Here is a 72,089-nt window from a genome sequence, read left to right on the forward strand (position 1 = left end):
CTCATATCCCATTACCTCATTTCACCAGCAGGGGTCAGCAGTACTCTTGACAGCAGTGAGTCACCTGACACAGTAGTGTATTCAATGTATACTGCATTTTGCTGGTTTCCACACCTGCATTGATTCTTCACAGATTATTTAAAATGTATTTTGGGCTGCTGCCTCAGTTGGAGGGTAGTATAAGACATTTGTCAAAGCGCTTTAGTATCACTGTGTTATATTGCATCTAATAAATCAATTTGAAGTACAGTAACATGGCAAAACTACAAAGCAGGCAATGAATCTGTTTGCAATGACCAATGGAAAGGACAAGCCTTCTTACCTTTTCTTTATGGTAAATGTACCACATTAATTTTGCAGTTTAACAGTGCTCAAATTAAACTGACCTATATTATCCTGCATTCCTAATAAATAAACCTACAAAACATTACAATATTGTAATATACTGAACATATTGTACAGAAGTAGCATTATCCCAGAGGTATGGGGCTGTATATATGGGTAGTGCAATGATATATATATATAGTAATGGTTGTGTTTCAGCAATACTTTTTTCCAAACATGCACGCATCCACAATGCAGACACCCACACACATAGACACGGACGAGACACACACATTCTCATACGTCTAAAAACCGAATTATTCCATTGGGGGGACAGATGCTCCTAAATCAGGGGGTCCCACGCTTGCTGGCTGGCAGGGAGGTAAGGCAGGGAGGGCTCAGGACCCATTGTGCCCCCATTGTGAATGGCAATCCCACTCCACAATGACAGTTAATCTAGCCCGTGCGCCCGCCATGCATATTCATAGCAAGACATGCAGATGTATGCAGAGTGAGGGGTGTGGGAGAATGGGCAGAGTGTGCTGTGTCTGACTTTGCATAAAGCCAGCTTAAAAACAGGGAGGGGGGTCCCGTCAGTAAAGGAATCCCCCCCCCCCGGACCACTTCTCAATACAGATCTCTCATGGTCCAGTCTGGGAACCCACAACCCCCACCCTTCCCCCCCAAAACTCTCGGTTCACATCATTCACCCTCCAGAGATGCTGTCTGGACTTTGCATGTTTTCCAGACTGGGTATGATTGCTGTATAGATTGCAAGCATTCCGTCTCGAATGTTGTTCATGGAATTCAGTCAGAAGTTAAAGCATTGCTAGTTCTGTTTAAAACCCACAATACATCTTATACATCATTCAGATAAATATTGGTGTATACATGGCTGTGTCTGTGTATATACAATACAGCGTACAGCATAGAGAGAAATACGCTTTGATGCACCCACTAGAGAGCTAATATAAATGAATAGCACTGCATAATCTCTTATTATTATTTAGGGAGATTATTTTGTGATATACATTTTGATTTTTATATTACACATATGGGCATTTATAATTATTTTGCTACTTGAAATAGGTAAATAATGTATGTGTTCAGTATTTACTGTAACTGAAGTCACTGGATTGTAATGATGGGCTGTGCAAAAGTAGCTCAATGGATTCATTCAGTTTTCTATTAATATTTTACACCATTTTGATAGTGGATATTAGGAATGCAGTGTTATTATCATGATTATTGATATGCATGAATAATAACAATAATAATAATAAATAATAATAATAATAATAATAATAATAATAATAATAATAATAATAATAATAATAATAATAATAATAATAGCACACATTCACTGTCATAATCTCAAACAAATTCACATGGAGCCATGCGTTCTAACACTGTGGCTATACATCAAATATAAATGCAGTTTTAAAACACATTTATCAAATAAAAAAGCTATTGATATCATAAGTGTAGAATAAGTGTATTGTTCATTTCTATACCAATACACAAATATGCAATACAAAATTAGACCATTTATTTGAAGTTCCTGCCCTTACACCTAGACATATTAAAATACTAGAGAACTGCTCCTACTCCTACTCCTACTCCTACTCCTACTCCTCCTCCTCCTACTGCTACTACTACTCCTGCTCCTCCTACTACTGCTCCTCCTACTACTGCTACCTACTACTCCTGCTCCTCCTACTACTGCTCCTCCTCCTGCTCCTCCTACTCCTGCTCCTCCTGCTCCTCCTACTCCTGCTCCTCCTACTACTGCTCCTCCTACTACTGCTACTACTACTCCTGCTCCTCCTACTCCTGCTCCTCCTACTACTGCTACTACTACTCCTGCCTCCTACTACTGCTACTACTACTCCTGCTCCTCCTACTACTGCTACTACTACTCCTCCTCCTGCTCCTCCTACTCCTGCTCCTCCTACTACTGCTCCTCCTACTACTGCTACTACTACTCCTGCTCCTGCTCCTGCTCCTCCTGCGGACGAGGAGGATGATGACGACTCCCTGATGATCCTGATGATCCTGAGGACGCTGCTCGGATGAGGACTCCGAGGACTGAGGAGAGGAGGACGAGGAGGATGATTCCTGAGGATGATGACGATGATGATGACTTCTCCGAGGACTATGAGGACGACTCCTACTACTGCTCCTCCTACTCCTGCTACTACTGCTCCTGCCTACTACTGCCTCCTACTCCTGCTCCTCCTGCTCCTCCTACTACTGCTCCTCCTACTCCTGCTCCTCCTCCTACTGCTACTACTACTCCTGCTCCTCCTACTACTGCTACTACTACTACTACTAATAATAATAATAATAATAATAATAATAATAATAATAATAATAACTTAGTTTACAGCTTTCATTGCTGGAGATTCCCAGGGTGTTTTCTTTGTATTAATGCATAACACTTTACTTGATTTTCTCATATTTCTTGGTTGAGGGACAGTGTTTACTCTGAATAGGACCCTTTTAAAAGAACCTTCAAACCCCAGAGACAGAAGTGGAAAGGGACTTCTTTTTGTTACAAATAAAAAGAATAACGCCAGTTTTGTTTAATCTAGATAATAGGAAGTAAACTGTTGTTGTTGTTGTTGTTTCTTTGTGTGACGTCTCTTCAGAGTTTCCCTTTAACTCCTTCTTTGTCCGTTTTGTAATTTTTCAAAACAAGGCCTCTGCCTATACCATTCCCATTCGAGGAGCAGGAGGCGTTGCCCAGGCGATGGAGGGGTTAACGCAGCAGCGGGCAGGTTAGCCTGTATTATCTCAGGTGTGAACTTCTTTCACCGAGCGTGTGAATGCTAGGAAAGTGATCTAATCAGCGTCTCTTAGCTCAATAAATTGCCGTCCTTGAGTCTTTTATTGTTCAACAGCTGGTCCAATCTGCTTCTATTATCTGCAGAACAGAGGGAGTAGGAGGAGGAAGGCTGGGCAGCCGGGAACAAACTCCCTTGTTCTTCAATGGTGCCGTGTCTCCTCTCTCCCAGGGGGCTGCATGAGCTAAGCCAGACTTGAACAAAACAGGTGATTATGGAAGTGTTAAAATGAAGGCTTACAGGTATGTAAGTCACACCTAGAGGGGGGTGGCTTTAACAAGTAAAGCAGAACAGTCCCTGAGTGCCGATCTTACCATTGGAAATAGCATTCTTTTCTGTGTGTGTGTGTGTGTGTGTGTGTGTGTGTGTGTGTGTGTGTGTGTGTGTGTGTGTGTGTGTGTGTGTGTGTGTGTGTGTGTGTGTGTGTGTGTGTGTGATTTCAGAACAGTGCTGCTTCCATTCAAGTATGTATTAAAACATGGTAAAGCATAGCAAAGCGTGGTAAAAGCACAAAAAGAATCAGTTTTATAAAAAGTATTCCACACCTACCCCTGTGTTTAAAACGCAGTGGATTATTCTTCTCGGGTGCCTGAGCAACACCCCTGTTTAACACCAGGTTTGGATTCTTCTGCTGGTCTTTTTTGTGTGCTTGCCATGCCACCATCCCAACCCCCAATCTCACGGCTCCTATTACAAGAAGAAAGTCCTCACCTCCAACAGTGTAAATTTCAGCTCAGGTAAGTGACAAAGCACATGAAGCAAGGTGCAATTATGGGTAATAACAGAGTTCTGGAGTGGAGAATGTAATTAACCAGCTGTTATGTCAGCCCTGCTGATGCATGCTGGGTATGACTCCTCCAGTTCAGCCAATAAGAACAGCTATAACGAAAAACTGTTTTTTGTTCTTTTAGTCTTTCTTCCTTATTTATATTATATTATATATATATATATATATATATATATATATATATATATATATATATATATATATATATATATATATATAATTTTATTTTCACAACCTGCCTTCAATTCCTGATCTCATGGGTGATAAATGAACCTTCCTCATTGGTTTTCATGAAATAATCTGAGTTTGATTTCAAGGCTTTCCCCTGTAACACTCATGCAAGTCTATTTGTTTGGTCTGAACAGTGGAGCATCTTAATACCACTGCCTTTTAAACCAATCAGCTGCATATTGCAACAGAAGGAAACGCATAAATCATAATGTGACATGCACTGTTCGAAGTGTTAGTTATTGTTGAAGAGTCAAATTGGATGATTGTGTTAGGTGGGGTGGGGGGGGCGGTATTAGGATCCGACTCTCTTCAGATCAAGTGAATACAGGTGTATCTTCTCATTGACACCTGAATAGCAATATTAATTAAGATTTAGACTGTTCTGTTGCACGAGTTAACTTTCTGTGACCGGAACTGAAGATCCTCTTTTATTTATCCAGAGTAGGGATCACACAAGCAGTGGCAACATGAGCTTCCCCCACAGTGATCCACAAGCATCCCCCAAGTGTGATCCCTCTCTCTGAGAGGACGAGCGAGCAGTTCAGTCTCCATGCCCATCCAATCTGCATCCTGTTCTGCATGGGTGCCCTGTGCCACAGAATTCTGTACCGACTGTGGTTTTGTAATCTGGATTTGTGGGGGCTGAGATCACTAAAGCCGCTAGAATTGGGTTTGTGACCTGAGTTGCATTCAAACTCACACCTCCAGAGGTTAAAGACCCCACCTAGTTCATCCTGGGGAGGTATTTAATTACAGCTCTGGTATTATCTCCAGCACTGCAGTGTCTGATGAGCGTTTCTCTAGGCAGAGTTTCCACAGTGCATTTCAGCCCAGGCATACCCCAAAAATTCAAATGTTTTAAACCCACCTCTGATAAAAGTCTACCATGGAAAATGTTGCAAAGCACAGTGAAAGAATGATAAAGGAAAGGCAGGCACAGTGTGGTACATGATGGAATATGTTTGATAACATATTAACATGGGAAAAGTGTGGGAATAATACTTGTGACAATCCTGAACCATTGCCTAATGGAAAATGTTCTGTTATGACCCTGCAATAAAGTTCCAATCCCTACTTTCCCCATTACTCTGAGATTGCTGGGATCCAGAGGAACTCACAGAATTGAGACAGACCCTGATATTCACTCAGCTGAAATCAATGGAGAGCAAGAGGAAGTGAGCTATACAGAAGCACTGTGTAGACACAGCAGAGAGTGACAGGAGGTAAAAGGGTACACTGGAGTGCTTTGGAGAGCGATGCTGTGCTTGAAGTCAGGAATTCGGGAGCCGCTGTGTTCTGAAGGAGGGCTGCTGTGCATGGAAAGGATGGAGATGCTGAGCCAGGCAGAGAGAGAGCAGCCGCCTCACACCGCAGCAGGAAACAGGGAGAGGAAACAACAGAGTAAACATTGTGAGAGCCTCCAGGTTCCCACGATCCCCTCTGAAAACCAAACGGAACCCCTCTTTCTGTCCAGCGAGTGATGTCATCCATTACCGTCAATGTGCGCGGCTGTGTGTGTGCGAGAGAGAGGGGAGAGGGAGAAAGAGGCCATTGTTTGTGTTGAAATAAAGAAATCTCCACTGAACCATTATGAATGAGGACGGCAGGGAAACCGACCAAAAGAGAGGATTTGATGTGTTATTACTGAGCTGTCAAATCATGTCAAGGGCTGACAAAAAGTGATGTCCGGTCTGTTTCTCGACTGGCCTCCGAGGGGCACTGCAGCCCAGTGCTGGGGCTTCGCCGGGGGGCACCACGAGCTGATCCAGGGGTCCAAGTCCTCCACAACCTGGGAGGAGGGGCAGAGTGTCTAGTCAAAGCCCTTGTTATGTCTTTATTGAACAAACTGTAACAGAGTGTGCGTTATTGACACCCACATAGCAACAGAGTTATGAACTATTAAGAGCTATTTCCAGATATAACAGAAAGACGTCTTAATAACATAATGGTCCCTATCCCATGGAAGGAAAGAAATGAAATTGAATATATATATATATATATATATATATATATATATATATATATATATATATATATATATATATATATATATATATATATATATATATATATATATATATATATATATATATATATATATATATATATATATATATATATATATATATAATGAGCCTTCCTCATCAAGAAGTCACTTTTGCAACATATATGAATTCAGACCAATAATAAATCTTGTAATTTAATGGTAACAGGTGGGATGTATCTATTCACAAGATGCTTCAGTACCTCCTGACACAATACATTATAGTGTATACATTATTGTGCTGGCTCGTGAAAACGTTGACTTTGCTCCTAATAATGGACTCATTCATTTTTGGGAGGATTCCTAGAGCGCCCAGACGTCTTATTGTTTGTGAAAGACGGCAATCGCCCTAGTTTGCACATCTCTTGAGAAACAACAATGAGAATGTTGGATCAAGTGCTTCTGTCCCTCCGGTTCCTCCCATTAAAGAATAGCAGGGCTTTGTCCAGATAACAACTCAGACCATTAATTAGGAACTCCTGGCCTTGTGCTTGTGTTTAGCCTCCTCTCACAATGGACAGTATGAAGACCACCCCACTACTCCCATCTCTGATGCTTCCACTGACACTTTATTTGAATTAAAAGACAAATATTTAGCGGGGGACAGGGGACAGGAGACGGGAGAAGGGGGAGTTATTGTGAGCATTTTTCTCTGCTTTTAATTAACAGAGACGACAAACCACGAATTGCAAACTGCAAAAGAGCAGCTGAAAAGAAGACAGCACCCCTTTATAAATAGATGGGAACCTTGGGGGGGGGGGCGGGGGGGTTACTACAATTAAACCACTGTTACTTTCCATCAACCCATTGTAAATAAATATTTTCAATTGAATAAATGTATTTTTCAACAAAGCCTCAGCCCAGCTGCTACTGTGTGTTGGATAACAGCCACCTACTGTTTTATCCAGGGTCTGTCTCAAGTGACAGTTGTATTGAATTGTGTTAAATTGCGGTGTGGTGACTTTGTGGGTTTCAGACACCTTTATGATGCCAGGACTTCAGTGGTAAACATTGTTAACCCTGATTTACTATCGGTAAACTGAAGTCTTCTAGACATACGAGGGCAGACTCTTAAACACATTGGGGTGGAATTAATTGAGCTGAAACAGATCACTGAAATCAATCAATAACAACTAAGATCTCTGAACAAGTGCGCTTCTGTGAGGTCTTTCTTTCTGTAACAACGTATTGGGAGTAGTATTGATCTGGTTGAACGGTGGTGGAATGAAGATCCGTTGCTGTTTCGATCAATGCACTAGACCCTTCATTACATTATGTGTCATGCATGATTGACACCACAAAGCAGGGCATAGCGTGGGTGCTTCTTTAATGATTCCTCCCTTATCAAGTCCTGAAGGAGCCAGTGTTGCAGACATTCATTTTTTTTCAGGTAACATGAAGGACAAGCATCCGGCCCAGCCATTCTGGAACTCAAAAGGATACACACAAATGCAAACGCCAATACTTTTGATAATCATCAATTCTTTTAATAAATTTTCCTCCCAAAAAAGTACAAATATACAACATAGAACAACACAAACAAATACACAATAAATAAAATGAAATACAAATAAAAAATATTGATTTTTGATTCCTTTAATAATAGGGGCTAACAGACATGCTTCAAAGGCAGCATAGGCTTCTAATAACATTACATTCATCTAAAAAGCCAATGCAATGTAATACCTATCCAGCTATTACTATTAATGTGCACCTCTGTGTTGGCAGTCTGTATTTGTGGTGATCAGTGTACCATTGTGAATGTCTCTGCCTCTCCACCAACACACAATAACATAGCTATCACAAGTGAGAATCAGAGCAATAAGTTAATTCAATGGATCAGGGGATTTCAGGCTGGGTCGGTTACAGTAAGCTTGGTGGCCAGCCTTTATTCTTGTGCTATTTGTAGAATCTGTCATGGTCATTAGGACAAAGCTTTCATTCAACGAGGATGAAATAAGCACCCACCATAAGCTCTCAAGCACACAGCCTACATGTGAAGCAAAAATCAAAGAAACCCAGAATGATAGAATATGAATAAATCAAATGGAATGACAAGAGGACCACAAGATGGTGCCACAGCGGTACCGCTGGCACCTGAATGAAGGCCCCGCTCATGCAATGCAGTGAGAACACAATGGGAACTAGCAGCAGCCTTCTGTTTGCATTTACTCGCCCTGGACTTACAGCAGCTCAGCAGCTGTGATCCTATTTCCCTTTCATGTGACTCTAAATGTAATGAATAATACACTGTAAATTAGTGCCAGGGTGTGTATTGCAGTGCCGTAGAATTTAATTGTGGAGACCTCTCATATTTAAACAGCTGTCTGGACAAACTGTTTTCAGCAGGCTTGTTTTTATTTATAAGTTTAAAAAGGGCCGTGTTTATTGTGTTGTAAGAGATGACATCTTGCCCAAAAATATTAGTCTGTCGTCAAGAACTCCTATGAGACGTCGTGCAGTACGGGTTATGCATGGTGTAACATCACTACACACAGTGACACATTCTGTGTCCGTTCTCATATCCGATTTCCATTGCTGTATGTCACAGCACAGGGTCTCTGCTGTTTCAGATGAATCATCCGCACTCAACAGTGCTCAAGCTTGAAATGAACGCTGATGTTTTTGAAGCTGGACCCTGTCCCTCCTCCTCTGTGACCGAAGTCCATTGAGACTCTCCGGTCTCTGGGCTGCTGCAGACGTGCTGAACACAAAACACACAAGGAGGTTTATTTTAATTCTATAAACCGTGGCAGATCTTAATACCGCTGCCCTCTAACTCTACAGAAATCCAGTTCTTTCCAGGGCCATTTATTAACATGGCTGAATCCAATGAATACAAATGTTAGGGCAACTGTATTAGGAGCCGCTGCTATTTACACCATTAAAGAGTTTGAATGCGCATTTATGAACCCCAACACTGGACAATGAATACAGTACAGATGTGTTTGTCCCATAAATGCATGATTTCAGAAAACAAAAAATAAACAAAGAACATTGCTTTCCATATAATTGCTAATAAGAGCACACCTGTGTAAACACAGAGCTGAATTATTAACATGTTCCAGTGTGTGCGTGTGTGTGTGTGTGTGTGTGCGTGCGTGTGAAGATGTGAATTCTGATGAACTTCCAAATTGAGTTCACCAACTGTCAAGGCTGACCAGGCTAGTATATAGCTTTAATCTCAAAATAAATAATAAGAAAAATGTAATAAAACACCATTGAGTGGCTGAGAACCTCAAGCCAGAACCGAATAACAAACTACTAAAATAAAATAAGAGGCCTGGAGTCAGTTAGAGATGAAAGGCGCTGTAATTACTATATTTTCTATAGTAGCTAAGCTTCAATTGGAGCTCTGTGATTGCTCATTACCACCCCCCTCCCCCAGCGCTGCTGTGCCAGCTCCCTCTCTCTATCATTAACACTGCATTAATTAGTCACTGCACGCTAGATGAGTCTTGTCCATCAATTTGAACTCAACCCCCTGTTCTTTTTCTAGATTTTCCCTGTAGCTGGCTTTCAGCCAAATTCACTCTTCTGTGACCTTTCAACCCCACCTATCAAGTCAAGCAGACAAACGTTTCAGAAGATGCCTTCGGAAGTTTCCGGAAGTTCCTTCAACAATAAAAGCAGTTCTGGAGATCCACACTCCATCGCAATCAGGCTCACTAAGCCTTTCAAAGCTATTAATACTCTGTAGCATTGCTTTAGTTATAATTACCATTTGTATTAGTATTGCTATTGCTATTCCATGTTGATTATTGTTAATCCAGGAAGAGACTCCTTTCAGGTGTGCATCTCATTGTCAAGGGGGCCCTGAAAGACGACAGCAGCATGCAATCACAGAAAGAAACATATTACATTCTATGACAAAGTATTACTCAGTGTTACTTCACTGTTCCAAGTACACAGAACGACAATTTAATTGCACATACTTAAAACAAAAAAAGAAGGTAGCAATGCTATTTCAAAGAGAGCAGCAGTTCAGCTTTGAGTTTTATGAGCTCAACCTTAGACTGCTTTCCTGTAGTAGGCTGGCAAACAGATGAAGAAGATGAGTCAAATAAAATGAATTCTATTGCAGTCTGACACTGTATGATTCTCATGCCCGATGTGCTCCATTGTCATTAATACCACACTGCGGACTATCTTAGAAACAAGCCTAAAAATAGCTAGTAGCAACCAATCTCTGCTTGAATGTGTTTTCTAAATAAAATTGCTACTGCGAATTGCAGTGACGTATACAGTCATTTTCAATAGAATTGCACAGTATTACCCCCTCATGCAGTCTGTGTGATCTCTGGAGAGTTGGGCAGTAATGCCACTTAACTCTTGTAATGCTTTTTAGTACTTAGTTAACAGCATGCATGCATATTCAAATTATAAATAAATAATTAAATGTGTGGACATTTTTAGATTGCCAGACCATTGCCTGTGTTTTTAAACAATCAGACACATAAAACGTTATACTTAAATATTGTGTATAATGCATGTGGCTGGGACTGTATAGTGATGACAGTATACTGATGTACCATTTAACGGGAAGGTATACTTCAAGCTTGAGCAGCAGTAAAGTGAGTCTTGTTCACCTCGTTCATTTTCTATGTTTTGTTCACTTATTTCTATTTAAATCTATTAATTTGTTTGAGATGTCATGAATTACGTAGTTAATAATGTAACGATCTACTGTTCCTTTCTATTTAAACCTTCAGGCATCCTGGTATTGAGTATATTTATCAATGTGTTTTCCTTTATCCCTCTGTATTGTACATCATCTAATTTTATTTAATCTAAATCTACAAATTGCAGGGAATTTGTGTTCCTTTTTCATAGTGTTGCAGTATTGGTTCATTTACTTTGTTATTTCTTACGATTGACAGGTGATTCTGTATTATTTTATTTAATGTTGTACCTGTCTCTCCTACACATTTTATTTTGTTACATTTCTGGCAAAATACTGTATACCATAAACAAGGCTGCACACACACAGTTATAAATTAAAAACCGATACAAATTTGAACTCCCTCCTGCTTTAGGGATGAGCCCTTGACTGCTCAAAGGGTTAATTCATTTTGACTTGGCCTCTTTAGCTATGATCATTCAGGCTCACTTTGCTCCTGTGCATACAGGTTGCACTTGAGTCAAGCGGACAGTTAAGGGTCCCTATGCAAAGCAACAGCAGGCCAATGAGGGGCCAGCTCGGCTGCACTTGGCAGCTGTTAATGAGCACATGAGCAGGAAGGCTGCGGGGCCTCAAGGCTGTGTCTTTGGGGGATTGGGCTGGGCTCCCTCATTACACGTTGCTGCACCAATTAGTTGATGTGTTCAGCATTCACTTTCCATTTCTGATTGCTGATCCCCCTCCCCCGTTAGTACCATACAATGCTTGCTTTTATTAAACACGAGCTCTCGTAAAGTAGGGCTGCTGTCCACTCCAGCGCTCACTCTCAGGCTCTGTGGTCTCACACTCTCTCCAATTAGAGGCCGCCCTCCAATCCCTTACTCTTAAGGTTCTCTGGCCCAGCATGTGTCCCTGGCATACGGCTGTTATCCACTCCAGACTCATGCTAATGACTGAGGATCTTACAACACCTCTGTTTAGAGGCTGCTGTACAGTTCACCCTTTTTTGCTCCAATATAAGGCTGCTGTCCATGTTACATAGGCCCTGTCTCTGTATCTTTTTATGACCTATAACGTTTGGTGCATGGGGCGGTGAGGAGAATCCTTTTCCTCTTGAAGAAACGCTTCCCAATGCATAATCTGTGGTCGGATCACTAAGCACCTCAATGCTTTGATTCCCTTTGCCAGAATCTCCCTTGTATTTTTAACACCGGCAAGCCTGTAAAAAGAAGAAGAAACACCAAGCTCATAGTCAAGGCTACAATGTGCAAGTCAAGGGCCACTGCCCCATCACTGTGCAGTCTGTAGTAACCCTGTCCAAAATCTTCTAGTACATGTTCTGTAGTGAGGGTAACTTACCCACTGTAGTATAGTGGGGCCATATTGATAAAGCATCATTTTGCCGCTAAATGAATGAGACTGCATCGTACTTAGCGGCATGCTAACGCTTTATTAATAGGACCCCTAACGTTTTCTCATTCACCATCATCATATTAAACAACAGGAAAAAATGAATAAACAAAACCATGGCAGCTCTGTTGTGACCTGAACTGGATTACCAATCAATGAAAACAAAAACGCCACCAACCGAAAAAACACATAAACAAAAAAACACCCCCCAAAAAAAAGCTGCTAGTGTGTGCTTCCAGAGGTCCTGAGAAACCAGTATCCGTGTCTGTGAGAGAGTCCCGGAATGAACAATACAGCCTTTTTTCAGGCCTGCAGCTGAATCCTGGGATTGTAGCCTCCCTGGGCGAGGGAGCAGGAGCTGACACAGTCAATGAAAGCGAGGGCCTGGTCATTAGCAGCGGTAGGGCGTGCCAAGCAACATTAAAAAAAAAAAGTGTCCTTCGAATCCGCGGCAACAAAGAGAAAAATAAAACTGTCACAACAACATGATGATGACCTTTGCACATCACACAGGAGCCCCTTTCAGGCTTCTTGCCCCCTCTGTGCACTCGCCACTCTTTTTACTAGGCCGCGCTTTCCATAGCAACCGATTTGTGTCTGGGCATGTGCAGTTAACTCAGTGTGAGGCTCCTGTACCCACAGATGTAATACAGAGCATCAACACTTGAAAGGGTAGGACTGGAAAATAAAGATGATGTTAGTTAAAATGTTAAAGCATACGGGAGCACTGTATTGTTTTATCAACAGGGTTTTTTAAATCATGTTTCCATGGGTAAATCAACAGCTACATTATACTGTAGGCCTGACACTGTGTGTGATAGATTCAAGAATATGAAAATGTGCATTGAACTACAGAGGATTTATATAATAATAATAATAATAATAATAATAATAATAATAATAATAATAATAATAATATAACACATTGTTGGCTATGTATCCATCTCTTGTATCCATCCATTTTACCACGCGGTGGTACTAAATTGCTTTCTTCTTTGTCATAACGACAGATAGCTCTCGTGTCAAGTTACATGATCTGAAATCTGAAATATATTATTCAGTGATGTTTAGAGCAGGGGGATTTGGCTGCATTCAATCTCAAATTCTGCCAGTACTGCGTTTAAAATCTCAAACAGGAGAGTAGGCCTACTGCTTGCACAAGACAAGGCAAGAATTAAAGAAATACATTCAGAATATTTCACAAATATACCACAAGATCATTTTACAAACATGCTGCAAATTATTATTATTATTATTTATTATTATTATTACTATACTAGCTTTAATATATATTATAATATTATAATAATAAATATATAGATGGTGACATCGAATATATTTGTTCCTTATATAAATAAGGAAACTATATGCCTTACATAATGTCCTTTTAATGTATTACCTCAAATAATAGACCTCAGTGTTAAAATCATTACATCAATAGGCTACCATTACAACTGTTACTACAACAACAACAACAACAACAACAACAACAACAACAATAATAATAATAATAATAATAATAATAATAATAATAATAATAATAATAATAAGACATTTTTACCCACTAAATTGCCTTCTCAGTGGCCAAATTTGGCCAGCATTTGATCATTTTGCCTGTAGGACAGTTCTTAATCGTGACAAAATAAGTTTTACACAACAGTACTGAATCAATCGGTACTTTAAAGATGTGACAAGGTAGATTACCCGGATTTAAAACTTTTCTGGGATAATTTTTATTTTCTTCCAATGAGTAAGACAGCTAAAGAGTGCTACAAAAAACCAACGCATTGGTGAAATTAATCTCACAGTTCGAGGATGTTAACAGGCTAGAGGAACTGTCGCCTGGAAACCTGTGAACATTCTCCTCGTGTTCGGACAAACCAGACCCTCTCAGGAATTAAAAGACGATGATGGAGCTTCACGAAGTATTTAGTGCTTCAAAAGAATAACCTACATGGTTTTTGAAATCAAACAAACGTTGTTAATTTTGTTACTATGTACCGATGCTTAAATAATACAAATAAACACAAATCCATTTTAACAGTCCAACGTCCATTTAATGGATAATTAACTATCCATTATAAGTGAGATTTGATGAAAAACATCTTCAGCAGCCTAGTTTTGTCAAATCAGTTAAAAATGTACAATATCTCAAGTCTTGACCTCCTCCTTTTCTTTTAATAGGCCCCTATATTATACTATGTTTTCTATCCTAAATTTGCTGCCATTCTTAAAAAAAAAAAAAAAAACTGTTTTGCTTAGTCCTTAAAGAAATGTAGATTTTAAAAGTAGTAGCGTGCTGAAAACATGCAGCCTATAAAACAAGATGTTAATTACAATCCAGCTCATTCATACCGGACAGGCGGGGTTATGTGTTTAGGGTTTGCTTGTTTAGCTATAGTCGTCATGTATTATATATTCAGTTTGGGTAGGAAATACAAAATATGTAATGTCTTGCTAGATTTCTGCACAGGTTCCGCAAAAAGACACCTCGTTATTTTTGTGAAACGGTGCAGCCCACATGTGAAGAGTAAGACATCAAACTAACGTAGTGAATCAAACAGCAGATCAAAGATGGTTAAGCCCGATACAATGACACACGACACTTTTGAGCGACAAACAAATAAATATATAATAAATACAAAGCTGTTCACTGGTAATCACAAATTACGGGCTAAATACACACTGGATTAAAGTCTTAAATCAGAATGCATCTGTGTCTAGATTAAGTACTATCGGAAGGGCATAATCATTTTTCATACCACCTCTGTCAGTGGTTGCACTATATTAATAACTACACGTGGTTGAGACTCGGACACAGGACTGTTGGAAAGTTTCAAACCAGAAACAAAAGCATTACGCAATTTTGGAATAGCTGTGTGAAAGCTGTGTCGGCTCTAACAAGGGTTTACATGTTCAATGTCGTTCAGATAAAGCAAGCTCCTCTTCCAGATAAATTGCTTTTTTTAAACCTAAGAAGTGCGGTTTGAATAAAACCAGATAAACAAACCTTTGGCAAGGTCGCAGCTACCACAGGCGAGAGAACACACGTGTCCAGGCTTATTCGGTGACCATGGCACAAACACACTCTAAAACACTTAACGCATTAACAGATTCCTTGTAAAAGTTTACCACCATATTGTTGTACTGTAATGTTGCAGTTTTAGCCATGCTTTTCCTATGGTAATATTATGAATTTACCACAGTTTACTATTCTTTAATCTGCTTTACCATGCCTCACCTGTGTTTAAAATGCTTACCTGAGCTTTACCATTCTTTCACAGTGTTTATTAAATTGTGCTAGGCTTTTACTAGGGGAAACTTTTATAAGGCTTAAGCTACATGATGAATCTTATATTCCCCATAAAAGCCTATGTGAAACTTTGCCTTATCTCTAATCCTTCTTTAAAACCATAATTTATTTATTTTTGATCAGTAATGTACCAGAAAGTGCCAGAAAAAAAGAGAAAATATCTAGACTAGGAAATGTAAGCAATAGCAAAACACACCAGCCACACATGAAATCCCATCAGGGATACCGTTGTCAGCTCCTACATCGCTTCAGTCACAACTTCCAGGTTGGGCAGCTCCTGCAACCCCATCTCACTCAGCTGGGTAGCTATCCAGTCGAACTTCAGGCTCTGCTCGGGCCTCTTCGCTCTGACATGGCAGTAAACCTGTAAACAGGAACGAACAACAGGAGGTTTTTAAAACCAAAAACATGGGCACCTCCTATAACTGGTAAAACAAATTGTTTGTGGGAGGCTGTTTGAAGAAATCATTTCATCCAAGAAGGTTGGGTGTTCACAGGCAGGTGATGCATGTCCCTCATCCTGCTTACTCAAGCATGTAAATAAGGCTTCCTTTGTGTCTAACCCTGGTTTCGCTATGTGTTTATTAAGACACACCTGAGCTTGTCACCTATACACTGTGGTTAATCGAGCTTGAATTAAAACGGCTATGCAATAGGAGCCTTATTTCCATCCCTGCTATATGAAGACAGTTGGCTCCTATTTGCAAACCTTTAACTTTAACCTTTTTTATGTTTTGTGATTATCAAACTCATTGCTATCCAAAAATTCAGAATGCTGTACATTAAAAGACATTGTCATTTAAAATATATGTTTCCAATAATTAGTGGGTCACTCTCTAAAGGATATAGTTATGATGTCAATAAGACGAAGCAGTCGTGCTGATCCTGAATTCAATCTGGGGACCCTTGGATTTGCATAGTTAAATCCTTAAATCCTGGCATGGCAATTTAGTTAAAAGATATTCAAGCCAGAGCCGGCATAGTTAATGAACGCTTAGCAGTCAGTTCCCGTCAGGAATTGCACACCACAATTTCCCAAAACTGGGAATTCCAATTACAGTGAGGAAACCCTTCCTGTCTCCGTTGTTTTCAGTAAAACTGATGGGACAATGACAAAACCTGCTTCCATAGATCTGAGAGCATGGCCAGCAATATAGCACCTAGAGGGGTCTATAAGACAAATCTGCCTCTTAATGTGGTTTAACCTCAGGGTCTCACAATGATGTCTGAGCTTGGCTTTGAATCTCCAGTCCCTGGCTCAGAGTTTAATTATCTATCAGAGGCAGAAAAGAACCAGGCATGGTTTGAAGGAGGGATTTCTCGAGCACTGTTAGCCCATTGTAAGACCTTTAGGCTGCATTTGTATTCTAGTTAAGTCAAGCTGGTTTAAAAAAAAAAAAATGAAAAAAGATCCAGGACAGGTTGTTAAATTATCCCTACATTTGAGATCCAAACCTTTCCATAGTGTGCTTGAGTACTTCCCACTTGTAAAGATGATTTAAAAAATGTTATACAATTATGAATCTTTTAGCTCTGCCTGAATAGCCACTTGCAATGGCTCGGTACCATGCAGAAAGTAGGCATATTCAGCGCATGCTTTAATATGCCTATTTAATTCAATAAAGACATTGATTGTTCTGTGTGTTTTTTTTTTAGTATTTCATCCACTTAATGTATAACACCAGCTATGTAGTGCTTTTATAATTCTGCAAACCAGCGAGAGCCGAGGGAGGTGCACACTGACACATTGCTTTGTGTACAGCACATATCAACCGTGCAAAACGTTAGTTTGATGTCTTATATTGGAAATCCTGAAGAACGCACATTAAATAAGCCGAACTGTGCACTTAAGACTTTTGGGACTGTAATTGCCTGCTCATTCTTCATATAAATATATGTATTTCAAATAAAAAGATGCATTTGAACAAAAAGATTAAGTTGAGTGTAGAATTGTAATGTTTTATAATGCCAGGTCTGGTATTCTAAAAAGAAATTAAACTGCAGTCAAAAAGGAGATTCTGACTGTCTAGCAGTTAAATAATAATAGCTCAGTATTAATAACAGTGTGCACAGTGGCGCACGTGCAATGTTTACTGAGGATGAGGCGTGCCATCACGTCATTTATGCAAGAGATGCTCTTTCAATCACCATCTTGATGACAGGTATGCCCTGTGCCACTGCAGATCTCACTGCAGACAGGCTGGTTTTGTAATATTACAAAGGCAGGGAGGAAGGTCATCCCTCCTGGAGAAAGATTTGTTTAATTTTCTGATGGCTTCCTTGAAGTGTGTGGACACTCGCTGGGCAGGTGTGGAAAGCAGCAGGGGCTTATTTGAGACGAGTGTGCCTGCCCTTATAACAGGTCACCTCAGCATTGTTGCTGCTTCCTCATGCTTTCCCCATGGTTCTACTATGCAATTAACAGAGTTTACCGTTGTTTTTAGATGTTTATTAATATGCTTTACCATGCCTTGTTATTCTTTACAATGCTTACCTATGCTTTACAATGCTATCACTATGCTTTATTGCACTTTGCTATGCTGTTACTATGGGAACATTTTATAAGGGTTCTTCCCATTGGCGTGGTGACAGTCAGTGGTCTGCTCGAGTATATACCCTGCATCTTTCCCAGTCCAGGGTGTAACAAGACCTCTTTGTGTTAATGGGGGTTTGGTGTTTGATTAGCCTGACACAGAAAGGCCATGTGATCACACAGCTCAGCTGGCATTGCAGCTGGGTAGTGAGGGACTAGTGGTTCTGGATGTGGTCCCAAACTAGGACACCCCTCGTTCTCACAGGAATTAGGAAGGGGGAAAAAAAACTCTTTAATCCCCCCCCCCCCCTCATCCCCACCATTAACAAAAACAAAAAAAAAGAAACAAATGAAGCAGTGTGGGCTCTGAAAAGGACAGCCGCTGCACTGCCTGTCACGCCACTCCGTGTGCGCTTGCTCACAACAGGCAGGGCACATTAGCATTCTGCCACAGTGCAGTATAGGACGCCAGGCTCTGAAAGGAGAAGCTGAAATGTTGTTATGACTGTGACAGACAGCAAGACAATGCTTCTACTGTGTGACTTCGGCTGCATTCACTCCGGTTATAAATACAAATTCACAGTGCACCTACACGCACACACACACACACACAACTATGTTAGAGAAAGGACCCACTGTTAGCTAACCCCAGACTGCATGCACAAGGACAAACATTTGTAAGGGATTTGTCTGACTACTGGCACAGACACACTGTGTGGTACAGACTCCTGGTTAGAAAGGCAGCACTGTTATAATGCTACAGTAGGTCTCAGATGACAGCGAATCTTATTGAAAGCCCCTTGCACTACCTTTATGGCGCATGCACGTTTAGTAGTGGATATTCAAATGAAAGGCTGTACTGTGCATATGCAAATAGGTCTGCAGGCATCATTTTCACTGAATAAGGGTGGTACGGAAGCAGCGGTAGGGAATGGGTTTGATACACTATTTCAAAAGGTGCATTCATATATTGGCTAAGGATCCCTCTACAGAATCATTATTTGTGAATGTGAATATTATGTGATTAATTATAATACTATTATAAAGTATAATAATATTTATTATTGTTATTATTATTATTATTATTATTATTATTATTATTATTATTATTATTATTATTATTATTATTATTAGTTGTTATATTTTAGTTTAATTTAGTTGTAGTATATGCCGACAGCTAGACATACATAAAGGTTGTGTACTGCTTGTAATTTGCAGGACAGGGTTTTGTCAGGGTCCCTTTTTCTTATCGTAATCCTCGAGTAGTTTTTAAATAAATGACATTAGGTTAATACATGAAGAAGATTCAATGGGCAGACGATGATTCCTGAGTCTAAAATGACTGATTGCACTTGGCAGCAGGTCGCTGGTATTCGGTGTTGGAAAAATGTTGTTCTCATCTGGCCGCTAGATGTCGCTCTAAGGAAGCGACATTTATTTCTTAGAAGCACTGGTACAGACCTGATTACTAATGGCAATCCAGGGTTTGGGCAAACTGCTAATGCGTTACAGATTATTCCCGATGTACGGATTATTCATAAATATATGAATATATCTATCCGTTTTTATTTCTCTAACAATACATTTTCGTTAACTCATTATTTTTTAACTGTAATAAAAACCTACTATCTATATATATATATATATATATATATATATATATATATATATATATATATATATATAATATATATATATATATATATATTATATATATAATATTATTCATAGCTCGGTTATAATATACGCAACAGCATTTAAATGTTAGCAAAACATGTAAATACGGTTTCCGTGTTTAAAATTAAGTTAGTTTATTCTTAAAACATAATAAACAGTGAGGCATAAAATCACATGCGAATTCTGTTGTTGAATATGAACGGCTTGTGTTGAATCTCTGGTTGAAAACAGCACATCTATCTTTTTGTGACAAGTACTGGGGACAAGACTCGATGTACTTTATATAGAGCTGGAGCAATTTGTCACTTCTAATATTTCTACATTTATCACATACGTGTTCTCGCTGTATCTCTATTGTTTCCTAAGTCTCTGTATATCAAGGACAAATGTTTAATAATTTTAGATTTAACAAATCAGATTAATCGGTTAAACAGACCTTAATAATAACTTGATAATTTAGTAGCTTGCAGATTGGATTTGGAGGAAACTACCTTGTTAAATCACTGTACCAATATGTCCTACATCTCTTGATAAGCATGCATCTGCAGTATATGTAGTGTATCAGCAGTATTTTACTATGCTATTCTTTCAATGCTGTGTGCTGCAAAAAGGGGTTTATTACTTTATTGTAGACTGATTTGCTGTTCATTGTTCGAGCAGGAAGCTGGGAACATGCTTTATCAGTGATGTGCTAACATTTAAGTGCTGTGTGCATCAAGTGCCAAACTAATAATAGACAATAAAGTGGGAAAATGTAAACAACACATACAACACTGAGCAGACCTTTTTGCAGGGCCCTGGTGTACAGCATCGTGTGTGTGTGTGTGTGTGTGTGTGTGTGTGTGTGTGTGTGTGTGTGTGTGTGTGTGTGTGTGTGTGTGTGTGTGTGTGAGAGAGAGAGAGAGAGAGAGAGAGAGAGAGAGAGAGAGAGAGAGAGAGAGAGAGAGAGGTGGGGGGGGGGGTTTGGGAGGCACTCTGGATGCACCCCTTGTTAAAAACACCAGGCTTTTCAGCAGGAACAGTACCTGGGCACCTCCTGCATTGACAGTAGGGTCTCTGGTTCAGTATATACTCTACAGTCCAGTCTACTGTAATTTTCAGGGAACAGTACTCTTGTATAAAAAGTGAATACTATGGCAAAGCCAGAATGAGAGTGCTACCAAATCCAACACTGGGGCTTCTGATTCACCCCCCCCCACCCCCCCAGTCTCAAGAAGCAGGTTGTCCCAGTGACTCCTTCTCTCTACAAGCGTGTTCATTTAGGTTTCAGTATTGCTCGTGGTTCTAAAGCAGGATGCCTCTGCACTGTGCTCCAGATGTGTTCGTCCAATATATCAGTCTTATCATATGCTGCAAATGTGTTGCTATTCTGCACACATCCAGCCCTTTTCTTCAAAATAAGCTTAAAGTCACATGAATGCATAAAGGTTCTTCTCTAAGACACAACCATTCCGGATCTGAACAATTAGCCACACATTCCCATTCGTTAACCTGATTGGTATTTTTATCTAATTGTATTGATCTTTTTATGGTATACATCTGCAGCTTCCAAAAACTTAAATATTTAATTTAAAAAACTGAAAAAACTTGTGTGATTTTGAAATCGTCAGGTATTTAAATTGAGGTATTTATTCAGTTATTTAACGAATTGCCCAATCTATGTAATAAAGCCTGCTTGTGATACAGCCATGGAGAGATGCTGAGAGAATGGATTCTCCTGTGGGTGAGGAGCTCCTCCCAGGGCTGGCTTCAGGGTTAAGATCCTCTTCACTCCCAGATAAAGACAGAGATCGGAGGTGCGTGGGATGCAAGGTGCATCCCACAGGGGTATAATTCAAGTGGCCCGAATTAGACACTTGGGACTACTTTGGGAATTCAACAAAGAATTAAGGATTCAAATTGGAAAGGAACAGCACCCATGTAACCTGTTTTATATATAAATGATAATGAATGCATTTTTAAATACATATTCTATCATCCGTAAGTATAAAACAATTGCCAGTGGAAAAAAAAAAGAAATACAAATAAATAAATAAAAAACACTGAATGAGTTAAATTAGACATTTTGATTAGATGCATTTTTTTTATTTCTTCAATTATAATCATTTCTGAGTGACAAAAAACCCAAATTGATTTTTCGCTGCGGCCTAACCTTACAAGGCTCACTATTCAAAGTGGTAAGTAGTCCTGATTTATCATGGTCCCAGACTGGGTAACAAGCCCAGTGATTGTCACTGCTTTTGGTCTAGGACAGAGGCCATTCAATCCATGACAAGTCCTATTTTTTTGTTTGTTTTTGAAATACACATGTTTATTCAAAGAAAAATAGTATTTAAAGTGGTTCATCCATAACTTAAGAAACTCTCAATCATATGATATTTAGCAGGCAGTGTATTGTTAAATAATAAACATGTTTAGAAACAATTATGATATTGTAAAGTAGCAGGGAGAGGGGCAGATTCCTCCCTGCCTAAAACAGGTGGAAATGCACATTTTGTTTAATTTCTTGGTGCTGTTTAATTGTTAATTGTTTTCTTATTAATTATCCCCTGCACCTGGTGATTATTGTAAATTAGAGCCAGGTGCAGGTATTTAAACAAAGCAGCCAGTGTGCTCAGGGCTGCTGCAATGTGAAGAGCCTGGTTGATGGTGTTCTCAACTGTAAGAAGAAAAGGTATCATGTAAAGTGTTGTTGGTGTGTTTTGTTAATTTTGGTTACAGGTAAACAGCTTACCTGTCCTGTTTTATAGTTTACGTTAGTTCTTGTTTATATTTATTTAGGGCTCTAGAAAGAGCTAGGTGTTTATTTTGTGTTTTGTTTATTTTGTTATTAAAACTAGCGCACCAGCACGTAAACTGTAATTCTGGGTCCTGGGTCTACATTTTAAAGGGGCAACGAACCGTGTGAGTTGCAGAATCTTTCATCATATATATATATATATATATATATATATATATATATATATATATATATATATATATATATATATATATATATATATATATATATATATATATATATATATATATATATAGATAATTATTATATATATAATATATATATATATGGTGTGTGTAATTTGTTTGATAACTATTTTGCAATTTTACCTACATACACCCAAAGAAAATAGATTTCTTAATGATATTAATGATATCTAGTTCTACACGTCTTTTGACATTTTATTAGTGTTAATGGTTATTAATGGTATTATTTAGATGGATCTGAAATGGAATGCACACAGACTTTTAACCATTCTGTGTCTCCTGCATGTCCCGTCTAAACTTGTTGACTGAGATGAAAGATTTTTATGATTAAAGTGAGTTTCCTGGGTTTTAATGTGAAGACGTGTCAAGACACAACACTTCTTCTAATGGACCTTGTGAGTGGAGAGATCCTTAAGAAGAACATGGAGTGGATAGCACCCCATATTAGAGACTGAGCTGAGACTGAGAGCCTTTTAAATGAGATTGCAATGAAAAGTAGTCTTTTTAGAAAAGGTTGTGTTTTAAAAGAAACAAAACTTTAGTCTTAGAATGAGGGTGAAGTGCAAAACATCTTTGAGGGGTGTTGAAGATGAGTCTTGGAATGAGGGTGAAGGGCAGGTAATGACAGGCTTCTATTACAGAATAGCAGAGAGAAGAAGGCATGAGCTTGGGGTGCAGAGCAGCCTTATGTTAGTGACGCTTGTGCTTTGGGTCAGAGAGCCTGAGAATGGCTGCGGAGTGTATAGCTGTATTCCATAAGAAACCATGTTAGAGGGGGGGTTCCCCATTTGAGAAGAGAATGAAGGCAAAAGGCCAGAGCCCCACTGCCATTGATGGAGTGCTTCAGGACTCTGAAACTCCCAAATCCCTGGGAATGCTTAACACAGGCACTTTTTGAATTGGATCATGCGCCTCTTTCAGGAGGACTGTGGGAGATGGCTGGCCACTTGACCAGAGGTTGGTATAAAGCAGCTTCGTATATTTCCATCACAGAGGGAAGATTTCTGTAAGAAGCTTTCTAGAAGCCCTGGATATTCAGACTAAATTTAATGTAAAGTCTTAAGCTGAAATACCACTATCCCATTAAACAGAATAAGAAAAGAAAGATGACTTGTACCATTGATTTGTATGTAGGTGGTGAGAGGCATGTAAAGCACTCTTTCTTTCTGACAGCTATATATATATATATAATATATATATATATATATATATATATATATATATATATATATATATATATATATATATATAGTATGTAAATATACAGAATTAATGCAGCATTATATTCTTTTCTTTGGATAGTTAAAAAATCTAAATATCGACTCTCATTAAAGATAAAAGTTTGATATGTACTATTTATTCTTATAGGAATACTTTTGGATGTAATATTAAACATTGGAAGCATTGTAGCAATTCACAATTAATGATGCAGTACCCCACACTTCATGTTCTGCTAGTTTTCTATTCTCATTAAATGTGTTTATTAATAGACATACTAACCAACTACACAATTCTTTTGATAAAGAAATATCGTTAATATAGCTGTGAAATGTTAAGGAAAATGAATAAATACAGGTGCCAATAAAATAAATACATACGGTTTGATCTCGCAGTTGATTCAGGGTATTTCCCTGACATTCACGATCATATGCTTTCTTCATTTAGATTTAAAGGTGTGATTAGAACCAGTGCCAATCTAATGGCAGCAGTCTTTTGGAGGTTTCCTATGACCAGTAATAACATCTGTCTTTTGTTAAAACAATAATGTTACGAGTCTTACGTGAGTCGAGCAGTGAGTTAGCAGAACATGTGTTTTAAACTTGTGGAACATCAAGCAAAAAGACCACATTTCCTATGTGGAATTCTTACAGACTTACTTTACAGTGTAAAAAAATAAATAAATAAAATAAATTTTATTCAAATATTTTATAGCTGTCTAATAATGCTACTTTTTTTAAGAGTTGTTACTTCAAATGAATGTAGGAATTCGTTAATTAAAACCAGTTCTTGGTTGCCTTTGTTTCCTATTAAAATGTAAATAATCCACAGTTATATGAAAGGAGGCTTTGAGTTATTTTTACAGAGACACAAAAACAAAACAATTGGACTCCATTAAAATTGCATTGTAAAGAAGGGCTAGTGGTACCAGCCCCTTTTATCCAGGGCCTACTCCTAAAAGTACTACTTTTCTTTTGATGGGTGTTTTCCGAAATGAATGACAAAAGGTTTGCAAGCTTGCTAATTGCTTTTGAGTTGCTTAAGCTGTTGCTTCGGGTTTTTGCAGACCAGCTCCAACAAAACGATGACCCCATCCTCCTCCGCCCTCGTCATTGCTAGGGCAATCTGGGGCACAGTGCTTCCACAACATGGACATAATTTACCGGTCAAGAGCTCTATTGTGGTCTGCACAATGTGTACACTCTGCCTTGGCCCTTCTCCCATTGCAGGCGGGTCAGTCTGTGAATAGACCACCGTTTCTCTTCTGGAACTCTCCAATTAAGTGGACACTTTCTCTGATTTGGCCTGCTGCAGCCTGGACAAACAGAAAAGTGCATTCCAAGGCTTTGGGGGGGGGGGGGCTCTCAAGGGAGCGTGGGAAGTGAAGGGCCTAGGGTTAGGGTACGTGTTTTTGACACAAGCTTGCCTGACTCTACCAACAACACCATGGGAAGGACTCCACACTATGGTGTAAATACATGTTTGTATTATTGTTTTGAATGCATTTTTTCACCAACTCCATCACTTTATTCATTGTGTATTTTATTAATTACTTACCTCTATCCTTCTATTTGAACTTGTAGTGTCCTGTAAAACTACACTGAATTTAGTATGTAATAAATGAAACGCAGCATTATTGTTTTCATATTGTATACTCGTCCTTTTATTTAGGGGAACACAGAGAACGGAATCAGTATTTTTTTGGTTTTTACAGACAAATGTTCATATTGTTCTAATCTATACTATATGCTGGGAGTACCATGTAACACCATGTGGTTCCCTAGGAAACCTTATTTTGTGTAGGTTTTATAAAACACCATTCCTATACACTTGATAATGGAGGGTTTTATGTAATGGCTTTGATATGAAATGTAACCCTGGTAAATAGAACACTTTTCTTTGCAAGTGATTCTTATGAATTATGAGGGGTCACACAACTAACTTTGCTTTATATTCATCTAGCAACCCCTGTGTCACCCTTCTGATCTTTTTGTTTAACCCCCTTTAGCTACTCTTAGAAAGTAGTTACAACGTGCTGAAATGTCGTTCTGCAAGCTGGGTTCTTTTAGTAATGATTTTGGAGCAGAAGCTGCTACCTTTACCCCAAGCACAAGGGCTGATGATGCAATTATCATTGGTGGTAATGACTAAATGGGGGCTTGAGAGCTGGGAAGTGTGGTGCACACTGGGGGAAACCTGTGTGTGAGAGGATGAGCCCAACAGATTGTATTTTGCTTAATAGCACTAAGCATAGATTCATAATGTGTCTGAGTGTGTACTTATATGTACATTCTGATGTATTATCTGAAGATCTCATGGCATCTGTAAGCACAGACTGCAGGAAATGAATTGAGTTGTGGACCTGGGAAAGAGAACTCCCTTTCCAAGCCACTACAGTGCAGTTTGTGGTGCTCCAACTAAACACACACACACACAAAAAACAATGCTCAGACAAATGTGCACAAAAACACAGACAAAAACAAATCAGCAAAACCCTAAAGTTAAATCAAATTGAAAGTGGAAGGCAGAGGTTGGTTTGAGTCTGTTCTGTTGATCCACTTACCCCAGGTGCTGAGAGATGGTTACACTGTCACACCACTAACCCAAAGAGGAGCAGCCCTAGACCGCTCTCTGCCAGGGGCCAGCTCCTGCACACCTACTCTTCTGTAACAACAATGGTACACAAGAGAAAGGTCCACTTTTACTTTGAGGTGTGGAACACTATGGGGGTCTTAAATACAAGAAATGTAACCAACACCAATAGGGATAATGCATTGATACCTTTGCATTTTAGACATATTGCACTGGTCATGATCCCCCAAAAATACCAGGATTAAGAGACAGGCTTTGCTGCTTTACCTCTCATTACAATACTGTACCCAGAATCTGATCATCACTCCCAACAATGCAGTCCTTGTTATATGATGCAACAGTGATGGAAAAATGTTTTAGTGGAATAAAATTGTGACGCACATTTATCATGTCTTGTCCTTACTGGATTATAATACAATTCCAGATAAATGCGTTTAAAAAAAAATATATATATCATTGATCAATTAATTTATATTAAGCCAACATGGATCCTTTTATTCGTGCTTCACACCCCTCTAATTGTTGCCAAGGCGATGACCTCGGTAAAGCAGCCATGTTTAATTAGCACGGAGGAGTGTGTCAGTATGACTGCACTGCAGTACATTAATACACAATGCTGTGTGTCACGAACCAGCATTACTGCTTCCTACGCAGTCGAATCTTCCTCAGCATTCTTTTTTCATTTAAAGGTGCAGGGGAACAGTTATCAATCAGTGCTGTTTGCATGATGCATTAAAAAAAAGGATCGCAGAAACTGTTTATTGAACGAGCAAGCTATAATGAGCGAGCAACATACTTTCCTCATGTCAATGTTTCTCCCACTACTCGAAAACAGTTCACAATTCCAGTTCTTCACATAGTGGTTTATTATGGTTCTGGTTATTAATAGCAGTATTTTAATATGTAACATATTTTATATGGTCCATTAGTCCTAGTGTCTTATGGAAATAACTAAAATAGAACACTCCTATCTTTAAACATGCACCGTTTCACACATATTTAGAATTATTTGCATTTGGAAATATAGAAGTTAAACCCACACTTCGGAAAAAAAGACTCAAGGGAGGAACACGATATAAACCTGCCCTTTGAAACATGTGCTATCTGAAAACCGCGGCTGGCCTGCATTAACCCGTGATAAACACATGCGTGTGCAGAGAGGGCACATCCCATTAGGATTCCGGGCTTCGCTGTACCTTTACCAGGGCCCCTCCCAGCGGCTATCCTGAGTGGACGGTAAAGACACTCCCATTGTAGAGAGGATGAGATCTTCGTTGGCATGTTGTATGTTTGCACAGGTTTGGTCGTACATGGCTTTCGTTGCTGTAATTCCAATGTTTTATACGCCTGATTGTTGTGTTTGCTTTTGTATCCCGATGCCCCTGCTTTCTTCCATCATGGCAACCCGATAGAAACTGGAGATATCATGCATTGCACAGGCTCCTGTGAGCGTCATCTATATCAAAAAGTAAATTGAAGGTGCAATACACTGGAAACAAAACACGCATTATATAAAAAACGCCCAAAGGGTGGAGAAAAATAATGAAAAATACATGATGTTAACCTTTAACTGAAACACAGAGAAATCGAATCAAACACAGCACACTTCGACGAGACGCTGTTTTAATTGTACTGGGTTGGTGGTGATTACTGATACAAGTCAAAGAAGGTCATACACGACAGGGTTTAATATATACCTTCATGCAATTAGGAGGTTACGCATTGGTATTGTATAGTGTGCTCTTTCAATGAAGTTCTATGATAAAATGTCATTTAAAACGCTTCTCTGAAATGTGCTTGATTTCAAAAACAATGCAAAGAAAATGAACCTAGCACTACTACTACTACTACTACTACTACTACTACTACTACTACTACTAATAATAATAATAATAATAATAATAATAATAATAATAATTACATTTTTTCCTCCATTTTAAATGTTTTTTTCTTAAAAAAGGTATAATCTAAGAGTAAACTTTTTAAAATTCATTTCTAATAGTAACACGATTCATTTTCAGTGTAGGCGCAGTGAAATATTACATACTATTACATACCATTCACCCAGGAAATACTAATCCAATCTTTCTTTTTTTAAATTTAAATATGCTATCTAAATATAGGCTTCTTTTTATAGTCTCTTATAGTTCCTTATAGTGTATAATGCCACTCAGCTTTTAATAGCAACACATTCTTTCATTGTCATCAAGGTATAATGGAGAACTACAACATTGCGTATTTATGCAGAGCAGCAGATTGAAGTTACACACCAAAACCGTAAACAGCAGTGAAACATAAATTGAGGTTTCTGACTGAGAGCTGTCCCGGGTGCTGAAAATCTTCAGGTACTGTGAAGTGTTGGTAGGGTACCGATATCGTACTATTATATTACAGGTAAATTACACATTCTACTTCAAAAAACCATACAAACACCACAATATAAGAAAAATGTTTGTAAACTTGACCTACCATCATATTAATGATATGTCACAGACACGTGTATGGCCTATTCAACGCTTTTAATATGCATTTCTTGCATTGCATTTATCGTTACTACTGCATATTATCACTATTTTACAGCCTGTATTGTATGTCTTTAAATGCAAGCCTGTCAGCAATAGCTGAGATGTTGTTTTATTATGAAGTTTTGCAACATCTATATGATTGCATATCGAAAGACAGCGTGGTTGTGTCCTTGACTCTTCTGTTTTTGTTTTGTAACAGCGCTTCACTTTGACCTCTAGGTTTGAAAGATGATTTGAACCCGAAAACATGCATTTAGCTGATATACACCTAACGAAATTCTCATTAACTATTTCTTCGCAGCTGTCATCTTGAAGCAGGTTTGGTGGTAGGGGAAAATAAACATCGACTCTAATTGCCAACAAAAATTGGATGCTGGTCAAAGTGATCTGCCGTCATTGTTTGATTGCCAGAATATTGAGTGGTTTGTAAGGATTTTACCTCTGAGTAATTGACATGCTTCGAACTCAGAACACCCCCACAGCCCTGTCCTTGTGTGTATAGCCTAGAGCTAAGAACATTGGCACTCACAGGCACTTCGTTTAGAAGTATTTTACTTCTACTGCATGTATTTGTATACAATTACATTTGAATGAACTGTTTAAAATATTAAATACTATTATATATGATTCATATAGGAAATCGCTAAGATAATCACATTTTAATATACTACATAAACATTCGCATAACCGAGCTGTTTGTTAGTAAATGATCCAGATATATACTTTTAAACAAATCTTCAGAAATAGTACTAGATTTCTATGTGATACCATTCTATATATATAATATATATATATATAATAATATATATATATATATATATATATATATATATATATATATCAGCAACAGCTCATGTATTTATTTTTACCATGTACTAAAGAGCGTTCTTATTCAACTGTCTCGTTTCAACAATAGATTTGTCCTTTAAAAAAGAGGAACATAAACTTATACAAAAAAAAAGTTCACTATGAAAACAATTAACTTTTGATGGAGGAGTATGATTGGCAACTCTTGAATAAACAGCAACCTTTTGTTTCTCAAATTACAATATCGCAAAGACTCTCCTTGCCTGTAACGGCTGCCCTCGCAATATTCAGCACTAGCGGCCGCGGACAGCGCCTTTACTGCTTTCCCTAAATCATGACGGGCACGTCTATAGCGGAAAAACACTTCAACTGTTCATATATCAGTTCCAGTGTGTTTTATGGCGCATACGCTGTGGTAAATAGGGCGTGGTGTTGTCTTTATTTTGTGACTGTTATGTTAAAGCTGTATGATTTTAAACGTGCAGCGTCCTTTTTTGGGAGTGTATATGCTTTGTATATTGTTGAATGTTGGGTGTACCAGATTGTACAACACAACACAGCACGAGACGCTACTCTAAAAAGAAAGCGTCTACCATTATCCATTTGATCCGCGTTTAATTTCGTTAGTTTTTGTTTGCTTCACCTGAATGGTTGTGACTCCAGGACCAATCCTGTTCAGGTATTTCGTACCGCAATGCCTTTATTGGAATAGACATGATCACCTGACAGGTGCTCCGCGAATGTATTAGAATATAATTGGAATAGCATCATTTGAAGTTTCTGACCTGACCTTTAAAAAAAAAAAAAAAAAAAAAAAAAAAAAAAACGAAATCAAACAGAAATGTCTCTTTACGTTCTAAATTAATTGAATCAACCAATAATAATAATAATAATAATAATAATAATAATAATAATAATAATAATAATAATAATAATAATAATAAGAATAATAATAATATTTAGCTGGATTTTTTACCCAGTTTAAAAGCGCTACATCAAACTTCTATAGTAGATAACAAAATATTGAACAGTACATTAAGTGAACTTATTTGTTCACAGTATATCAGCCACCCACGCACAATGCTGAAAAAAAAAAAAACCGATCATTTGCTGACCAGAGTGTTTGGTAATACCTGCCATGTTAGAGAAACGCGACTGTTAAATCGTTTAAAAAACACAGTGTAATATTCTCGTGTTACAAGTCATGGAAACTAATCAAACAATTTCTATCTAATCAAACAATTAAGGGTCGTAATTGTACGAGTGCTGTTTTCTTGGCGTCGCAAAAGAAATGATCAATTTTCAGCATTTCGTTCTCGCTAAAGAGTTTATTGGTTATACTGTAACTATGCAGGAATTGTGTATGAAGACAACACATTGAAACAGGCAAATGTAGGATTCCTATTTTTAAACACCTCATTGAACACAGTTATACACTCTGTGGAACAACTGGATAAATCAAATTCCTTCACAGTGATTTACATACATTAGAAGCCGAAGCAAAATAACCTTTTAATAATTTACTTCACCTGCAACCTGTGGTACACCGGTATTATATATGGATCACAAATATGTTTAAAATTATAAATTGCAAATAGTGTAACTCTATCACATGGTCATGTTAAAGCTGGGTTGCACTCCTCAGACCAGGACAGCCTCACCCAAAAAAAGGAGAAATGCGATTTTGGCAGAAAGTCTTTGGAACTTCAACAGCTACAATAGCTTTTAATGGATTTAAACGTTGGTTTTATAAAATGTATTTCTTTCAGAAAGTAATTATTTTTCCATTCAGAAAAAGGAACTGTAAAGTAGATATACTGATGCATATTCGATCGAATGCCTCTATTATTTATGCATCATCTACATACTGTAATGTCAAAGTTTTTTCCACGTGCTTTCCGTTACAAAATTGATCCATCGATAAAATTGCAGTTAAGACGTAGTTCACGGGTTTTTAATGATTTTTCTTTATGAAAGATATTGTAACAAAATCTGTTCAAACTAAGAAGTTATTCGATATCACAAACGAATAGGTAAAGGTGTTCATGGGAATATATACTACGTGTCTACTGTTTATAGAATATAGCATGTTACTAATTTGCACACGAATTATTATTATTATTATTATTATTATTATTATTATTATTATTATTATTATTATTATTATTATTATTATTATTATGTAAAATATACTCTATTTATCCAAATTGTATGCCATACAATATTTCGTTTCACAATAGGCTGTAAACGGTTCATAGATTTAAAAATCTACTAATTTTAACAAAACATAATGTTTACTATTATATTTCAGTCTAGAGGTTATCTTTTAATGTAATGTAATTGGTACTGTCTGGCCCCCTTAATTGCGTGACATTTGTAAGGCAGGTTAATTAAATAATGTTATTTAGAAATTGTGTCATTGTGTAACAGAGGTGTACAGCTATAAGACACTATTATAATTCAACAGCTAAGAGTCATATTTAAAGAAGATCCAAAAACAGACATCTTTAATGAAAAAAATGAAAGCTATTTCTTATATTTTACACCCCACTTTTTAAATCGTATTTTCTCAAAAGGGCCTTGCGTTCGGATTGAGATAGACGTTCAAAATATCTCTGAAAAATAATATATATTAATTATAGATTTGCTTATATTTGATATAGATATAGAAGGTGTATATTACAGCGTAATTAATGTATGGCAAACCTGAAACACTGAATACAGTAAAACAAGGTCTACACATTGCAGGGCGGCAGTGTTAAGGTCAATAAAATGGACCGTCCTGACTCAACTCTTGATGTTTTTGTGTATCTTGTTGTAGAGCACAGTAAATCAATGAATTCTGTGTAATAAAGTCTTATTGGAGACATGAAACCAGAGCACTTGCCTATGCACTGCTTGCCTATTATATATATATATATATATATATATATATATATAGATATATATATATATATAATATATATATATATATAGATATATATATATATATATATATATATATAGTCATCTCGTCATAGGCAAGTGTCATATTCATGTCATATGGGAAGTATTGGCTCGATCGATTTTGTTATACATCATGGCCTAAGAGGTCCCTGGTAAAATGAAATGTGAAGCATTGCACTCGTCCTGTAGCATGATTTTTCTTGATAACGTCCCATTCAATGGACTGATTCTAGTCTGATCGGCTGAGCATTTGGCTGATTAGTTATAGAGTTAGTTCTTAGTTTTGTAGTTATTACTTGTGAAAAGTAATGCCAGGCTGAGGGGTGCAGGTTATATCAGTCACGGGCAACTGTAGTTCGATAAGACAAAAATGAACAAACCCAGTGGGCTATTGAATCGACATCAAGGGTGGCGGGTCCAGCTGCCGTCATGGTTTCTGTCAGTATCTCTAACTGCGTGTGAGTCTCTTTGGAGAACGTTGAAATGCAAGGTTTGATCCAGTTGTAATGTTTAAAAGGTGGTGTTATTTAGATCAATTGAATGGACCCCAATATTATACAAATCACACTGGAGAAAACACCAAAACAGCAGCTGCCATGTTATCGCTTAAAGCAAAACTGAAGGAGCGTGCATGGCTTTTTTAAAGGAGGATCATTTGGCTGCAAACATAAAGTCAACTGCCTCCTTAAATACTGCGCGCTGCTCAACTATTGGGATTGGGTGGCAGAACATCTGATATAAGAAGTTTTCATAGGAGGAAATGGATTTGCAAAGTTAAGAAGACCCCTAACACGCATATCTCCACTGTTTGAACATCAGCACAAGGGCCCGGTAACTGAGATAAGTACGGTTACGTTGATAACGATGACGAGGGTAAGTGATTCGGGATTACCCAGATCACACGAGGCTGTCCTTTCAGTTCCACGAGCTCGTCCTAAACAACAGGACAGGAAACTCAGCACGAGGGGCATTATTTCAATTAGTAAGCAATCAATGCGCTTTAAAGAGTATACCGGTTTAATTGTAGATTGTGGCTTTATATACACTCAAAGAATTAGCCTCAGCGCTTCCCCATAATTACATGACTTAGGTTATGTGCATAGTTTGAAATCGAATAAGCCGGTTTCCCATTATGTAATACGTGCAATTATATAAAATATTGTGCTTTTATTGTTTTAACACTTGCAGCGGCGCTGCAATTGCTTATTTAGAATCGGATGGCGTGCAGGGGGAAAGGCAGCGTTGAGCAAGTTACCCCTCACGAGAATATATAATATTCAGTACGAGCTACAGCAGCGCTCTGCTGTCTGCCGGCCTTGCAGCCCCGCTGCTCAGGTATGTCTTACTTATAGACACATATTAAACCGAGATGACATAACCGGAAGGAACAGGTCAGTTGAGCACATGGGAGAGCCAGTGACATTGCTCTGCTTTGTGAGAGCAGTTGGTTGGTGTTTCTGAAACTCGAAAGCACTGTATTTATAAATCGTGTTTACTGTAACAGTTGTCGATGTTTTGTATGGTCATCTGGTCTGGGGCTTCTATAATTCCAGGTGCAGAAAGATGTTAAATACAGCGGACAATATAAACAACAATGAAAAACTGAAATTCAGTCTAGGTATAGAGTATATATAAAGTCACACATATTATTATTATTATTATTATTATTATTATTATTATTATTATTATTATTATTATTATTATTGTTGTTGTTGAAAACGTGCAGTCTATACAATATACCAGTCTCCTCCACCGTTACATAATCAATAATGTCTAGAAAGTTGACCTTTATCTATGTAGTTTATATCTGTTTAGACCGTCACAACAGACAGAATGTATAGAGTTTTCATTTAGGGAATACACCGTTTGCAAAATTGTGCAAAAACAGATTCTGGGAAAGTGCTTGCCTGGGTCTTTATGTTCAATTCAAATACACGTGCTGCCGTGTCCCCTTCATTAGACATTGTAACACAAACAGTGTGCAATCCTTCATCCTTCATCCTGCGCTCATTTAACACACCTTGTTTACACTGTATGAGCAGAAGGATAGGATTAAAAATCCAGTGTGCTAGTAAAACCTAATCAACAGATTCGTGCAACACTGTGATCGCCCTTTGCCGACGCGCTTCTTCTCATTATTATCCTAATCATGGCTGCCTGGGTTCCCCGCATGGTGAGGTATACGGGGTATTCAAAATGCCACGCACATTGCATATGTTTATATTAATAACAAGAGACTGGAAGAGAATCATGTCTAATATACCTCCACTTTACACTGGGCAAGCTCGTACCCCTTGCAACACACCCTTCCACCTTTGAGTCGCTAGTTCTGCGTTTCTGCGTCAAACAAATGCATTCTGTTTTTGACAGGAGGCATTAGCGAATCACACCGCCTGGAAAACCATCTTTATCTCAGCCATTTTGCACAAGCTGTTATTTAAAAAAACACACACACGCACGCGCGCGCACACACACACACACACACACACACACACACACACACACACACACACACACACACACGTGAACGACATTTTCTCCTCTGCTTGCAATGAAGAGTATAGGACGGATATCCCTCTTCCTATCTCTGCTCTGTTTTTACTTTACCTCCCATCACTCCATCTCTCTCTCTCTCTCGCATTTCTCTACTTCTCTCTCTCTCTCTCTCTCTCTCTCTCTCTCTCTCTCTCTCTCTCTCTTTCTCTCTCTCACTACAATACATGTTGCATCTCCACTAGCGAGACCTTTTCACCTTTTAGAATTACGTAGCCGTGCGGGGATATTAAGTAACCCTAAGCCATAATTAACTAATTCTCGTCAGGTTCCCATTCCCATCCGCTCCTCGACTCACTGGGACAGCTGGCAACAAGTGACACACAGAACCTGTTTTCCCTTCCTTTTACTGTAACCATGTAGTTCTATAAATAATCATATTTATAATTTTGGGGCATGCTTTAAGTGTTGTCTTTTTTAAGCAGTACCTTAATACCCATCCTTGTTAACACCGAGTCTGTGACGTTTCATGTGTAAAACAAGTGTCTTTTCACCAAGAAAATAAGTACCTCAATGACTGCTAATACGCTGCTCAAGACGCATTTCACAGAACCATTACACATTCACAAGTGAGGCTCCTTTCGGAGTCTGTGTGTTGCAACACCGGCAGTGTTATGTAAGTCTAAAGTGGGTTGATGGTTTTTATACTTAAGTCTGCCAACTATAAAACAGACAGACAGTAATTACTATTAAAATAATACAAAAAACGCACTTAAATATGTCGTATGCTCTCTCGCTCACTCTCTCTCTCTCTTTGAATATTTGCATAATGCAATGAGTTTTTTTTAGTTTTTTTTTTGGTTCAAGTTTAATTCTTTAACATTTGCTTTTGCAGCGCTGTGTCTGTGTTACAGCTCATTTAGAGCACAGATTCCTGTTTGTCCATTAACACAGATCAATAACCAAACAGGTGTTTTACTGAAACTTGGAAACGAGGCTGGGTATTTGAAATAATGTAACACAACAAAACTCTTTTCACAGCACTCCTTCCGCGTCGTATTTAAACTGTTCTGTTTTGTAGAAGAGAAGGGCAGTTTAAGTTAACAGCGCACCTGTTTCTACACATCCCCTCTCTGAAGGCTGATCAGTAATAATGAATGTACAGTCTTCGTCCCACGAGGCTGCAGTGAATGGAGCCTGTTTGCTCTGTGTGAGTCTAGCAGAGGCGCTTACCTGATCAATCTAATCCCAGCTCTCTTTTGTGCTGCCTTTTGAACACAATAATCTACTTCGAGTGCTCCTAATCGCCGCTCTGGTGAGCATTGGTCATTTGTAAAATTTCGCCTTTTCCCCTATTGCAGCAGCGTGTTTGTCAAATGGGACATTGATAACCCTACGAAAAGATGTGTTAGTGTGCGTGTATGGGATTAATTCTTAATCTTATGTTACTATATGAAATACAATATGGTTCTGTGTTAGATACAAACTTACTCAAATACATGCCTGTGTTATAAGACATGAATAAAGGATGTTCATTATAAGATCGTAATGATATATATATATATATATATATATAGATATATATATATATATATATATATATATATATATATATATTATATATATTGTAAGGGATACAACTCATTGATATTTGGTTAACCAATTATAGTTCACAGTGTAAAAACTTTTTGAGTCTAAAATATCTCGGGTTTCTTCAATAAGAAAATTTTACTGTGTTGATACGATACATGTACAGTTAGGAATATAAATTTGCCTACAACGTTAAAGGTAATTTATTATACAGGTGATTTGTATGTATTTATTTATTATATTATTATTATTATTATTATTATTATTATTATAAAGTAACTGTCATACAACATCAAGAACCATCTTTCCCATTTTTTCTGTTTTATACACAGGTCATAAGAAGATGGTACATGTCTATTACTCATCTATTCAGACAGTAAGCAGATGCTGTTTTGCAAATTGCAATTGGATATTGTAAAAATTTTTATGTTTAAATCAGTTGTGATCTAATTTTCTCTCCCATTTCCTACCATTTTCATTATTTGCACTCTCAGTTCCTTTCTTAACTTCAGTTCCTTTGATGAGTTCAAAGCAGCGCTCCTAAATGAAGGGCTGCAATGTTAATGAAGCCCGTTGAGTAGTGACGATTAAAATGGATGCTTTATGGATGCCAGCTGAAAACGTGGGCTAATTCGGGTGGGGTACTAGTGTTCAATACGTATGTTTACAACGACGCTCAGCAAGCCACAATGGGAAGCTCTTTTTATGAAGCAGGTGATAAAAAGTGGTATTTATGCTCACGTTTCAAATAGTCTTGTAGTTTTAATAAAGTGCATCACTGACATAATGTCCTATTTTTTAAAATGTAGAATGGTGGTACCTTTGCCTTACCTTTTTATATTACTCAAAGGGAGCGTTAACAGTGGGATAGTGAGATAATAATGTACCCAGAATGGAAGTTAAAATTGACTTGTTTTCTTAAATGCTATGGGGTTGTAGTGATATAATATGCAACCTATTTCATAACGTCCCATAAAGACTTCCTCCTACAAACAAACCTGTGTTATGTCCACTTTTTTAACAAGACAACTGGCACTTCAGTGGTGAAGCCGCTTTATAAATCTGCTTTAATATATATATATATGCATGCCTTGAACACAGCTGATTTAGAAAACAGCGATATGTACTAAATTTACAGTAGGCCCTACACAGCCTAAACACTGTGCTGAGCTATCTTGCTTTGCTGTGGTTAAAATTTAAGGGAACAGTACGTTTTTTTATCCATTTATTTCACTAAACCTTATGTCCCAAAAATTATTTTTATTTTAACTTTCATTTAATCATTTCAGCATAGCCGCAGCGCAAATAAACTGCAATAACAAGCACCTCAGACTGCACACAGAGGTTTAAACCTCCCTAAAATCTGATCGTATTACAAAGGTACAGCAATAGTGTACATGTCCTTTTTCCCGCAGCCAACTGTGGTCTCAGAATTTACTCCAGTATCGACTAAAAAACAAACTCCTTTTGTCTAAAAGGATGGCTTTCTAAATAAATCTGCACTAACACTTTATTTGCCAGTTTATGCATATAATATCTGTTGTCAATACAGAATACCTGACTGTAAGTCATTTTTACCGGTGGCCCATGTTTATAACAGTTAATCAAGGCGCACAGACAGAAAGATGTATACTTAATTACAAACTTGCACATCTGTGCTCGTTTAAAGAGCCAGTGTCCCATTTCTGCTGGATGGCAAAGGCTTTGCTGAGTCACTTTATTGTATTTTAGAACTCGTAAAAGCATATAGTTTCTTAATGACATTTACTACTGTTAATAATAAACTTGCATGCATACATACCTCTCTCTCACACACACACACACACACACACACACACACACACACACACACACACATTGCAAAAAAGTATACGTTCATATGTCATAGCATACGTCATTTTAATTTCATAATTTTAATTGCGAGAATTAATGCCATGATTTAAATTGCTTTCTGAAATAAAAGTGGTGCATGCATGTAAGGAAGTAAGAAAGGTATTCAGTGCATGTTTGGTATGGTGCATAGCAAGTCGATGAATAGTCGTCCTTTTTGTTTTGTTTCGCCCAACTGAAAAGACTCAGTAGTTGGGAAAAGCGTTCTAATTATATAGAGGCACAGCTTATTTAAGTGATGAAAAGGGACTTGTCGTCTCATAGCAGCCCCTTAAGTTCACCAAATAAGGAGCTCTAATGATGGGGTGAGAAGAACTGAATGCCTAAAACAAACTATAGAGGAGCTAAACTAAAGCAGCCAGGGGCTTCAGATATATTAAATTACCGTGATTAGGAATGGAGGCATGGCTCAAGCCTGCAGGAAGGCTGGGGAGCCTGAAAGTGGTGCTATTCATTTCTGGGGAGAGGGATCAATAGGTCAGAGAAGTTCACAGGGCCTGTTTCTATTCTTATGCTAACATATAATACAGGCTCCAATGCTTACTGGCCTGGAAGATATAAATGATTCTACAATAATCCTGGCCCTCTGTTTGCCAGGAGAGTCCCTCTGTAGCTAATTGCAGCTGGCTGCTTTTCATTCACGAAGCTACCATAATGATGGCTGTGAAATTCGGTCTCAGATTTTTCATCTCTCTCCTTTTGCCCAGTACACTGTGAGATACATGATTGTGTTTTGATATCGGGGGTCGCTTTCAATGGTGTTCAATGATGCTTGTTTCTCTCTGCAAACCCTTGCTTTCATTCGCCTATGTAGGAGATTGATTGTAGTAGGGTTATATACAGTCGGTTGTATTGATTTCCAATCACACACACACACACACACACACACACACACACACACACACACACACACACACACACACACACACACACACACACACACCCATCCCCAATGTTCTGTTTTGTTAGGATTTGCTTGTTCGACTGCAATCCACAATTAGATTTTCACTGTTTTTAGTTTAATGTTTTTAATTTTTAGTTGAATGTTGACTAGCTTATCTTCAGCTCTCTCTCTCCCTCCCTCCCCCTCTCTCTACTGCTTGTAGTTCCAAAAATCCTGTATTCTGCAAATAGATTAAGTTGTAATTGCTAACTGCCATTAGAGGGTCGTTTTATTATTCAGCCTTGAGCATGCAGAGTCATTTCGGGGTGTTTGCAAGTATGTAGACCCTGTCTGGTGCTCTCCACAATAGGCCCTATTCATCTCGCTATGACAAGCAGAAAATCGGCCACAATAAATGAATTAAAATAAATGATCGTCCGACTCCACGTGACCGCACACCTGCAATCCAAAGTAGTAAAGACGCCTGTCGTTGCTTTCGATGCTGGTAACAATGATGGTTTATTACAAACAGTTCATTTCGGCAGCGGTTTAAGGTTTTGCCATTGAACCCTACAATTGCCACATCTGTGTTTGATTCTGAATACGACTATGACGTTGCATACATTCTAGACATCAATTGTATTATTATTTTAACTGAAGTAGTTTATCAGCAATTACACTTCAACTGATTTTTCTATTTATAGCTTAAGGAATATGAACCTGCATAGTGATAAGTAACAGTAGCTGGAGTAATAATATGCAGAACCTATAGATAGATAGATAGATAGATAGATAGATAGATAGATAGATAGATAGATAGATAGATAGATAGATAGATAGATAGATAGATAGATAGATAGATAGATAGATAGATAGATAGATAGATAGATAGATAGATAGATACTGACACACAGTAGAGTCTATTTCAATAGAACATGTACACATACCATTTCCAGGCCCAGTCTGGCCTGTGGTATTTCAGATGGGTGATCAGGAAACTTGTCAAACGGGTGTTCAGATAGCAAGCATGCTGGTGTTGCCTTCTTTCAAAGCACTTTGCCTCTGGTCCGGCTTTAGACCCTCTGGCCTCTGGTGTGATTAGGGTTGTTGCAGTGTAACCTTGTCCATGCCCTTTGATCTCCAACTCCAGACACGTTCTTCTCCATACGGTCTTCAGCATTCCAGCACCAGCAGCTGGAGAGCTATACTAGCTTAGAGACTCATGCTCAAGTTAGCTATTTTCATGTACACCCACTGATTTTGAGTAGGCTACTATCACAAACTACTATGCATTCCTTTACAACAGACCTTTAAACAAGTAAGAAATCGTTTACATTTCAATAATACAGGTGCTGCATTTCATTGTTTCATTCTATTGTTTTCCCCAGCCCCCCCCCCCCCCTTTAAACTGCACTTGTAGATCTCTTGATCTGCCCCTCCTACTATGCACTGGACTTCCCTGATCTACTCGCCCCGTTACTGGATCCTCAGCTAATGCACGATCCTTACACTACTGCACTACTATTATGTCATTTTTTTAATCAAATTTTTTTGTGATCCTAACTTGCTGCATCCTAGGCCATATTGTATTTTAGTGGTATTATTTGCACTTACTGTAAACTATACTGTATTATATATTAAGCTTGCATTGTAACCCTGTATTGCCTTGTAACACCTACAAGTCGTCTTGGATAAAGGCGTCTGCCAAATAAATAAAATAAATAGGTGGGTGTGAATTGGTGGCATAACATTTTGCAGCTGTACAGACAGTTGTCAGTTGTTTTCGCCTTGTTTATTCCGTCCAGCCATAACACGATCTGGACAGTCCAGTCCAGTCCAGTCTCCCCCCCCCCATCAATCAGAGTGGTCGGTCATTTCAACCAACGCGTGTCTACTTCCATCCCACCACTGTCGGTGCACAAGGTCATGACCTTCTCATTCCTTCTGCCTGATCTTCCGCTTTAGAGTCACTCGCGGGGCGTTTCCTCCGCTCTTAAATTTCTGGACTGAAGGACGAGCGCAAACACCGATCATTTCCGTACGGTGTGCAGCCGGCGTTCATCCTACGCATGCATGAACAGCGATCAGCAACACTGAAACCACGATGACAAGAAGCTCACCCATCGTCCAGCAGAACCACACCAAGATATATCCGCTTTCTTCTTCTAAAAGCCCAAACTACTCATCATTGATTGTGATGTCGCGTATTTGTTTTTAACTGTACTGTATTTCTTGCACTATATACGCTTATTTCTTTGTTTCGTTTTTAATGTATACAACCAGCCCACATCTTTTATAGTGAAACAAATATGAATTGAATTGAAATGGGTGTGTGAATTATTTCATATAGAAACTTGATTAGACCAGTGAGGCAAGAAATAAACAAGTTTGGAATTTGAAATCGCTTAGAAATACTTGGTCTCAAATATAGTAATGCTCTTAATTTTATGATATAAATTAAAGCTGTGGCGGATAGCCGCTTTTTACGTTTTAACTGTGATTTTCTAGTTCAGTTTCTGTAGCTTATTGAATAAAATGTACATCGTACGCTCTACTCCTGCTTTACATGGGCCATTGAATTGCTCTATAAAGGGTTATTATTTACTGATCTCCAAAACCTACTTCCACTGCACTTTACCTTGTAACCTGATCATTATGCTTATTGCGAAAGACCATTTGAAAATAATGTTCAGCACATAGCTGACCTTAATGGTTTTGTTCGTTTGTTTGTTAGTTTTTTAAACCACGGCTTAATAACTTAGAAACGAGTCATGTTCTTAATTGTTATAATCAGAACTGGTGAAAGGGGGGGTGGAGGGGTGGGGGGGGTTCTTAACCTGGCTGTCATTACCGAGCGATTTCATTCGCTGCTATGTAACCACAAATGGAAGTCCTATTCAGCACGCATTGCTTCAATAGATAACCAATCCTCTGTATTCAATAATAATGTTAGTGTTTACTACTACGACCACTGTTAGTATTAATAGTACATCGGCAAAGGACTGATTAGGGCCTATTACTTCAAAGTGCGTCGTGTCCGCTAAAGAACAACATTAAAACATTTCGTTTTCAGGCCCACGCGAGTGCAAGGTAAATGCATACATGTTAGCTTCTCCTTCACATCGCCATCCCATCATAGCGGGCATGCGCCCTTTTAATAGCACACTTACACAACAAGACAAACAGCAGACAGCCACGGAACTTCAATGTAAAGATCTGGCGTATAAAAACGAATGCAACCCCGTTTTCAATCAGCAATTGCCAGGTGAAGATAGAAGAAAGGCAATATTTCCGAGGACAGGCGAGAGGCGCCATACTTCTATCTGTAGAACACGGTTATTTTCTATGCGCCCAGATCCAGTTATTGTGGTGAGCCCCGTTGATAAAAGCACACCCATTGTAATGTGCATTTGAGTGGATCTTTGTAAAACACAATTGACCATTGTTTACGCGTGTTATTATTAATAAAATGAATGATTATTGTACGTATTGCTATTATGCAGATTGTGTTTCCTGGTGATGTGTATTTTATTAGGATTGGGGATAATAATGCTTCTGGAAACACATGGCCATGTTATTACAGGAGTGTACATTAAATAATAATTAGTAGGGTTTATGCAAACGACCCAGAACTGTAGTAACTGCCTCCCTCGTTTCATGTAGCGCGGTGCAGGCCGTTAGAAAGCCCTGCACATACCGTAGGTAGTCTTTATTTGTCATGACAGTATTTCCTTACATCGTACCTTACAATTGCATGAAAACCAACGCGTCCTTTTAACGCCTTCTGTACCCTGATTCAGATAATTGTGCTGTAGGTTGCCACTTCTCCAGTTTTCATAAATGGGCAAATATTCTGCCAATCAATTTGGTATTGCAGAAAAAACAACAACACTACCTGCTGAGTCCTGTAGTTGGTGCTGATCTGGAGTGAATGATTTTGTCATTAAGATTTGCAGCGCTGGGTATTGTGCACAATGAGGATTCACCTGATCGCCTTGACAGATCTGAGCGCACAATATCATGGTGCATGTTATTGCGCCTGTATCTGCCTATATTATATTTATAATTATAATTTAGCAGGCTATGTATCGGGGCTATCATCCGAGTTTTTTGTGTACAATTTAAACATCTTTGCTTCACAAGGGGTTGAACATAATGCTTTTTAATGATGTACAATTATAGACCAGTAATAAAATGCCTTCACGTACTCATAGCGTGCGTCTATGTCTGGATGTGAGAGTGTATTATTCATGCATGTGGCAATCTAATACTCTTTTTAGAAGTGACTCTTCTTAATAAATAGTAACCAATGCTTGGAAACGGTGTATTTGTTCTGTACGCTAAACGAGATGTGTTTTTATTAGAAGGTCGAGGGGCTCTTAAACAGCCCGGAGGAGTAAAGTATCCAGTGACTGTGACTGTGGGGCCTCGGGCTGCAACAAGTAGATTCGGATCCATTTCAATATGGCAGGACTGCTCTATTAGTTTCACCTGACTCTAAATTTCATAAGAAGAAAAGCCCATTATTGTTGTTTCGAATGCCTCACAACTGCATGACGGGAACAACACAGGCAACGCTATTTGTCAAGCTTCCATAGTCAAAAAGTTACATTCCATCATCGTGATAAAAAAAAGAGCCGCCAAGGTGACGTGTGCAGTGCTTTTCTCTTGCATATATTCAGTATTGCAGCTTGGGTGGTGTTTTTCCTAGTAAGATACCATTTGGTTTTAGCTAAACAGTTTTTTTATTGACTTGGTGCTTACAGCATCTCATATTAGCAAGGATAAATAAGCAAGACGCCCTCACACATCGCACCTTGCTGGCTGTTAATTTAAGGCATATCTGCAAACGGGATTGGGTGGAATGAAAAGTAATTCATTTAAACCGGGAAATAATATTAATCACATTAAAAACACAAAACAGGCCATAACGCAGCGCGTCATCTGTTTCTCATGCTATTTCACTAGTGGGGTATTTTTGTGGCTAAGTCAAAAATAACTTAATACAATGCTATTAAATAATTAGCACGGATAAACTTGCGTGATAATATGGGATTGAATTGTGTAGCATGGGTGAAAGGAGTGGGGGATGGTGCTCTGTTTGGTGAATATTATGGTTTGGATTTAGAATCTGCAGCTGTATAAAATAGGTCAAATACGGAGCTTCCAAGAAATTCGTCTAACGGGAGCTTGTGAACATCGAGATTATCATTATAATCCGGGTAGATGCAACGAATGGAGACACTGTGGCATCGATTATTCCCAGTGCCAAGGCTTCTATAGGAGAATGTAACAGGACTACCCGAGGATTGCATTCGAATCCCAGGCTGTGTAAAAAATGCCGAACACATCATTGCTGTTTGGTTTGTTAAACTAAATCAAAATAAAAATGTAGGACATGGTTTGATATAGTGAGACTAGCACGCACACACACACACACACACACACACACAATTCATGTTTGCAATAAGTATAGTAGAACGTAAATGAAAAATGTTTTGACATTCAAAAGAGCCTAAGACAAACTACTATTTAGAAACGCTTGAACTACATTTTTGTTAATCTGTTACAGGGGAAATTCAATTTATAACAATTGAATTCTTCTATATGCACCATTTCAGGCACAAGTCAAAAAGGACAATTCAATACTGAGAATCACCTTCAGCAAATATGACGATTTAATTCCGTTAAAACACGCATACGTCGTGATAATAATACTACTGATAATAACACCGTGTATGGTGATTGGGAGATAAGAGTAAGTGGAAAACTATCGAGAATATAATATCATTAAGAATAGATTTAATAATTTTACAGTAGTATATGATAGTAACCATAGAGAAAGATATACTAAAATGTTGTTCTCCTTTTAATATTGGTCCTCTAATTTTAGGCTATTTTATATTGACCAGGACTTGTACTAGAAACCGAGTGAATTGTAGTTTACTTTCAAACCAATGACTAACGACTGGAAAGGAAAATCTACCAATATTGAACGTAGACGTTATTTCATGTAAATACATTATTTAAGAGAAAGGGATCAAATATCTTGTTGTAAATAAGTGGTTTTAACCTGAAAGCTAGCGGGAGGGTATTTCTTTATTTTGTTTTATCATGGAATACCCTACCCTAACAGGTGCGCTGTCTCTTACCCTTCCCATTTATTATGAAACAAATACGCTCATTGACTTCATCTCTGTGTGTCTGTCTCTCTGTCTCTTCCTCTGCAAATGTCGGTTGAGCTACCCCTCTGTCTGTCAGCCTATATCTGGCCTAGAGCTTGTATCCACAGCTATAATTTAAGGCGTTATTACCGCATGATTTAAGCTGCCAGATTTATAAAGGTGTTTCCACCAAAATGCAATAATAATACACTCTTTTGGGGAAAAGTAAAATCAAACTTTTTAACTTCTAATTACTTATAGCCGTCTGAGTTGCTTATTACTAGTTTTGTAACATAATAGTTTGATTCTACCAAATTGCAATTAAAGATTAAAAGATGCAATAATGTAGCCTACTAATTAACCGTTATAACGGTTAGAATTTCTAAAAGTAAATGTAACATTCGTGAGTTTTATTTGTTTTAATTTCAGTGTAACATTGTCCTCAGTTTTGGCTTTGGAAATTATCAAATTGTATTTTAGAATCGCAACACTGTAAGTTACCCTTCACAAGCCACAAACACAGATTACATCAAATGTTTTTTTTTTTTTTTATTGGCTTGGATTTTTACATTCAGGACTAGTATGACACATGGACTGAGACAGACACATGGACGAGTAGAAATGAGTAATCCATAAAGTCCATATGCTTGAATACAAAATGAGAACGTGTATAATCTCTAAAGCAAAGCACTGACGCTGCCAATTCAAATGTTTCATTATTAGTAACGGAATTATTAAGAACAGATTATTAATTTAAAAAAAAAAAAAAAAAAAAAAAAAACGAGAATCCTAAATCAAGTGAACCGTATTAACCCAAGGAGCTCCAAATGAAATAATTTGACGCAACAAAACCATGATTAGGACTTCCAAATTCAGATAGAGCTTTATATTATATAACAAAGCGTGGAATAAGCAACACAATGCAATGCCCGTGTGATTACTTTCTAAACAAAATATACATCACTCGAAACTAACAAAAGACACTGAAGAAGCCATGCATTGTTGCTTTCTGAAATGTACAGCTGTTCAAACATGTATTTAAATCCCAAAGATGAAATGTAAAAAAAAGCAAAATATTGTGAATATATCTTCTTGGGAAGGGCCGTTCACTAAAATAAAACATAATTAAACAAAGCAAACGATTTCAAATAGGTTTCAAGGAGAGGTGCCTGTTGTTGTAATGTTGTAAACTCGGCACATTATCTAGGTTGTGTTTGGTCCCTAAAATGACAGGGGAAAAAAAACACTTCTGATCATTCAAGTGGTAAAGGGGTGTAAAAAACAGTTCTACGTCTCTCTTTGCTGATAAGATTATTGATACTGGGAGATCTTGAGATCTTGAAACAGCACCGTGTGTTGTTAAGACACTGGACGAGGTGTAAACGGCAAACTCGAACCTCTTTCAAAACAAAGGGTCAATGTGTGTTTTAAGTACCTTATAAACGCCAGCGCTTTCATTGCGCAGCACGCCACAAAGCAATCTGTCAGGATTCTCCAACTGACAGGTGTATTATAGTGCAGAAGCCCTGAGGCGCTTCCCAGTGCAAACAAGTGCGGCAATGAGCGGGTTAATGAGGGGCAGGGACTCGCTGTAAACGCATTGGATACTCGCCTTGCCTCGTTAACATTACAAGCCATTCCTCCTTAATGAATCTGAGCTGATTACAGGGAGGCGGGGGTTGTACTTTATGCAAAAAAACAAAAACAAAATCCATACATTGTGCATACTGGATAAGGGCCATTTACCTGTAGCCTACAATCCCTTTTAATTTTTATATGGTTGCAACAACATATCATATAAATAATGGCATCTAAATCCGTCATGACCCATGGATATAGATTTTTATTTTCTTGTTCTTAGAAGCTTTGTGCTTGCTAACCGGCTTATACAGAACAGTGGCTTAACAGCCCGGCTAATTGCATTCTTGAAGGAGGGCGTGTTTGATCTACATTAGAATCTACAGGATTCCACCGCATAGGAAACTTCTATACCGTAGGGTTAATTATTAATATTACTACTACTACTACTACTACTACTAATAATAATAATAATAATAATAATAATAATAATAATAAAATATTATATTATACTATTATTATTAATATTATTATACTGCAAATTTTCTGACGTGTTACTTCAGGTGTCTATATCTTTGCCTCTTCCTCTCCTCCTAAGATTTGGTCAGATACAGTGAACCCTTCTAGCGTGTATGTATGTATGTATGTATGTATATTATTATTATTATTATTAATAATGAATAATAATAATAATAATAATAAATATGAATATCCCATAATTAATAATAATAGGGTATTAATTTACATTAGTCCCTTCGAAATATCACACAAAGAACGTGTGTTGCGAAAAAAACAGGACGGTGTGTGACTTAAATTTTTTTATTATATCGGGTCTCTCATTTGTATTATATTATTATTATTATTATTATTATTATTATTATTATTATTATTATTATTATTATTATTATTATGTTCTGCAAGATGCTTTTACAATCAGATTGGATATGACTTATTATTTCCATTAAACGTTTTTGTTACGCATTGGGGGTATGTCCCTGTGCGTATATTTTCCCTCTTGAAGAACATATTTTGTCGCTGTGATTGGGCTGGAATTCGGAAGGGGAAGGTGTAAAATACAAACAGATGGTTCAGTTTATCATGAGATGGAAGTGTGGATTGTGGGAGTGCGCTGTTTCTGAAAAGGCCTGTATTAATGAATCTAAAAGGATCGGATTTATAATGTTAGCTGTAAGGATGCTGGAAACAGTAAACCTAGTAAGGATTACTAGGTTTCCAGCATGTAGTTGTTGTGTTTCTTCTTCTTCTTCTTCTTCTTCTTCTTCTTCTTCTTCTTCTTCTTCTTGTAGTATTACCCTCATCGTCATCTATTATTAATATACAATAATAATAATAATAATAATAATAATAATAATAATAATAATAATAATAATAATAATAATAATAGCAAAAATATTCGTACAAGAAAAGCATGTTCTTTATACAATTGCAATCAACACACACACACACACACACACACACACACACACACACACACACACACACACACACACACACATGCACACACACACACACACTATATATATCGAGTGTTTGGCTTGTTTCTCTGCTCAGCAGTCTTCTAATTGCAGTTTTCTGACTTGCTATGTTTAAATGCACAGCCTCCACCGTGCACCTGCTTCTCTGTCTGAAGGTATTTCCCTCACATTGCAGTCAACAACCGTGCTGCTGCTCGACGGAGGAGTCGGGGGCAGACACTATGGCAGGGCTTCCGGATTCCCACCCCTGGTCCTGAGGACCCCTGCGTCTTCTGGTTTTCATTGCACCTGAAATCTCAATTACATTACTAAACCTTTCATTTAACTAATTTGCTTAATTAGACTTTTTTTAATTGTTCTCAGCTCCTAAAGGGTTGCAGAGTTCAAGTTACTTATAACATGTTATAGCTAACTTGAAATCTGCAACTGCAACTGCAAAAAAAAAAAAAAAAAAAAAAGTTTACACCTCACCAATGAAAATTCACTGACGACACATAGTGCTGTGTTTAGTGTATTAGAGGCAACAAAATGGCTTCCGAAAATATAATACAGCAACAGCACAGCTGCGGCAGCAGACAGAGAGAGAGAGAGAGAGAGAGAGAGAGAGAGAGAGAGAGAGAGAGAGAGAGAGAGAGAGAGAGACAATCTTGAATCTATTATATATATATCTATATTATATATATATATTATTATGATTATATATATATGATATATATATACTTCCCACTTGCTCGCTCCGCGTGAACGAGCGAGGCGTGAGTGCTGTGTGTCCTTGTGAGGGTGTGTTTATAATATCCCTCATTTGTTTTGCATATCAGAATCATCACCATGCAGAGGCGTCGTTCTGTATCGTCTCTCTCTCCCCTTGCTTAGTCAGTAGGCTGATGATCACAGTTAAAATTCGCTGGTATTTCTCTCGCCTCTAACACAAAGGTGAATGCACTGATGACCCGTGCAAGAACATGGACTAGGCTATATTGTTATTATAATGTAATACAATATTCAGTGTCATTTAAATCAGTACAATTAAGACTTTGGCCATGGTGATTTAAGGCATATATGAAAAGGGAGGACACACACACATGTGTCCACACACACACACACACACAGACACACACACCTGTGGTGTGTGGTATATCATATATATAAGATATATATATATATATATATATTATATATTATATTCCAATTTGTTGTTTTTTTTTAATCGACACGGTGAGATGCTCATTCACAGAATGTTGTAATTCAATTAAAGCGGATCTCGGTGCTTCGTTTGAGAGCCATCCGATGGGTTTCTTGAAGCCTGTGTTATTGAAACACAAACTGTTCTCTCCAGAGCCCGTTGTTTTTATATTGATAATTCTCGTTTGTTTATAAAGAACTGTCTGCGGTTCAGTATATATGAATGGCACTTTTTCAAAAGCAACAAAAGGGTTCCAGAAAAACTCACATGAATACTTTTTTTATAAAAGCGGGTGCATTTAGACAATGCGTTGCTGCATGTGGATCTTGCTTGTCCACAGTTCAGTTACAGCCTAACTGGACTTTTGACAAGTGTCGTGTTTTAAAGTTGCATTAGGGAAACACTAAAAAACTGAATAGCCTATAACTACAATCCGATCATCCTGTCATCTCAATAAGTGATATGGCATTATGCTTACATTAAGCAAAAAGGGCAAATGTATTGGTTAAGAATCAGACTAACCCAAAAAATAAAAAACAAACCCAAAGAGCAGAAGGAATGCGCGTAAAAGATATTCCCAGTAGATTAGTTCATCAAAATACAAGCCGTGTCACATTGAGTGAGCTCTGTTTAATTACAGAACTATTGTTTTCAACACTTACTGATTGCATGCCATTCCACTGAACTTTGCCCTGACGCCATTGTCCCCAGAATGAGACCCGGTGGTAATAATGATCGATTAACCAGATTACCAGTTGATTGAACAATGTTAACCCCTTTGCTTTTAAAGAAAAAGGGGACAAATCCGAATGGATTCGGTGACACAAGAGGTCTTGTGGGGTTACTGATAGAGTTGAAGCGGCGATGTGCTGTGTGGGAGAGCCATTGTGTCAGGAAGACACGGCATTGTACCACCAGCTAATAGACTGGGCTCCGGAGGTTTGTGTCACAGGTCAAAGTGTGACACTAACCAAACAGTAACTGCCAATGACCTATGGTTTATGCAAAAATCGGACCAGCCAGCATTTGGGAAGGAAATAAAGACGCAACGGTAGCCCCGACAGTCGCATGTCACAATGGTCACAGCACACTTGTGCAGGGCGCTTCAGTTTCTGAAGCACGTTTTTAGTCAGTAACAGATGAAATAGTTTCCTACCTTTCTGCTGTCCGTGGTCTGGGTGTTGCCATTCAGCTCGGGTGCATGCCCTTTTAAAAAAGACGAAGGAATTCTGCAAAACAGGTAAAGTGCAGCTAGACACGCCTTCTCTCAGTCCTGAGAACACCGCTTTACAAAGTTTTAAAACCCGAACTCCCTTCAGTCCTTGTTTTTTTCACACTCTTTCTCTGAATGAGGCAGTCTGTCTGTTCTTTGGCCGTGTGGTCGTGTATAATAATATGTAATAGATTATAGAATTATAGCCCAGACAACTGATGTGTCAGACTGTGGCGAGGCCCCACCGCATTCACCATATATTTGCAGAAGAGGGCAATTTGAGTGCTTTAAGCAGGAGGCAGGGTGGTGAAGTTTGGAGTCAGGCAGCTAAACAGTGCCAAGTACAGGACTGGAATAAAGACCGATTGTTAAGGCGAAACAAAAGGGGCTATAATAGAAGCGAGTTCAGCTCACAGACAACCCAGCAACCTGGACTTGCAATTCTGGCACGGTAAAAACACACGATTAGACCAGCTGCGCCAACAAAAATGGCATTCCCAGATCCTCCTTGGAAATGTAGGTGATCCTGTTTTTTTCACATTTTTCTGGTCTTTTTTGTTGTTGTTGCTAGAGGGTTTAAGAATGGTTGACGAGCATTTCTGATAAATGACTGGGAAGTGTTCAATCTTTATGTATTTTCAATGTATTAAAACTTTTAATGTTATGGATTAAACACAACATTGATACACAGTTTTTTTTTTACGGAATCATTATTTTCTGATTAGGATTCTTAATTTTTTGTTTTTTACACTGTATGTCAGATCAAACTAACCAGTTAAACTAGTGAGGAGCGTTTTGCTCTGGTGTTTTGTTTGATTTCAGCACACAGCAGCCTCCGATGGCTCGGTATAATTTGTCTCCCTGTTGAGTCTTCCAGTCTGAGTCGCAGGCCGGATTCAGTTCACGTCCTCAGTCGGTTCCCCCCACTGCTGCTATTCAATAGTTAATTAACCCTTAATGGCAGCTGGGGATTAGGTCATTGTAGCCAGCCTTTCTCACACATTTTCATGCAAATCCACTCAACTCTAAACAAATTTAAATAAAAACATCTTTGTACTCCAACTGTCTAGGACTGCCCTTGTGTTTTTTTTCCCTTCTTCTAGACAGCAAGGCCTGCCCAGAACAAAAGGAAACTTTCAAACTATATTTCATGTTTTCAGTCTGCAGGCTGCACTGTGTCTGATTTTGAGTTAACCTACAGCACTGTTGTTTGCATCAAAAGCTCATTTATGTGTGTCGCCTATTATGTAATAACTAACTATACAGCTATTATGAAACCATTCAATTTAAATTAAATGTATATGCTAACTTTATATAAATAAGACACTGATTTCAAAAGAATATTAGACTTGATGCTTTAATTTGCAGTAGTATGTATGTGTGTGTGTATATATATATATATATATATATATATATATATATATATATATATATATATATATATATATGTGTGTGTGTATATATATATATATATATATGTATGTATGTGTGTGTATATATATATATATATATATATATATATATATATATATATATATATAATATATATATATATATATATATAAAACACAGTTATTGGCACAAAATTTTGGCATGCAATAGGTTATTGTAATGTGTAGTTTACAATAATTATTTTTAAATGCCTGATATAAAGTTAACCGATTAGGATTCCTCAAAACTGGGCGGCATGTTGTTTCTAACAGTATTTTAGGTCATGGGATGCCCTTTATAATCAATGCCAGTATAAGTTGTGCACACGTTCAGGACTGTGTTAATATGTGACCCTTTATTAATACAATAACGTCGGTGCGTGCTATGTGTGTGTGTGTGTGTGTGGTCTGCTTTCTTCAGTGAGGAGATCTCAACAGCTTGCAATCATTTCTAAAGACCTGCTGCTTCGTTTCCAATGGCGATTCAGTGGTTGGTTGCAGAGCGCACACGTTCTCTTCTGTATTAGTGAGATACACTTATTGTCTATAGGTGTAATTTTCAACACCAGAAATATATCACATGATTAACACTAGGAATAATTCAACTAAATGCTCCTCACACTGTTGACTCATCAAAATAATTAACCAACCTACTAAATATGGGCTGTATTGACTTTTGAAGAAGATCTATGAACATCACAACCTTCTTAGAATAGAGAAAACAGGGTCCTCTGGCATTCGATAGACCCATACCTTTCACACATTCTCTGGAACTCTTATCGAGTCTAGGTTCTATAGGGAACTGTCTAATGTACTGAACAACAAAGGGTTCTGCAGAATCTGATAGAACACGATGTAGGGGTTCCAAACTAATACCAAACCCATAATGTTGTTCATTATATTCCACAGAGAGACTGAATTAACTCAACGGTTCTATAGGACAAGTATAGGAAAACTGATTTTATTTATTTATTTATTTATTTTACAACTTAATTCTTAAAGCATGTTAACTCTACAACACAAAGTTATAACAGCAACAATCCCCATGAAGGTGAACACAATCAGATTCTGTTAATACAATTCCTGGTCTTAAACTCTTACTGCTTGAGTCTGGCAATCAAATTGAGTTAACAACCTCCTCTGCCAATCTCATCATAGTACAATATGCATCGTATCACAATTATAAGACTGTATTTTGTTTGCATTATGCTAAGTAAACTCTGCAGCAGCACTGTTCACATGATCCCAATCTCGTTTGTGTAAAAAGAACAATAAAATCAAACGAAGATGTGATGGTTCATAAAAAAAATTTAAAAAGTATAAAGAATGACTTCATCATCCAGTCGTGAAGCAAAACATCTGCAACTTAAATTATATAAAAAAAGAAAAATAAATACATTATAAAAAGGTAGAAACAGGACCACTTGTGTGTATATATATATATATATATAATATATATATATATATATATATATATATATATATATATATATATATATAATATCGCACTTTTTGAGAATGAACCTGAATTAGCCTCGGTGCTGGACTATTTTGGTGATAAAGAGATGACTAGTAAATCCTTTTATCACCTCAAGTAATCCCCATTAAAACCACACCCTGTGTAAGCCTGGTTTACGGTTTAAGAGGCGATAAACGGATTGTGAAAGGGATTAGAAACGCAAAGGGCACTGGCCGGGGTGTTTGTGTGTTCATGGCTCCCGTATCGCCAAACTCACCCTCATTCGATCGAGTTCTCGCTGCCAATATTGGTGGCATTTTCCTTCAGTCAGAGAATCAGTACATGTGAACGGTCAGTGAATCATTTGATCAGAGTTCCGTTTATAACGTGAGGCGCAGTTACACATTCTTCCCAAAGACTAGGAGTAAAAAAGACACGTGTCTTTATTAAAATGTACTGATAAAATAGCATAACTAAGGCAGCTGTTTCACTACACCTGTATAAAAGTGTCTATGCTGTTTACTGACAGAGGTGGGTTGTATTATTGTTATAACAAATATAAACCATGCTGTTTGATTATCAGTAAATCTAGTTGAGCGCTATTAAAACATCTTCATCTGCAGTCAGATGTTACATTATTGAACAGATGCAACAGATTATAACCTCATTGTTAGTGTTGATATACTTTATTCTGTAGTGTATCTTAGTTTTCTTTCATGAGATTTATATTTAGTTCTGAAACACGATGCAGCCTGAAAACCAGCTGGCGCACTTTCACACATTGCCACACACAAACCTCATCAGAAATGCACAAAGTGAGGATGAAGGTGAGGAGCGAAGAGCAATCACACAGCGGTTCATATTACACCTGAAAAACACATACACGGTGGGAATTGTGAGATTTAGATTCTCTCTCTCTCTCTCTCTCTCTCTCTCTCTCTCTCTCTCTCTCTCTCTCTCTCTGATTTAAAAGTAAACTACATAGATTACATTCCCCTTAATATTTCTACATTACTTGATTGTTCCGGGTGCTAATGTTATACATGCATGCATACTAATGTATTAATATTTTTGATGTATTTAATGATCATTTTCCTTTAAGGATCTTAGAATAAACAACAGCTCATTACTGCTGGACCTGTTACCACGTGCAGAGATGCGCAGCCCCCCTTAGTATTTTATAAGGCAGTCGTATAAATAGCGGGATATTGAATGGTCATTTTCAATAGCAGTGTAAAACGCACACCTCAGTTTAAAGGAACGCATGGCGCACAGCAAACGTAAGTGCAAGTCTCACTCAGCCCTTGCTTTCGGGTTGCATTTCGCTTAAAGATGGCAGCAGGAAATTGAGTTCTGTGTTATGGGATTATGAGACATTGCACGTTTCTTTTTTAACTCTTTGTTTTTGTGCTGAACCCATTATAGAACTCTGTGCTGTTGGTTGTAGTGTGGTTTTCTTAACTAAACAGAGGAAAACAATACTCTTCTGTATAAAACGCCTTGAATCACCCTCTGTTCTAATAATAGATAGTTCATATTATTTCTGTAGCATTGTATTGCTCCTTCACACTAGCACGAAGGCAGTAAGGTAGCGTCGCTCAATAGGTTACCTACCACACCAAGTGCTGGACGAGAGCTAGGCAGACCCCAAGCGCTCGTAGGATTTCTTTGCACGCTTTTCTGTGCTGCTGAGTTATCGTCTATTGTAATAGCATTACACGTTTTATTTACTTGCTCTGTTTTTGTTTTTATTCTGATTTTAAACTTCAAACGTTTCCACTTCCATTCAGTAAGTTCACCCTCTCTGCGGTGTGAAGTCTGTGCCGCTCAGCAGTCAGGGCAGCACTGCTGGCGACGTCTGATCAGTGGCCCCGGTACAGGAGGGGGTGACCCTGGCATTGACTCTTCATACAGAGTTGAATTTCAATTGTTCGCTGTCACGGTGCTCAGACGTGTCTTTGAACTTGTCCCCCTCGATCCCACCATCAAACACAACCGTTTCAATCTCAGTAACACAACAAGTCCTGCTTGTGGGTAGAAACTGGTGCCCGTAGAAACTAGCATGCGGAAAGGGTGTTGGACAAAGTGTGTACAACGTTTGTTGGACCACGGTATACTCTTTTGTGTCACACTCACAGTTTAATAGATGTGTTGTTAGGTGTACGTTTATTGCATTAACATTCCTTAATTTGCATCTTTCAAACAGTTTTTAATATTATTTTTCTGCCAAAACTGCCTGAACACAGATACTTTATGAACAGTTAACTCCTATTATAAACGAAATAAATCTTTATTTTAAAACAACTCTCTTAGCATCTAGCTATGCATAGTATCCTTATAAAGCACATTTAAATAATACAAGCTTTTTATTTTATTAACACAATTGCTATACAACGAATATTATCAATGTAAACAATATTGGAAATAAATAGAGCAGTCAGAAATGTTTGGATGACTTGATTTTCTTAATTAGTTCTGAAGGTACTAGAGATTTTTCAGAAAACAAGAAAGCCTTTTCTTGATTTGAACGTGCTTGTGTGTTTGTTTATGATTGCGAGTCCATTTGAGTTTATGTGATTGATTAAACGAGCAACAGCTGTGCCAAACAGCCTCCTCCAATTTTTATTTTTTTTTTTATAATTGCTTTGCCTTAATAATATTTCTTGGATTATTCATGAACCCCCAAAAATTTTATAAATAAAAAAAAAAAAAAAAAACATTGGTCATATTACAAAACGAAACACATAGCTTGATATAGTTTTTAAATTTTATTTTTATTATTGAAAACAAACATATACTTGCTTAGAAAAATATGGTAAGGTGTACACAGCTGTTGATAAACCATTTGTCAAGGCAAAACATAATTTCATATATTCAAATAATAATAAAAAAGCAAACAACTCTATATCCAAGGAGAATCAATACTTAATAAAGTAATTAATAAACTGGTAAGTACTATATTAACAATGAGCTGGGATATTTCAGCTAATTATTATCAGTTTCTCAATTACTTTTACTTTTATTATAATTAAAAATATGCATTAAATACAAAACAAAATCTGACACATTTTATCACTATAGTATGATAGTGATGTCCCGTTATGGATGGCCTAGGATTAAAATGGATTATTATACAACTGCAAGGATCATCCTATTTATTTCAATACGCTATGTGATGTCGTAGCCATGGCGATATCTTGGAGCATAGCCAGGGTTCTCTTTATAAGTAGTTTTGTCTTTGAAATTGACCCATAGCCAGAGGCACTGCGATATCCCACAACGAAACACACCCTGTATTGCCTAAATGCTATAGATCAGGCCATATATGAACACCCGATATATCGTGTTTATTTACAGCAGTTTTAAGGCACGATGCTGGCATGGTGTAACTCATCTCCACAGGTTATTTCCACCAGCCCCAGGCCTGCGTTTGTTCACAATCATATTATTCTGCTAAAAGAGCCCTTGTTTTCTTCTGTAAACACTGCACTCATTAACACACCGCTTCCCATGAAACTGCGACGTGTCCCCACACACAAGACTGAAAATGTCTCACTGTGACTCCACAGGAATAATTGTCCAACACGACTACTCCATGTCCTAATCACCTGTTGCAGGATATGTATTTGTAAACATATTTTATTTTATTTTGCTGATTTCGATTGCTTATTTCAAAACAGTGTGTATTAATTCATAAAAACACATACACTTTTTAAGCTGTCAACATTATATATAATGGACTGTGGATGTGGTAAGAACTTCTATCCCACAGTTGTGGATATCACAATAAACACACAACGGGACATGCTTGGATAGAGGCATCACAATGATATCCGATTGTAAGATTTTTTAATTAAAAAACAGAAATAGGGGTATTTTATTCTGCAATTTGAATGCCAATATTCCATCAACTTTCGTGTGTCTAATATAAACAATGCTTGCTTTTAAATGGGGTCTCAGGTACATCAACTGACTGTTAATTCACTTCCTTTGCTTTGACAAGGTTATATGAACTCCACCACTGTGGCAAAAAACAATTTCCCTCCTGGCAGCTCTTTCAAGGGAGCCTGCAAACATGCTGTTCTGTGATCAGATTGATTAGCGTCACATTGACTAGACTGAGCTGAACTGTGTTCTAGAAATAGCACAGGTGGGCACCAACATATATGATGTCTTTGACTGTTAAAAACACACAATCAAAGTTGTTCATTTGATTTCCCATTCACAGAAACATATGGATGTGTTGTTGATTTCTATCACAGGTATTCTGAACCCACACACTCACACACAAGCACACTGACACACATGCCAGTATTAGGTCTACCAAATCCATCTCGCTTTCTTTCCTTGCCTCACCCAGCTCTCATCAGAATTGTAAAGTGAGTGGCTTCCTTTTTTTAATCTCCAGATGAGCAAACTCCCTACTGAAATACATCAGTAGCTTCTAAATATCTCCGTGGTGGAGGGGGCTGGCATGCTGGCAGCGTGGCAGGTTTGTTATTTGGGAGTCTGTTGTCGTTGCTCAGGTGGAGGAGCTGGAAAATCACGACAAGCTCCCTGTAACACCTTCTAGATGAGTGGGACAAGCGTGCCTTTAATTCAGGCAAGCTTAGACACACCCTATGGCAAGTGGGAAGTTCCATTCACTTTCACTGCGATTCTAAATCCTGCGCTAAGCAACGTTACCAACGTTACCAAGACTCCCATTCACAGCACAGCACAGCCAGCCTCTTAACGACCGGTTCGGTTGTGACAATCAGAGTGGCAGACTGTTTATTCAAATGCACTTGATAGGTATAACTATATCTGACTCGTGATACGAAAACCATGATATTTATCATCTTGTACCAATGTTGCACTCTCCTTATATACTTGATCCCCCCTCTAGTTATCATATAAGTTGGGGCTTCTTATCCAATGAGGGAACCTTGGCCATGCCACAGAGGTACAATCCATAAAGCTGTTCCACAAATGAGCCTTCTTACCTCTTCATGATAATTGGTTTTGCACTTTGTAATCTAACAGCTATGTAAATGGTGAATCTACTTTTAAACAGTCAGGTCACAAAAAATTCTGAAACGTACAGTACTCCTGTTATAAGGAGAATCCTAAATGATCTGAATATTTGCTGTATTTATATCAATGATCTGTAATAGGATAAATACATTATCCCATGTGAACTGTTTCCTCAAGAAGGTGAATTCTAATAGGGTTACACTCAGTTATTGTGGAATCACGCGCATGCTGAGAGTCACTAAAACTGCAAGTCTCTTATTTTCAGTTTGCATCTCTTCAAATCTTCTCTGTAATCAGCATTCATCCCCGATGCAGTGAAGGCTCATCCCCTGCACAGCAGTGAATTCACAAGTCAACCCCAGGCTCTTCCCTTGCAAAAAGAAAATCCACAATCAGCAGGCCTACAGAGTGGTCCAATCTCTTTCCAGGCTGTCTTGGAACAAAGCAGCGGGCATGGCTTCTTAATGGATTGATCCTTGTCCAGCTGGCAGTGTGAATCTGCAGGAGACACAAAAGACAAAACAACAGGTTGATATCTGATGAGCCTGACAGTTTGATAAAGATTACAATGCACCTCAAGACAGTTTCTCCAGGTAAAATAATCTCAACATTTAAGATCCCACACTATATGTCCCCATTATCAGATCACCTGCAGTATCGCTTCATCACAGACGGAGACACTGCAATGCTAGTTGGAACCATGTGGAATTCATTAACTGCATTATGGTTTGGTTTGCCTGGTGGCAGCAAGGTATTAGACTCGCTGCACAATTACTAGTCTCCCTGCACAGTTAGCCAGCCATGGCTTGTTACTGGCATTGTGTTCCCCCCGGTGCTCTTCACAAATCTTTAAATTAGCTGCTCCTAATGTGCGGTGCTGTTCTTTAATGAAATCGTCAAGGTAGCTCTTCCTCCTCACACACGAATGACCCCACAGGTATACCAGAGACAGGAGGCACTGCTCTCTCTCTCCCTCTATCTCTCACTCTCAATCTCTCTCTCTCTCTCTCTCTCTCTGGATCTACCTTGAGGGAGTTCTTGAGTAAGAGAGAGAACCAGTTTTAACCCTTCGCTGCCCTCAAATAACTTGTTTGGCTTCTTCCAGCTCCCTATCTGTATATTTAAAATCTTAAGATACATATTGATTTTAAGATTTAAAAACAGATTTATGAACTCTTTCTGCACTGCATAGTGAAGGTGGGGCTTATTTAGTCAATAAAAACACATAGTGTTAATTCAAACCTTTCAAAGTTCCAGTGGTTTAATTAATAGGCCTGGACAGAACAACGCTAGTCTTGATTCAAGCCCGACCCCCCCTCCCCCCCCAGTTCAGTCTCTCTCTTTCTCTCTTTAAATCCCCTAGTCACCCTGACTACAAGAGTTGGCTATGGAATCTAAATGTGTGGGAGCAGGTCTGAGATGGTGATCTGTGTGGCCGCACTGCCTCTGTGAAGACACATGCTCCTCCACGTGAGAGCCGCTCCCTGGATTAACCCTGCCCTCACCCCCTTATTCAAACTGCACATGAGTGCTATACACCGCTTCATCTTAGCTTCTCAACATTACAAATCTCAGCGCGATGGTACTTGCACAGTATGCACTTTTCCATTCCACTATTTCTGATAACCTCTAAACTTTCAAATCAGATATTGAGTTGCCTCTCTCTCTCTCTCTCTCTCTCTCTCGATAAGATCAAGTGATTGTGTGCACAATAATGTGTTGCAATTAGTGGAAGGCAAACCAGCATTCAGACTAATGCAGTATATATAAACACACAAAGAGACAGCGCTTTGATTAAAACTGCATTGCATATTTTGAGTACTGGAAAATACAATAAATAAAAAAACCTTTCTTTGTGTCTCCCAAATCCGTTCATTATCATTATCCTTTCTTGTTCAGTAAGGTTTACCTATGGATTTGATTTAGGGACAGTAAAATAACAGACGGGTAGCCGGTAGGTGTCTGTGCTCTAGAGGGATCCCGGCACAGCTTGGGATTCCCAATGAAACAGAGCAGAGATCCCCCCTCACTACCGCATCACTATTAATATCCCCCAAAAAAGAAAAACAAATACAGAATCACAAATTATGATTTAGAGGAATTAGACATAAGATTCTTAAACAACAAAAAAACCCAAAAAACCCATCCTTTTATTCTCTTTGGCATTTTAACAACAATCTCTCCATCAAAGCAGAGCCCATCAATGTCTGATGACTTTGCAAGCCTGTCCATCAGCCTTAACTAAACACAGACTGGCTGGAGACTGGCCCATTGTCTTCTATAGCAGGAGGAGCAGAATAAAGTAATAATAAGGGCAATTTAATGAACGCTAGGGCTAGACTACCCCCCCCCCCCCCTTCATTCCACCCCAAAGCCTTGTGGAAAATCCTCCACTAATTTGTAACACACCTCACGCCTTCTTAAGACATACAACACCCCTACCATCTGCTCCCCTTGGAACAGATAGCTTTAGTGAGATTTCCCAAAACAGCACAGTGAGTGTCACCGCTGGCACAGCGGATAGAGCACACTGTACAATGGCTAGCATGAGGGACCGGGGCAGAGAGATCAAAGCCTGCTTCTCCAAGGTGCTAGGTGATAAGAAAAGCAACTGCTTTACTGTTTTACTTCTACATTACTGCACCTGAATACGCCTTTGAATGCACTGAACTTCCTTAGCCATGTTTGCCACACTTGAGAATTATCTTGAGGCCAAACCCAATATGAGAATTGTATACTCAATGGCAACACTGATTCACAGTCTTATTATTATTATTATTATTATTATTATTATTATTATTATTATTATTATTATTATTATTATTATTATTATTATTATTATGTATTTATTATTCCTGTAGTAACACACACACACACACAGGATCACACATAGATAACTGATGCATGATACTTGACTGCGCACAACAAAATCCATTTTGCCTGTCTGTGAAGAAAAAAAAAAAAAAAACTTCTGTGAATCTCAAACAAGCCCTCTGCACAGAGTGATTAGGGTCTCTTTTTATTGCTACTTTTACAGCTAATAAAGATCTCTTTCTCCCCCAGTTTGCTATTCATTTACTTTGGACGTTTCCACGCACCATTGCCCATTTCACAGAACTATAGAGGAAAAAGTTTTTGTACAATTTAATCCCTCCAGGGGACTTTGAACCCTGTTTCCCAGCTCCTCTCGCCTCTTTCTCCCGCTCCCCACCCCCCCCCCCCTCCACACGATGCGCTGCATGATTTATTTCTTCTTTTTATCTACTGTGATATCTTTCTCCCCCCCACCCCATCAGACGGCATGCGGCTTATGCAAATTTTATTCTCAATCCGTGTCCCAGACCTCAAACTTGAATGAGACCTCAAGAAAAACACAAACACACACAGACCAGAACCCCCACACACACCACACACACACACACACACACACACACACACACACACACACACACACACACACACACCCTCGGCTAAACTCTTTAGCACAATTACACCTCATTCACTCCTTACCAAGCAGGGCAAACCACACTGTGTTAGAAACCACAAGCATTATAAAGGCTGGCTAGGGTCCAAAACACAGCCAAAGCAAAGAAAAAATAATTCCATAGAGCTAAATTCTAAAAAGATTATATATATATATATATATATATATATATATATATATATATATATATATATATATATATATATATATATATATATATAGCTAGATAGATAGATAGATAGATAGATAGATAGATAGATAGATAGATAGATAGATAGATAGGAACTGTGAAATAATGGACTTTAATACACCTGTATGTAACTCACTGAAAAAAAGGAAAGCAACCTACAATTCATCTTTTTCTTTCTATTCGCTTTAAAGTTCTACGTAATATTCTGATTTAAGCTGTCAAGGGGAAAAAAAAGGCAAAACAAAATTCAAATAAGGAGTGAGATAGACAGAGTAGGCTAAGTGAGTGAGCCAGTCCGAGTCTGAAAGGACCCTGTCAGACACATTGTTCTTGCCTGAAAGTGTACTTTCTGTACTTGCGAGAGGGGGAGGGGAGGGGGGGTCTGTTTGCTAAAGTCACAGTGAATGTGTCAGGGAGAGGGGTGAGTCTGCGACTGGCTGATGAATATAAAGTGCTCCCTGAGAGCTGACATTCCCAGGCTCCTGAGCAGTGTGCTGCATGCCTGTGCCTGCATGGGGAAACAGGCCTGCTCTTCACAGAGACTGTGACAGGCTGGCCTTTTCACCAACGCATTGCTGAGCCTCCCCTCTCCCCTCTCCCCAGGCAACGTGATAGAGCAGGGGGGCGAGAGCAGGGATACACAAATAGAGAATAAGAGTCAGGAGAGGAGAGACTTGAACCAGACAGAAATTCATAGTCATCTGAGAGGAGCCACATGGCGAGTTTACTCAGAGAGTTAGGTAGCAAGACAGACAGTTAGTTATAGAGACATATACAAGGAAAACTCATTTAAATTCACATTAATACACTGACTACACTACTCTAAGCACAAGCCACAGCCTATTTAATTAGTAAGTCTGAAAGTGGTACTGCATTCTGAGCTCATCAAAGCTGACCACAGGCTCAACCACAAACGAACCAGCTCTGGCCCAACTTTTAACAATTCAGTCAAACAAATAATTTCCATGAAGATCCGTAAATACAGACGCAACGACAGAAGCATTTGTAGCAAAGGATTTTTTTTTTTTTTTTTCCCAGTCACCGGCTGTATAAATAATGATTATTTGAATTAATTATTATGAATAATTTACCATTTCGATAAACGGAATATAACGAGACATTACAAAAAGAAAATGTCAAAGCTGAACTTCAAAATAAATAAATAAATACAATTAATATGTACTGTGAAGCTACACTGGTAAAAGCGCTCAGTTTAAAGAGGCGAGTAGCGGCTGTGTTATACTGTAGGGGGAGGGGCGGTTACAGAACGCGCACTCTGCCGCCCAGGAGAGCTCATCTCACCGGCACTCTGAGCCAGAACCAGGGCTGTGACAGGGAATTCCGATTCCCGGCTTTTCAGGCCCGCTCGTCCGGCAAAAAGCGAAATGGAAGCTCCCCTGTCGCCGTTACAAAGCTGAGAACAACCCTTCTCGGCATAATCGCGTTTATCCCCCAGATTAAGAAGAGATTCGCAGCTGAGGTATTCACATGGGGGAAGGGAGGGGGTCTGAACAAGATAAATACAATCTTCTTTAAACAAACCCAAAGAAAAGCAATTCTTCATTATCTCACTGCTGTTAAAAAGTGCGGTTCACTCGAGCATAGACCTAACGGGAGTTGGAGTTATAATGCTTTGGATTCTTCTTTGTTTGACATATGCAATTTACCCTTATATGCATATTTTAAAAACAAAACCAAATTGTGTAAATTATTCTCCTGGCTTGAATCCAGCGTCATTACATGCGGCATTTACTCGCAATACCCGAGGAGAACACGTTTACAGTAATACGTATTTCCTCAAACACAAAACAGAGATGCTAATTGTTGTTTTATCACACGCATATCCAAAACAGCCTGCAAAAGTTTTGTCACCTGAATTAATAAAAGTTGCATATCTTGAAGATAGTAGCCAACAGCCGTTTATCCACACTGGTGTATGTATGCAATACATTTACTTTTAATGCAGTTACTATAACTGCAGAGAAGTAAAATGCATTCATATATATATCGAAACCAATTGATTACAGGGTGTGCATTAGGTATGATGCTGTATAAAGCCATTGAGGTGATCTGGGAGAGAATTTCTATAATGAATCCCAAAAATGGAATTATAGTGCCATTTGTTATTTTTTGTAATATATTATTGCACCGTTTGTGTATTTAAATACCGGTTCCATGTGTGTTAGAGATCCTGATATCAATGTGAATTATGAAGCAGATCTCTTCATGTTGTAGCCTGTTGTTTGGTGCTTTAACCTGGATATGACACACACACACACACACACACACACACATATATATATATATATATATATATATATATATATATATATATATATATATATATATATATATATATATATATGTATATGTATGTGTGTGTGTGTGTGTGTGTGTGTGTATCATATCCACATTTGTAGTGTTTGAATCCAATTGGATAAGATGCACCTTGGATAGTTACATTCTGTTTCTGAAATGACAGGAGCATATGTAAATGATGGGTCCTTCTATTCTAATAAAGGCCTTAGGCACTGCGCTGATGCTGGTGGGAAGAAGAGCTGACTGCCAGTTTCCAGGTTTGACTCCTTATTTAATGACAATGTGCTCTACCGACCAATCGGCTTCTTTGTTTTTCCCTTCCTCCAGTCTCAGCCTTCCCTTACCTCAGCTCTGGTTTGCCCACGTCAGCTTACACAACAACTGCATGTCTGTCTGTCTGTCTGCCTGCCTATCTGCCTACCTCTGTGTAAATCCCTGTATCTGTATGCATGTATGTATATATCTCTGTATGTGAATGTACCTGTCTGTGTGTTAGGATTTTCTAGAAACCTACAGAGAATCTCTTCACATCTTTTGCTGATAAAATACCTTGTCAGCGATACATAAGATAGCAAGGAAGGTGGAGGCAGAATCAGCATGTGTGTGCATGTGTGTGTGTATGTGTGTGTGTGTGTGTGTGTGTGTGTGTGTGTGTGTGTGTGTGTGTGAGTGCACTTGTGTTACCAGACATAGCAAAGCTACCCAGATTCCAGACTCACCGCTGTGCTATTACCATGCTGGACACAGTGTCTGCCACATGGCAACGCGGAGAGACCCAGACAGTAAACCCCCTTTCAATCCCCTACCACACAGACACACGCACACACACACACACAAACCCTATGAATAAATTAGCATCTAAGCTCTGTACTGTAGGCACATGAATACATTAACGATCACTTTGCCTCCTCTCCAAAACACGGTGGTGAAAACAAGGGCGTTTCTATTTTAAACATGGCGTCTGCTCTTTGTAAATGTCACCTGCCTCTCTCTCTCTCTCTCTCTCTCTCTCTCTCTCTCTCTCTCTCGCTCTCTCTTCTTCTTTCACACACACACACTCTCCGTTCCTCTACTTTCTCTTTTGTTTCGTTATGAAATACTGTCATCTGCCCTCCATTTAAACTCTCCCTCTCTCCCTCTGTCTTCCTGTCTCTCTCTCTCTCTCTTGCTGTCCTATTTTCAAGGGGTAATATATTGTCATGGTGGTTTAATTAATTGCCAGCCCCACCGTTGTGCCAGAGCTGAATGAAAAACGGGTTCCACAACCTCCTCGTCTGCCAGGGTTGTTCACTCTCTTTTATTTATCTGATTCACCGAGCGAGTGTGAGTGAGCGTCGCAAACCTGTGGGGAAGTGACACTCTCTCACACTCACATTATGACTGTGTATTTGTCAACTGATCTGTTTTGACTTGTAACGGTACCAACCGGCTTACCCAGGTTTCATATGGGCATCATTCCCTGACTGAAGCTCTCTGTCTCTGGAATAAACAGGATGGGCTTTATCAGAAACTGGGAGCAGTTATACTTTTGCACAGATAACTCTCATACTGGAGGAGATTCAAACATAGAGATAGCCACCTAATACCACAGATAGAAACTGAGAACTGAGCAAGACAGAGCTGGTAGGGACATGCAAATTCAGAATTTATAACCTTGATCTGCTTCTTAGGGCAAGGTAAACTGGACCTTGGACCACCCAAAACTAGCCTGTGCAGACTTATTACCTGGGCAAACTAGTTTATACAGTTGGTTTGATTTTCATCAGTAATATTGTTTGGGTCCAACAGAAAGCTTAAGGTATCCGCCACCAACTCTCAATAAAGCACCTTTATGTTTACTTCAATATAATTCACTCACTAACCATGATAACAGTAATCTCTATCTCCTCAGACATGCATGAAGAAGAGTGCAAACTAATTCACATGGACACAGGGACACATACAGTACACACACACACACACACACACACACACACACAGAAAAACAAAGAGGTCCCTTGTCCCGAAGACACTTTTAGGGTTTTGATGTTAATTTAGGCATTTGGCCATGTCTAGTCTGGGATGTTTTTTCCCACGGAGACTCCCCCCCCCCCTCCTTTCAGCAGCAGCACCCCAGACAATGCTGAGAAAGGGGTTGCAGACCCTCGTCAAGTGCCCCCCTCACAATGCAGCCATTGTGGGAGGGAGAATGGGGAGCTGAATATTAATGTGAACACCATCAACTGTTTACTAACACAGGGGCTACAGCTGCACGCTTCACTCTCAAAGTGGCAGCTTGCATTTTGCTTTCTTATATTTTGTGTGTGCGTGTGTGTGTGTGTTTCTCATTGCTGTTGAATGCCGGGGGCAAAAAACAACATTTACTCAAGGCCAGAGTGTGTTTGAATCTGTGTGTGTGTGGAGAGAGAGAGAGAGAATGTGTCTGTTTGAGGGAATGGGAAGCAATCATACCCAGTGGTAAAAACAGCTTAGTTGAAAAACCACGAATGAATTTACTCAGATCTGGTATCAGCTGTAAACATAAACCCCCTATATATGTACAAAACTGCTCCAACCTGTTGTCATAGGAATGCATTGTATTGTACAATCCGACACAGTTGCTGTGACCTGCAGAAAATTACCTAAAACTAGCATTGCTAAAGTAAAATTAAGTCAAATTAAGACCCCAAACCTCTATATTTATAATGCTGAAAGCATGGGAAGGTTACACCTAACATTTTAAACCTGAAGAGCCTGAAAATGAAAGGCAGTGTGCTGTAAGGCTAACAGTCCCATCAAGGGGGCGGGCAGAGCTGCATCATGTGCTTTCACTGCATCACCAGTACAGCACACAGTCGAGTATGTGGAAGTCTATTTACCGGATTGTAATAAAACACATTTTTGATGGACGGTAATTTGGTTTTGCAGGCTACAGAGGTTCATACCTGGCAGTGGTGTCGTTTTAAAGTTCACAAGCCTGGGCGCTCTTCAGTCCTGCAATGCACTCTTGTTACTTTCAAGGTATGGGTCAATTATTCAGCATTCAGCTATCCAGACACAGTGCTGTACTCAGTTGCAGGCTTACAGCACAGTGCCTTGTAACCCTGCATTGCACTGTAGATTGGTCAATCTCACTACTGTATGAAGTGGCATCATGGCAGTAGTAGCCTTGCCTAAAGAACAGGTCAGTACCGAAGATGGATTTCTTATTTCATGGTCCAGTGTTTCTTTCTGTGAGGGTATTGATAGCTGCATATCTTCAGCATGTATCTCAGAGTTTCAGTTAATCTAATTTCTCTGCAGCACTTTTTGGAGACCTGTGCTATTCCTGGCTTGTCTTGCAGTTCTCTCTGGCCTCACATAATCCAAACTGGGACTCCTAGGAGGCCGTTTCCAGATCATTAATACCCGTTGGTCGTTCAACAGCTTCTTAGTGAGAAAGAGGCTTAAAAGTGCATTTGCTGCAGCATGAATGAACTACAGTAGCAATAATAATAAATAATGAATCGCATAGACGGTCTCGGATCAAATAAGTAAATAATAATAATAATGATAAGGGGCTGTTTAAAAGAGCATTTCTCACCTTTGCTGGCTGACAATGTCCAGTGGGAATTACAGCTATGAAGCTCTACTGAACATCTGCCCCCATAGGCTTTTAATACCTTAAGTGGAAAGTTTTTGCAGTTTGCGTGGTCTAGTATTGGTTCCAATGCATAGTCTGAGAGCCAGGGGATACTGGTTATGAATCCTGGCTTGGCCAAACACATCTGCAGTGGCAATTACCTTTGCCTCGTTAGTAATAGTAGTATTGATTCACAAATGTGAGACTAGGGGTAGGTAGTACTAGAATTTAAGACATAATTCCAAAAAGTATGAATTTACAAACAGTATTAATAATAATAATAATAATAATAATAATAATAATAATAATAATAATAATAATAATAATAATACGTGATTGTCCTGTACACTTTATTCATCCAGATTATTTTAAAATATTCACCTGTATGATAAGGGCGTCTATTAAGAAATAAATACTAATTTAAAGACAATAACTTGCGAACTACTGCATCTGCGGGGAGAGCGCGTGCCACTGACTCGCTCTATTTTGAGGAGAAAATGTAAAATTTAACGGATTTAAACAGTAGGTTTCTGTAATTTTATAATGATACTTTATTCCTTCTAAGGAAATACATTTTTTGATTTGTTCGTGGCTTGTTTAACAATCTGTAAACAAACAAAATAAGAACCGAATTAATAGTTGAATGTTACTTTTTTTTCATATAGCGCCTTAGACTGTAAAACTTAACTTACACGAATCTGAATGACAAAATAATTTTGACTAAGATTCCTTACGTCAGTCTAATTTACATGCTCTTCGATTCATTGAAGCTCAGGTATGATTGTTTTAATTCCCCTTTCTGCTGTACACGGCAGACTCCCCAAGCTTCCCTTACTGCAAAAGACAGTTATAATGTTGCAATACATCACATGTCTAAATTTGTCGATGTATCCCTTTCACCCCGATAATTTGACAATATATTTTCTACAGATATTCGCCAGATAAAGAGCTCTTTGCTTTTTTATTTATTCTATTGCTCACTTGTGTGTGTTGGTACACTGTAATAAACAGTAAAATCAGAGCTCTTTTTTTACACCATTCACACGTTGAAAGAACATTCACGAGTTGAACGGGAAATATTGAGGTAGTGGAAATAGGGGGTTCTGTCTGTCGAGCTACCTGGGTATCTATGTAGCCATTTGCTGTATATAGATCCATTGTTGTTTCGTTGAACATGTTTGTTTACATGTGGTCTTTCGTGTTAGATAGTTATTTTAAAACAGAATACACGAGTAATTAGAATTCTAGGCGTATTTGTTTATGCCACCACGGCCCAGGCGGATAGAAGCGGTCGGGTTGTGTGAGCTTGGCGAAGCCGACAGCGAGGTTGCCCTGATGCCAACTCGCTGAGCAGGCGCTGCTGTGTCTTTAACTATCGGCACTGCCCTCTCTGCTCCTTTCAATGCAATTATGTAAATGAGAACAACTCGTCTGGGCTTTTTCATTAACAGCAGCAGTAGACTAAGCTTTATTGTTTGTCTCCAACGTATATGCTCTTGTAATCTCAGAGAGAACCGGCATCAGCGTTCAATGACTCTCCTGTATTGAATAAATCACATTACAGGTTTTCCGTTTTCATTAAAAGGGGGAAGTCCGTATTTAATATCGAATACTGTTTCCTTCATGTTGTATTGGGGCATCGAAATCTAAATAGACCGAAATAGTTCTTCCTACGGGAAGTATGCGTTTGTTTTTAATTTGGCATATTTACAAAGAGCATGTGTCGAATCGAGCATTTCTGTGTTTCGCAAGATATTGGTTTGGTGTTTGAATGATTCAACGATTGACTGACTGTGAACCAAATAAAGGTACGTTATTCCTAACAGAACGAAATTTCATCAGAATTATTGCAGCGAAGCCCTGCTGTTAAATTATGTCTGATGCAAATATAATTAACCACTGCATTCTATAAGCTTAACTTCACCGAACACAGGATCTTTCTTAGGGTAAGCAGAAATAAAAAGATAACTGTCTATCTATACTTGTCTCTATCTATTATACATTAACATTACATAATGTTTGTCTTTTAATTAAGCACAATTGCTAATAACTATCTGGACAACCAATTAACCATCATCTCCACTGCATCTTTTTTTTTTTTTTTTTTTTTTTTTTAAATGTGGTTCAGATATATTTTTTCCACACCTAATCCAATTGTCATCATTGTCAGTTTCTATAGAAACAGCTGCAAACACTTTGCATTTAATCAACAACCCTTTCACAGTGCCTAATTTGTGAGTGTGTACATGGCAAGGGTCTGTCATTTATAACCCGTACTGCTGCAAGCCTGACTGACCTGTCGAGTGACCGAGCACTGTTTAAGAGGAGATGGCAATAAACCTGACTCTTTAAAACATGGCAGAATGCATTTAACAGACAACAGATACTTCTATTTTATAGGACTCAAAATACATCCAGGAACCAAATGTATAACCTATATAATTAATAAAATGCTGTTAATTTAATGTCTTCAAGTATAGAATATTCTGCATACAGAAATAACTCAGAATGTACCCACAAACCTATTCTGTTTGTTATTGTGCCAAGTGAACCGCATATAAGTACATCTATCATGCTTTTGTGCAATGATGTCATTTACAGTATTTTTTTTTTTTTTTTTGGGGGGAGGGGGGGGTATATTATAGTATATCATATTAGATAAAATATTAATGTTGCCATACAAAAGAATCGCACCAGTTTTCGTATCTTTGAAGTGGAACCCGTGCAGATTTTTATTTATTTATTTATTTATTGGCACAAATTAAATCCAGTCCATTCATAATTAGGGTCGATGGTTTAGGAGAACATGCAAAGCAAAAATAAAGAAATAAATTTGGGGGGGGGGGTGTTGTATTCTTTTATGCTGAATACAACCTGTCAGCTAATATGCATTCTATTAATTACATTAAACAGCATTCTTTGTGGCTGGTAGATAAATAGATTGATATGTACTTTATATAGACAGTATTTTTGCTATCTATTTGTGTCTATAGGACTATATTAATCTAATGTTTTATGGCAAAAATGCATATTACAATGAACCTGAAATGTTTTGAGTTGCGCTTACTATTAGTGATGTAAACAAACCCAAATAATGCTAGTAGTGTGGTTTAAGAGACATTGTGGGCTGTAAAGAGAGCCTGTTTTCACTGTGTTTCTGTATTATGCCCTTTTGGGAACATTACTTATATGCTATCGACACACCCTGGAATCAAAGTACCTGAGGTAGAGGTCAGTTTGT

General features: G+C 38.3%; 2 long non-coding RNA genes across 5 annotated transcripts in view; both read right to left on the reverse strand.

Moving 5' to 3' along the window:
- Positions 1-7,807: 7,807 nt before the first annotated feature.
- LOC121298894 lies at positions 7,808-51,757 on the reverse strand. The gene is made up of 4 exons (XR_005947344.1): positions 51,293-51,757; positions 15,773-15,940; positions 9,954-10,048; positions 7,808-8,936 (listed from the first exon to the last, which is right to left on the reverse strand). It is a non-coding gene; the product is annotated as an uncharacterized LOC121298894 (long non-coding RNA).
- Positions 51,758-57,049: 5,292 nt separating this feature from the next.
- The window catches only part of LOC121299202, a 37,125-nt gene continuing 22,085 nt past the window's right edge, over positions 57,050-72,089 (reverse strand). For all 4 annotated transcript variants that reach the window (XR_005947370.1, XR_005947372.1, XR_005947371.1 and 1 more), the window contains one exon: positions 57,050-59,752. This is a non-coding gene — a long non-coding RNA (uncharacterized LOC121299202). The remainder of the gene's footprint in view (positions 59,753-72,089) is intronic.

Source organism: Polyodon spathula, chromosome 24 (genome assembly GCF_017654505.1).
Source record: "Polyodon spathula isolate WHYD16114869_AA chromosome 24, ASM1765450v1, whole genome shotgun sequence".
Taxonomy (NCBI): Eukaryota; Metazoa; Chordata; class Actinopteri; order Acipenseriformes; family Polyodontidae; genus Polyodon; species Polyodon spathula.